Consider the following 72089-nt stretch of genomic DNA (forward strand, 5'->3'; position numbering starts at 1 on the left):
AAAATTCTCAATGAAAATAACAATGTAAATCTGTGACATTAATTCATACATCACAAAGCAATTTATCAGAGCTTCTTTGTGGTTTTTATCCGAAGATGTTTCATTTTTACAATAGGCCTCAATGCACTCCCAAATATTCATTTACAGATTCCATGAAAACAGTGTTAGCAAACTGCTCATTGAAGAAAAACAGTGTAACTCTGTGAGATGAATTCACACAACACAAAGCAGTTTCTCAGAAAGCTTCGGTCTACTTTTAATCTGAGGATGTTTCCTTTTTCACCATAGGCCTCAAGGCACTCTCAAATATCCCACTGCAGATTCCACCAGAACAGTGATAACAAGCTGCTCAATGAAAAAAAAAAAGGTGTAGCTCTGTGAGATGGATTCAAACATCACAAAGCAGTTTCTCAGAAAGCTTCTTTTTGGATTTTTTCTGAGGATATTTCCTTTGTCACCAAATACTTCAGTTTGCTCCCAAATATACTGTTGCAGATTCCACAAAAGCAGTGTTAGGAAAGTGCTCAATGAAAACAACAGTGTAACACTGTGAGATGAATTTACATATCACAAAGCAGTTTCTCAGAAAGCTTCTTTCTAGTTTTTATCTGAGGATATTTCTTTGTCAATATAGGTTCAAATATGCTCCCAAATATCCCAATGCAGATTCCAAAAAAAACCTGTTAGCAAATTTTTCAGTCAACGGAATGATATAACACTGTGAGATGAATTCACACATCACAATGAAATTTCTCAGAAAGCTTCTTTCTAGTTATTATCTGAAGAATGTTTCCTTTTTCACCTTAGAAGTCAATTTGCTCCCAAATATCCCATTGTAGATCCCATGAAAACAGTGTTAGCAAACTGCTCAATGAAAAGAAAGGTATGGCTCTGTGAGATGAATTCACACATCACAAAGGAGTTTCTCAGAAAGCTTCTTTCTAGTTTTTATCTGAGGATATTTTCTTTGTCACCATTGGCTTCGTTGCATACTCAAATATCCCATTGCAGATTCCAAGAATACAGTGTTAGGAAACTGTTCAATGAAAACAACAGTGTAACTTTGTGAGATGAATTCACACATCACAAAACAGTTTCTCAGGAAGCATCTTTCTAGTTTCTATCTGAGGATATTTCTTTTTTCACCACAGGCCTTAATGTACAGTCAAATATCCCTTCGCAGATTCCACAAAAACAGTGAAAACAAACTGCACAATGAAAATAAAGGTGTAACTATGTGATATGAATTCACACATCACAAAGGAGTTTCTCAAAAGCTTCTTTCTAGTTTTTATCTGAGGATATTTCCTTTGTCACCATTGGCTTCGTTGTGCTCCCAAATATCCAATTTCAAATTCCAAGAAAACACTGTTAGGAAACTGCTCAATGAAAAGAATAGAGTAACTCTGTGAAATGAATTCACATTTTATGAAGCAGTTTCTCAGAAAGCTTCTTTCTAGTTTTTATCTGAGGACATTTTCTTTGTCAGCATAGGCTTCAATGTGATCCAAAATATTCCTTCTCAGATTCCCCAAAAACAGTCCTACCAAACTGATAAATGATGTGATTCTTGTAACTCTGTGAGATGAATTCACACATCACAAAGCAGTTTCTCAGAAAGTTCCTTTCTAGTTTTTATCTGAGGATATTTTTTTGTCACCATAGTCTTCAATACTCTCCCAAATATCCCATTGCAGATTCCATGAAAGGAGTGTTAGCAATCTTCTCAATGAAAGGAATGGTGTAATGCTGTGATATGAATTCACATATTACACAGCAGTTTCTCAGAAAGCTTCTTTCTAGTTTTTATTTGAGGATATTCCCTTTTTCATCATGGCCTCAACGTGCTCCCATATATCACTTGGTAGATTCCACAAAAACAGTGTTAGCAAAGTGCTCTATGAAAAGAAATGTGTAACTCCATGAGAAGAATTCACAGATCACAAAGCAGTTTCTCAGAAAGCTTCTTTCTAGTTTTTATCTGTGTATATTTCCTGTGTTACCATAGGCTTCAATGTGATCCAAAATATCCCTTCTCAGATTCCCCAAAAACGGTGGTACCAAATTGCTCCATGAAATGAATCGTGAAACACTGTGAGGTGAATTCACCCATCACAAAGCTGTTTCTCAGAAACTTGTTTCTACTTTTTCTCTGAGTTTATTTCCTTTTTCAGAATCGACATCAATATGCTTTTGAATATCCCATTGCAGATTTCATGAAACTAATGTTAACATACTTCTCAATGAAAAGAATGGTGTAACTCTGTCAGATGAATTCGCACATAACAAAGCAGTTTCTCAGAAAGCTTCTTTCTAGTTTTTGTCTGAGGATATTTCCTTTTTCATCATAGGTCTCAAGGTGCTCACGAATATCCCATTTCATATTCCACGAAAACAGTGTTAGGAAACTACTCAAAGAAAAGAACGGTGTAATGCTGTGAGATGAATTCACACATCACAAAGCAGTTTCTCAGCAAACTTCTTTCTGGTTTTTATCTGAGGATATTTCCTTTTTCACTATAGATCTCAATGCGCTCCCAAATATCTCTTTGTAGATTCCACGAAATGATTGTTAGCCAACTGCTCATTGAAAAAAAAGGTGTAATTCTGTGAGATGAATTCACACATCACAAAACAGTTTCTCAGAAAGCTTCTTTCTTGTTTTTATCTGAGGATATTTCTTTGTCATCATAGGCTTCAATACAATCCAAAATATCCCTTCTCAGATTCCCCAATAACAGTGTTACCAAACTTCTCCTTGAAAAGGATCATGTAACTCAGTGAGATGAATTCACACATCACAAAGAAATTTCTCCGAATGATTCTGTCTAGTTTTTATCTGAGCACATTTCCTGTTTCAGCAAAGGGCTCGATGCCCTCTCAAATATCCTGTTGCACATTACACAAAATATTGTCAGCAAAATTTTCAATGAAAATAATGGTGTAACTCTGTGAGATGAATTTATACATCACAAAGCAGTTTTTCAGAAAGCTTCTTCATGGTATTTTTCTGAGAATATTTCATTTTTACCATAGGCCTCAATGTGCTCCCAAATATCTCTTTGCAGATTCCACAAAAACAGTGTTAGTAAACTGCTCTTTGAAAAAAACTGTGTAACTCTGTGAGATGAATTCACACATCACAAAGCAGTTTCTCAGAAAGCTTTGGTATGGTTTTTATCAGAGGATATTTCCTTTTTCACCATAGGCCTCAATGCACTCCCGCATATCCCATTTGCATATTCCATGAAAACAGTGTTAGCAAACTACGCCTTGTAAAGAATGCTGTAACTCTGTCAGATGAATTTGCAAACAAAATACTGTTTCTCAGAAAACTTCTGTCTAGTTTTTGCCAGAGGACATTTCCTTTTTTATCATAGGCCTCAAGGTGCTCTTGAATATGCCATTGCAGATTACATGAAAACCGAGTTAGCAACTGCTCAATAAAAAGAAAAGTGTAAGTCTGTGAGAAGAATTCACATATAAACAAGCAGTTTCTCAGAAATATTATTTCTAGTTTTTTTCTGAGGATATTTCCTTTGAAACCATAATCCTCAATGCACTCATGAATATTCCACTGCAGATTCCACATAAACAGTATTAACAAACTGCTCAATGAAAAGAAAGGTATAACTCTGTGATATGGATTCAAACATCACAAAGCAGTTTCTCAGAAAGCTTCTTTTTGGATTTCTCCTGAGGATATTTCCTTTGTCACCAAAGACATCAATTCACTCCCAAATATCCTATTGCAGATTCCATGAAAACAGTGTTAGTAAAGGGCTCAATGAAAAAACCCGTGTAACCTGGTGAGATGAATTCACATACCACAAAGCAGTTTCTCAGAAAGCTTCTTTCTACTTTTTAATCTAAGGATATTTATTGTCACCTTAGGTTTCAATATGCTCCCAAATGTCCCATTGCAGATTCCACGAAAAATGTGTCAGCAAACTTCTCAATGAAGGGAGTAGTGTAACACTGTGAGATGAATTTACACATCACAAAGAAGTTTCTCAGAAAGCTTCTTTCTAATTTTTATCTGAAGATATTTCCTTTTTCACCCTAGGCCTCAATGCACACCGAAATATCCCATTTTAGAGTCCATGAAAACAGTGTTAGCAAACTGCTCAATGAAAAGAACAGTGTAACTCTGTGAGATGAATTCACACACCACAAAGGATTTTCTCAGAAACCTTCTTGCTAGTTTTTATCTGAGGATATTTCCTTTGCCACTGTTGGCTTCATTGCACTCCCAAATATCCCATTGCAGATTCCAAGAAAACAGTGTTAGGAAACTGCTCAATGAAAAGAACAGTGTAACTCTGTGAGATGAATTCACATATCACAAAGATGTCTCTCAGAAAGCTTCTCTGTAGTTTTTATCTGAGGATATTTCGTTTCTCACCATAGGCCTCAAGGCACTCCCAAATATCCCTTTGCAGATTCCACAAAAACAGTGCTAGCGAATTGCTCAATGAAAACAATGGTGTAACTCTGTAAGGTGAATTCACACATCACAAAGCAGTTTCTCAGAAAGCTTCTCTCTAGTTTTTATCTGAGGATATGTCATTTTCACCATAGGCCTCAATGTGCTCCCAAATATCCCTTTGCAGATTCCACGTAAACAGTGGTAACAAACTGCTCGATGAAAAGAAAGGTGTAACTCTGTCAGATTAATTCACACATCACCTTGAAGTTTCTCAGAAAGCTTCTTTCTAGTTTTTGTCTGAGGATATTCCCTTTGTCACAATAGACTTCAATGTGATATGAAATATCACATCTCAGATCCCCAAAAACAGTGTTACTAAACTGATCCATGAAAAGACTCGTGTAACTATGTGAGATGAATTCACACATCACAAAGAGGTATCTCAGAAATCTTCTTTCTAGTTTTCAGCTGTGGATATTTCCTTTTTCACCTTAGGCCTCAATGCGCTCCTGAATATTCCATTTGCAGTTTCCAGGAAAAAAGTGTTAGCAAACTTCTCAATGAAAAGAATTTTGTAACTTCGTGAGATGAATTCACACATCACAAAGCAGTTTCTCCGAAAGCTTCTTTTTGGATTTTGTGAGGATATTTCCTTTGTCAACATAGACTTAAATCCACTCCCACATATCCTATTGCAGATTCCATGAAAACAGTGTTAGAAAACTGTTCAATGAAAACAACAGTGTAACTCCATGAGATGAATTCACACATAACAAAGCGGTTTCTCAGAAAGCTTCTTTCTAGTTTTTGTCTGAAGATATTTCCTTTGTCACCATATGCCACAATGCACTCATGAATAACACACTGCAGATTCCATGAAGACAGTGATAGCAAACTGCTCCATGAACGGAAAGGGCAATTCTGAGAAATGAAATCACATGTCACAAGGAAGTATCTCAGAGAGTTTCTTTTTGGATTTTATCTGAGGATATTTCCTTTGTCACCATAGGCCTCAATGCACTCCCGAATATCCCATTGCATATTACATGAAAAAAGTGTTAGCAAAATTCTCAATGGAAGGAACGGTGTAACTCTGTGAGATGAATTCACACACCACAAAGCAGTTTCTCAGAAAGCTTTTTTCTGGTTTTTATCTGAGGATATTTCCGTTGTCACCATAGGCTTCAATGCTATCCAAAATACCCCTTCACAGATCCCCCAAAACAGTGCCACCAAACTACTCTGTGAAAAGGATTATGTAACTCGTGAGATGAATTTACACATCACACATAAGTTTCTCAGAAAGATTGTTTCTATCTATTATCTGAGGATATTTCCTTTTTCACCATAGACCTCAATGCACTGCCGAATATCTCACTGCAGGTTACAAGAAAAAAGTGTTAGCAAAATTCTCAATGAAAAGAACGTTGTAACTCTGTGAGATGAATTCACACATCACAAAGCAGTTTCTCAGAAAGTTTCTTTGTAGTTTTTATCCGAGGATATTTCATTTTTCACAATAGGCTTCAATGTGTTCCCAAATATCCCTTTGCAGATCCAATGAAAACAATTTTAGCAAACTGCTCCATGAAAAGAAAGGTGTCACTTTGTAAGATGAATTCACACATGACAAAGAAGTTTCTCAGAATGCCTCTACCTAATTTTTATCTGAAAAGATGTCCTTTTTCACCAGAGGCCTCAATGCACTCCCGAATATCCCATTGCAGATTCCACGAAAAAGTGTCAGCAAATTTCTCGATGAGAAGAAAGGTGTACCTCTGTGAGATAAATTCACACATCAGAAAGCAGTTTCTCAGAAAACTTTCTAGTTTTTATCTGAGGATATTTCCTTTGTCACCATTGTCTTCATTTCACTCCCAAATATCCCATTGCAGATTCCAAAAAAATAGTGTTAGCAAACTGCTCCATAAAAAGAAAGGTGTAAATCTGTGAGATGAATTCATACATCACAAAGCAGTTTCTCAGAAAACGTCTTTCTAGTTTTTATCTGAAGATATTTCCTTTGTCATCATAAGCTTCAATGTGATCCAAAATATGAATTCTCAGATTCCCCAAAAACGGTGTGACCAAACAGCTCCATGAAAAGGGTCGTGTAACTCCATGAGATGAATTCACAGATCACAAAGAAGTTTCTCATAAAGCTTCCTTCAAGTTTGTATCTGTGGATATTTCCTTTGTCACCATAGGCTTCGATGCAATCCAAAATATTCCTTCTCAGATTCCCCAAAAACAATGCTAACAAATTGTTCCATGAAAAGAATTGTGTAACTCTGTGAGATGAATTCAGGCACCAGAAAGCGGTTTCAGCGAAAGCTTGTTTCTAGGTTTTATCGGACGTAATTTCCTTTTTCACCATAGGCCTCAATGTGTTCCCGAATATCCCATTGCAGATTCCACGAAAAAAGTGTTAGCAAACTTCTCAATGAAAAGTACGGTGTAACTCTGTCAGATGAATTCACACATAACAAAGCAGTTTCTCAGAAAGCTTCTTTATAGTTTTTGTCTGAGCATATTTCCTTTTTTACCATAGGCCTCAAGGTTCTCGTGAATATGCCATTGTAGATTACACAAAAACAGTGTTAGCTAACTGCTCAATGATAAAAAGCTGTAACTCTGTGAAATGAATTCACATATCACAAAGCAGTTTCTCAGAAAGTTTCTTTTTGGATTTTGTCTGAGGATATTTCCTTTTTCACCATTGACTTCAAAGTGCTCCCCAATATCCTATTGCACATTCAACTAAAACAGTGTTAGCAACTACTCGATGAAAACAATGGTGTAACACTGTAGATGAATTCACACATCACAGGCAGTTTCTCAGAAAGCTTCTTTCTAGATTTTTTCTGAGGATTTTTTTTGTCACCATTGACATCAATGCACTCCCACATATCCCTTTGTAGATTCCACAAAAGAGTGTTAGAAAACTGCTCCATGAAAGGAAAGCTGCAGCTCTGTGAGATGAATTCACTCATCACAAAGAAGTTCCTATAAAAGCTTCTTTCTAGTTTATATCTGAGGATATTTCCTTTGTCATCATCGGCTTCAATGTGATCCAAAATATCCCTACTCAGATTCCCAAGAAACAGTGCTACCAAACTGCTCCATGAAAAGGATCGTGTAACTCTTTGATGTCAATTCTCACATTGCAAAGAAATTTCTCGGAAAGATTCTTTCTAGCTTTTTTTTAAAATTTATTTATTATTAATATACTTTAAGTTGTAGGGTACATGTGCATAACGTGCAGGTTTGTTACATATGTATACTTGTGCCATGTTGGTGTGCTGCACCCATCAACTCATCATTTACATCAGGTATAAATCCCAATGCAATCCCTCCCACCTCCCCCCTCTCCATGATAGGCCCTGGTGTGTGATGTTCCCCTTCCTGAGTCCAAGTGATCTCATTGTTCAGTTCCCACCTATGAGTGAGAACATGCGGTGTTTGGTTTTCTGTTCTTGTGATAGTTTGCTAAGAATGATGGTTTCCAGCTCCATCCATGTCCCTACAAAGGACACAAACTCATCCTTTTTTATGGCTGCATAGTATTCCATGGTGTATATGTGCCACATTTTCTTAATCCAATCTGTCACTGATGGACATTTGGGTTGATTCCAAGTCTTTGCTATTGTGAATAGTGCTGCAATAAACATACGTGTGCATGTGTCTTTATAGCAGCATAATTTATAATCCCTTGGGTATATACCCAGTAATGGGATGGCTGGGTCATATGGTACATCTAGTTCTAGATCTTTGAGGAATCGCCACAGTGTTTTCCATAATGGTTGAACTAGTTTACAATCCCACCAACATTGTAAAAGTGTTCCTATTTCTCCACATCCTCTCCAGCACCTGTTGTTTCCTGACTTTTTGATGATCGCCATTCTAACTGGTGTGAGATGGTATCTCATTGTGGTTTTGATTTGCATTTCTCTGATGGCCAGTGATGATGAGCATTTTTTCATGTGTCTGTTGGCTGTATGAATGTCTTCTTTTGAGAAATGTCTGTTCATATCCTTTGCCCACTTTTTGATGGGGTTGTTTGTTTTTTTCTTGTAAATTTGTTTGAGTTCTTTGTAGGTTCTGGATATTAGCCCTTTGTCAGATGAGTAGATTGCAAAAATTTTCTCCCATTCTGTAGGTTGCCTGTTCACTCTGATGGTAGTTTCTTTTGCTGTGCAGAAGCTCTTTAGTTTAATGAGATCCCATTTGTCAATTTTGGCTTTTGCTGCTGTTGCTTTTGGTGTTTTAGACATGAAGTCTTTGCCCATGCCTATGTCCTGAATGGTACTACCTAGGTTTTCCTCTAGGATTTTTATGGTATTAGGTCTAACATTTAAGTCTCTAATCCATCTTGAATTAATTTTGGTATAAGGAGTAAGGAAAGGATCCAGTTTCAGCTTTCTACTTATGGCTAGCCAATTTTCCCAGCACCAATTATTAAATAGGGAATTTTCCCCATTTCTTGTTTCTCTCAGGTTTGTCAAAGATCAGATGGCTGTAGATGTGTGGTATTATTTCTGAGGACTCTGTTGTGTTCCATTGGTCTATAGTTTGAAGTCAGGTAGCGTGATGCCTCCAGCTTTGTCCTTTTGACTTAGGATTGTCTTGGAGATGCGGGCTCTTTTTTGGTTCCATATGAACTTTAAAGCAGTTTTTTCCAATTCTGTGAAGAAACTCATTGGTAGCTTGATGGGGATGGCATTGAATCTATAAATTACCTTGGGCAGTATGGCCATTTTCACTATATTGATTCTTCCTATCCATGAGCATGGTATGTTCTTCCATTTGTTTGTGTCCTCTTTTATTTCACTGAGCAGTGGTTTGTAGTTCTCCTTAAAGATGTCCTTTACATCCCTTGTAAGTTGGATTCCTAGGTATTTTATTCTCTTTGAAGCAATTGTGAATGGAAGTTCATTCATGATTTGGCTCTCTGTTTGTCTGTTACTGGTGTATAAGAATGCTTGTGATTTTTGCACATTAATTTTGTATCCTGAGACTTTGCTGAAGTTGCTTATCAGCTTAAGGAGATTTTGGGCTGAGACAATGGGGTTTTCTAAATATACAATCATGTCATCTGCAAAGAGGGACAATTTGACTTCTTCTTTTCCTAACTGAATACCCTTGATTTCTTTCTCTTGCCTGATTGCCCTAGCCAGAACTTCCAACACTATGTTGAATAGGAGTGGTGAGAGAGGGCATCCCTGTCTTGTGCCAGTTTTCAAAGGGAATTTTTCCAGTTTTTGCCCATTCAGTATGATATTGGCTGTGGGTTTGTCAGAAATAGCTCTTATTATTTTGAGGTATGTTCCATCAATACCGAATTTATTGAGCGTTTTTAGCATGAAGGGCTGTTGAATTTTGTCAAAAGCCTTTTCTGCATCTATTGAGATAATCATGTGGTTCTTGTCTTTGGTTCTGTTTATATGCTGGATTATGTTTATTGATTTGCGAATGTTGAACCAGCCTTGCATCCCAGGGATGAAGCCCACTTGATCATGGTGGATAAGCTTTCTCATGTGTTGCTGAATCCGGTTTGCCAGTATTTTATTGAGGATTTTTGCATCGATGTTCATCAGGGATATTGGTCTAACATTCTCTTTTTTTGTTGTGTCTCTGCCAGGCTTTGGTATCAGGATGATGTTGGCCTCATAAAATGAGTTAGGGAGGATTCCCTCTTTTTCTATTGATTGGAATAGTTTCAGAAGGAATGGTACCAACTCCTCCTTATACCTCTGGTAGAATTCAGCTGTGAATCCATCTGGTCCTGGACTTTTTTTGGTTGGTAGGCTATTAACTATTGCCTCAATTTCAGAGCCTGCTATTGGTCTATTCAGGGATTCAACTTCTTCCTGGTTTAGTCTTGGAAGAGTGTAAGTGTCCAGGAAATTATCCATTTCTTCTAGATTTTCCAGTTTATTTGCATAGAGGTGTTTATAGTATTCTCTGATGGTAGTTTGTATTTCTGTGGGATCGGTGGTGATATCCCCTTTATCATTTCTAATTGCGTCGATTTGATTCTTCTCTCTTATCTTCTTTATTAGTCTTGCTAGTGGTCTGTCAATTTTGTTGATCTTTTCAAAAAACCAACTCCTGGATTCATTGATTTTTTGGAGAGTTTTTTGTGTCTCTATCTCCTTCAGTTCTGCTCTCATCTTAGTTATTTCTTGCCTTCTGCTAGCTTTCGAATGTGTTTGCTCTTGCTTCTCTAGTTCTTTTAATTGTGATGTTAGAGTGTCAATTTTAGATCTTTCCTGCTTTCTCTTGTGGGCATTTAGTGCTATAAATTTCTCTCTACACACTGCTTTAAATGTGTCCCAGAGATTCTGGTATGTTGTATCTTTGTTCTCATTGGTTTCAAAGAACATCTCTATTTCTGCCTTCATTTCGTTATGTACCCAGTAGTCATTCAGGAGCAGGTTTTTCAGTTTCCATGTAGTTGAGCGGTTTTGATTGAGTTTCTTAGTCCTGAGTTCTAGTTTGATTGCACTGTGGTCTGAGAGACAGTTTGTTATAATTTCTGTTCTTGTACATTTGCTGAGGAGTGCTTTACTTCCAATTATGTGGTCGATTTTGGAGTAAGTACGATGTGGTGCTGAGAAGAATGTATATTCTGTTGATTTGGGGTGGAGAGTTCTATAGATGTCTATTAGGTCTCCTTGCTGCAGAGATGAGTTCAATTCCTGGATATCCTTGTTAACTTTCTGTCTCGTTGATCTGTCTAATGTTGACAGTGGAGTGTTGAAGTCTCCCATTATTATTGTATGGGAGTCTAAGTCTCTTTGTAAGTCTCTAAGGACTTGCTTTATGAATCTGGGTGCTCCTGTATTGGGTGCATATATATTTAGGATAGTTAGCTCTTCCTGTTGAATTGAACCCTTTATCATTATGTAATGGCCTTCTTTGTCTCTTTTGATCTTTGATGGTTTAAAGTCTGTTTTATCAGAGACTAGTATTGCAACCCCCGCTTTTTTCGTTCTCCATTTGCTTGGTAAATCTTCCTCCATCCCTTTATTTTGAGCCTATGTATGTCTCTGCATGTGAGATGGGTCTCCTGAATACAGCAGACTGAAGGGTCTTGACTCTTTATCCAGTTTGCCAGTCTGTGTCTCTTAACTGGAGCATTTAGTCCATTTACATTTAAGGTTAAGTTTGTTATGTGTGAACTTGATCCTGCCATTATGATATTAACTGGTTATTTTGCTCGTTAGTTGATGCAGTTTCTTCCTAGCCTCGATGGTCTTTACAATTTGGCATGTTTTTGCAATGGCTGGTACCGGTTGTTCCTTTCCATGTTTAGTGCTTCCTTCAGCGTCTCTTGTAAAGCAGGCCTGGTGGTGACAAAATCTCTAAGCATTTGCTTATCTGTAAAGGATTTTATTTCTCCTTCACTTATGAAACTTAGTTTGGCTGGATATGAAATTCTGGGTTGAAAATTCTTTTCTTTAAGAATGTTGAATATTGGCCCCTACTCTCTTCTGGCTTGGAGAGTTTCTGCCGAGAGATCTGCTGCTAGTCTGATGGGCTTCCCTTTGTGGGTAACCCGACCGTTCTCTCTGGCTGCCCTTAAGATTTTTTCCTTCATTTCAACTTTGGTGAATCTGGCAATTATGTGTCTTGGAGTTGCTGTTCTCGAGCAGTATCTTTGTGGCGTTCTCTGTATTTCCTGGATTTGAATGTTGGCCTGCCCTACTAGGTTGGGGAAGTTCTCCTGGATGATATCCTGAAGAGTGTTTTCCAACTTGGTTCCATTTTCCCCCTCACTTTCAGGCACCCCAATCAGACGTAGATTTGGTCTTTTTACATAATCCCATACTTCTTGCAGGCTTTGTTCATTTCTTTTTCTTCTTTTTTCTTTTGGTTTCTCTTCTCGCTTCATTTCATTCATTTGAACCTCAGTCGCAGATACTCTTTCTTCCAGTTGATCGAGTCGGTTACTGAAGCTTGTGCATTTGTCACGTATTTCTCGTGTCATGGTTTTCATCTCTTTCATTTCGTTTAGGACCTTCTCTGCATTAATTACTCTAGGCATCAATTCTTCCACTTTTTTTTCAAGATTTTTAGTTTCTTTGCACTGGATACGTAATTCCTCCTTTAGCTCTGAGAAATTGGATGGACTGAAGCCTTCTTCTCTCATCTCATCAAAGTCATTCTCCGTCCAGCTTTGATCCGTTGCTGGCGATGAGCTGCGCTCCTTTGCTGGGGGAGATGCGTTCTTATTTTTTGAATTTCCAGCTTTTCTGCCCTGCTTTTTCCCCATCTTTGTGGTTTTATTTACCTCTAGTCTGTGATGATGCTCAGGTACTGATGGGGTTTTGGTGTAGGTGTCCTTCCTGTTTGATAGTTTTCCTTCTAACAGTCAGGACCCTCAGCTGTAGGTCTGTTGGAGATTGCTTGAGGTCCACTCCGGACCCTGTTTGCCTAGGTATCAGCAGCAGAGGCTGCAGAAGATAGAATATTTCTGAACAGCGAGTGTACCTGTCTGATTCTTGCTTTGGAAGCTTCCTCTCAGGGGTGTACTCCACCCTGTGAGCTGTGGGGTGTCAGACTGCCCCTAGTGGGTGATGTCTCCCAGTTAGGCTACTCAGGGGTCAGGGACCGACTTGAGCAGGGAGTCTGTCCTTTCTCAAATCTCAACCTCCGTGTTGGGAGATCCACAGCTCTCTTCAAAGCTGTCAGACAGAGTCGTTTGCGTCTGCAGAGGTTTCGGCTGTGTTTTCTATTGCCCTGACCCCAGAGGTGGAGTCTACAGAGACAGGCAGGTTTCCTTGAGCTGCTGTGAGCTCCACCCAGTTCGAGCTTCCCAGCAGCTTTGTTTACCTCCTTAAGCCTCAGCAATGGCGGGCGCCCCTCCCCCAGCCTCGCTGCTGCCTTGCCGGTAGATCACAGACTGCTGTGCTAGCAATGAGGGAGGCTCCGTGGGTGTGGGACCCTCCCGGCCAGGTGTGGGATATGATCTCCTGGTGTGCCTGTTTGCTTAAAGCGCAGTATTGGGGTGGGAGTTACCCGATTTTCCAGGTGTTGTGTGTCTCAGTTCCCCTGGCTAGGAAAAGGGATTCCCTTCCCCCTTGCGCTTCCCACGTGAGGCAATGCCTCGTCCTGCTTCAGCTCTTGCTGGTCGGGCTGCAGCAGCTGACCAGCACCGATCGCCTGGCACTCCCCAGTGAGATGAACTCAGTACCTCAGTTGAAAATGCAGAAATCACTGGTCTTCTGTGTCGCTCGCGCTGGGAGTTGGAGACTGGAGCTGTTCCAATTCGGCCATCTTGCTCCGCCCCCACCAGTTTTATTCTGAGGATATTTTCTTTTTCACCTTAGCCCTCAATGGGCTTCCAAATAGCACTTTGAAAATTCCACAAGAACAGGCTTAGTGAAAGTCTTCTTGAGGGGAAAGCTGTAACTCTGTGAGATGGTTTCACAGAACACAAGGAAGTTTCTCAGAAAGTTTCTTTCTCTTTGTTATCACAGGATATTTCCTTTGGCACTATAGACTTCGAAGGGATCCGAATTATCAGTTCTCAGATTCCACAGAAATAAGGCTAGCAAATAGATCCGTGAAATACAGCTGTAAATCTGTGAGTGGAAGTAACACATCACAAAGCAGCTTCTCAGAAAAATCTTTCCAGGTTTTCACTGAGGATATTTTCTTTTTCGCCATAGCCCTCTATGGGCTTCGAAATAACACTTTGCAAATTCCACAAGAACAGGCTTAGCGAACGGCTTCTAGAGGGGAAAGCTGTAACTCCCTGAGATGCATTAACAGAACACTAAGCAGTCTCTCAGAAAGATTCTTTCCAGATTACATCTGAGGATATTTCCTTTATCACTGTAGCCCTCTATAGGCATAGAAATATCACTTTCCAAATTCCACAAGAACAGGTTAGCAAAAGGCTTCTTGAGGGGAAAGCTGTAACTCTGTTAGATGATTTCACAGAACACAAAGAAGTTTCTCAGAAAGCTTCTTTCTCTTTGTTATCGGAGGATATTTCCTTTGGCCCTATAGTGTTCAAAGGGATGCGAAATGTCAGTTCTCAGATTCCACAAAAATAAGGCTAGCAAACAGATCCATGAAATACAGGTGTAACTCTGTGAGTGGAAGTCACACATGACAAAGCAGTTTATCAGAAAGCTTCGATCCAGTTTTTCTCTGAGGATATTTTCTTTTTCACCATATCCTTCTATGGGCTTCCAAATATCACTTTGCATATTCCAGAAGAACAGGCTTAGCGAACGGCTTCCTGAGGCGAAAGCTGTAACTCAGTGAGATGAATTAACGGAACACTAAGCAGTTTCTCAGGAAGCTTCTCTCCAGTTTTCTCCTTGAGGATATTTCCTTATTCACCATAGCCCTCTGTGGACATCGAAATATCACTTTGCAAATTCCACAAGAACAGGCTTAGCGAAAGGCTACTTGAGGGGAAAGCTGTAAGTCTGTGAGATGATTTCACAGAACACAAAGAAGTTTCTCAGAAAGCTTCTTTCTCTTTGTTTTTGGAGGATATTTCCTTTGGCCCTATAGCCTTGAAAGGGATCCGAAATATCAGTTCTCAGATTCCACAGAAATAAGGCTACCAAACAGATCCATGAAAGGCAGATGTAACTCTGTGAGTGGAAGTCACACATCACAAAGCACTTTCTCAGAAAGCTTCTTTCCAGTTATTCTCTGAGGATATTCTCTTTTTCACCATAGCCCTCTATGTTCTTCAAAATATCACTTTCATATTCCAGAAGAACAGGTTTAGCGAATGGCTTCTTGAGGGGAAAGCTGTAACTCTGTGAGATGAATTAAGAGAACACTAAGCAGTTTCTCAGAAAGCTTCTCTCCAGTTTTCATCTGAGGATATTTCCTTTTTCACCGTAGCCCTCTATGGGCATCAAAATATCACTTTGCAAATTCCACATAACAGGCTTAGCAAAAGGCTATTTGAGGGGAAAGCTGTAAGTCTGTGAGATGATTTAACAGAACACAAAGAATTTTCTCATAAAGCTTCTTTCTCTTTGTTTTCGGAGGATATTTCCTTTGGCCCTACAGTCTTCAAAGGGATCCGAAATATCTGTTCTCAGATTCCACAGAAATAAGGCTAGCAAACATATACACGAAATACAGATGTAACTCTCTGAATGGAAGTCACACATCACAAAGTAGTTTCTCAGAAAGCTTCCTTCCAGTTGTTCTCTGAGGATAATTTCTTTTTACCGTAGCCCTCTAAGGGCTTCCAAATAGCACTTTGCAAATTCCACAAGAACAGGCTTAGCGAATGGCTTCTTGAGGGGCAAGCGGTATCTCTGTGAGATGAATTAACAGAACACTAAGCAGTTTTTCAGAAAGCTTCTTTACAGATTTCATCTGAGGATATTTCCTTTATCACCATAGCCCTCTATGGGCATACAAATGTCACTTTGCAAATTCCACAAGAACAGGGTTAGCGAAAGGCTTCTTGAGGGGAAAGCTGTAACTCTGTGAGATGATTTCATAGAACACAAAGAAGTTTCTCAGAAAGCTTCTTTCTCTTTGTTATCGGAGGATATTTACTGTGGCCCTATAGTCTTCAAAGCGATCCGAAATATCAGTTCTCAGACTCCACAGAAATAAGGCTAGCAGACAGATCCATGAAATACAGATGTAACTCTGTGCATGGAAGTCACACATCACAAAGCAGTTTCTCAGAAAGCTCTTTCCAGTTTTTCTGTGAGGATATTTTCTTTTTTAACATAGCCCTCTAGGGGCTTCCAAACATCACTTTGCAAATTCCACACTAACAGGCTTAGCGAACGGATTCTTGAGGGGAAAACTGTAACTCTGTGAGATGTATTAACAGAACACTAAGCAGTTTCTCCGAAAGCTGCCTTCCAGTGTTCATCTTAGGCTATTTCCTTTTTCACTGTAGCCCTCTATGGGCTTCCAAATATCACTTTGCCAATTCCACAAGAACTGTCTTAGCGAAAGGCTTCTTGAGGGGAAAGCTGTAACTCTGTGAGATAAATTCACAGAACACAAAGAAGTTTCTCAGAAAGCTTCTTTCTCTTTGTTTTCGTAGGATATTTTCTTTGGCCCTATAGTCTTGAAAGGGATCCGAAATATCAGTTCTCAGTTTCCACAGAAATAAGGCTAGGAAACATATCCACGAAATACAGATGTAACTCTGTGAGTGGAAGTCACACATCACAAAGCCGTTTCTCAGAAAGCTTCTTTCCAGTTTTTCTCTGAGGATAATTTCTTTTTCACCATAGCCCTCTATGGGCTTTCAAATATCACTTTGCAAATTCCACAAGAACAGGCTTAGCGAACGGCTTCTTGAGGGGAAAGCGGTAACTCTGTGACATGAATTTAAACAACACTAAGCAGTTTCTCAGAAAGCTTCTTTCCAGATTTCATCTGAGGATATTTCCTTTTTTACCGTAGTCCGCCATGGGCTTCCAAATATCACTTTTCAAATTCCACAATAACAGTCTTAGCGATTGTCTTTTTGAGGGGAAAGCTGTAACTCTGTGAGATGATTTCACAGAACACAAAGAAGTTTCTCAGAAAGCTTCTTTCTTTTTGTTACCGGAGGATATTTCCTTTGGCCCTATATTCTTCAAAGGGATCCGGAATATCAGTTCTGAGATTACACAAAAATAAGTCTAGCAAACATGTTCATGAAATACAGATGTAACTCTGTGAGTGGAAGTCACACATCACAGGGCAGTTTCTCTGAAAGCTTCTTTCCAGTTTTTCTCTGAAGATATTTTCTTTTTCACCGTAGCCCTCTATGGGCTTCCAAATATCACTTTGCAAATTCCAGAAGAACAGGCTTAGCGAACAGCTTCTTGAGGGGAAAGCTGTAACTCTGTGAGATGAATTAATAGAACACTAAGCAGTTTCTCAGAAAGCTTCTTTCCAGTTTTTCTCTGAGGATATTTTCTTTTTCACCGTAGCCCTCTGTGGGCTTCCAAATATCACTTTGCAAATTCCACAAGAACAGGATTGCCGAATGGCTTCTGAGAGGAAAGCTGTAACTCTGTGAGATGAATTAGCAAACCACTAAGCAGTTTCTGAGAAAGCTTCTTTCCAGATTTCATCTGAGGATATTTCCTTTTTCACCGTAGCCCTCTATGGGCATTGAAATATCACTTTGCAAATTACACAAGAACAGGCATAGCGAAGGGCTTCTTGAGGGGAAAGCTGTACCTCTGTGAGATGATTTCACAGAACACAAAGAAGTTTCTCAGAAAGCTTCTTTCTCTTTCTTATCGGAGGATATTTGCTTTGGCCCTATATTCTTCAAAGGGATACGAAATATCACTTCTCAGATTCCACAGAAATAAGGCTAGCAAAGAGTTCCACGAAATACAGATGTAACTCAGTGACTGGAAGTCACACATCACAAAGCAGTTTCTCAGAAAGCATCTTTCCAGTTTTTCTCTAAGGATATTTTCTTTTTCACCATAGCCGTCTTTGGGCATCCAAATATCAATTTGCAAATTCCAGAAGAAAAGGCTTAGCGAACTTCTTCTTGAGGGTAAAGCTGTAACTCTGTGAGATGACTTCACAGAACACTAAGAGGTTTCTCAGAAAGCTTCTTTCTCTTTGTTATCGGAGGATATTTCCTTTGGCCCTATAGTCTTCAGCGGGATCCGAAATATCAGTTCTCAGTTTCCACAGAAATAAGGCTAGCAAACAGATCCACGAAATACAGAGGAACTCTGAGAGTGGAAATCACACATCACAAAGAAGTTTCTCAGAAAGCTTCTTTCCAGTTGTTCTCTGAGGATAATTTCTTTTTACCTTAGCCCTCTAAGGGCTTCCAAATAGCACTTTGCAAATTCCACAAGAACAGGCTTAGTGAATGGCTTCTTGAGGGGCAAGCGGTATCTGTGTGAGATGAATTAACAGAACACTAAGCAGCTTTTCAGAAAGCTTCTTTACAGATTTCATCTGAGGATATTTCCTTTTTCACCATAGCCCTCTATGGGCATACAAATGTCACTTTGCAAATTCCACAGGAACAGGGTTAGCGAAAGGCTTCTTGAGGGGAAAGCTGTAACTCTGTGAGATGATTTCATAGAACACAAAGAAGTTTCTCAGAAAGCTTCTTTCTCTTTGTTATCGGAGGATATTTCCTGTGGCCCTATAGTCTTCAAAGCGATCCGAAATATCAGTTCTCAGACTCCACAGAAATAAGGCTAGCAGACAGATCTATGAAATACAGATGTAACTCTGTGCGTGGAAGTCACACATCACAAAGCAGTTTCTCAGAAAGCTTCTTTCCAGTTTTTCTGTGAGGATATTTTCTTGTTTAACATAGCCCTCTAAGGGCTTCCAAACATCACTTTGCAAATTCCACAAGAAGAGGTTTAGCGAACGGCTTCTTGCGGGGAAAGCTGAACCTCTGTGAGATGAATTAACAGAACACTAAGTAGTTTCTCAGAAAGCTTCTTTCCAGATATCATCTGAGGATATTTTCTTTTTCACCGTAGACCTCTATGGGTATCGAAATATCACTTTCCAAATTACACAAGAACAGGATTATCGAAAGGCTTCTTGAGGGGAAATCTGTAACTCTTTGAGATGATTTCAGAGAACACAAAGAAGTTTCTCAGAAAGCTTTTTTCTCTTTGTTATCAGAGGATATTTCCTTTGGCCCTATATTCTTCATAGGGATCCGAAATATCAGTTCTCAGATTCCACAGAAAAAGGGCTAGCAAACAGACCCACGAAATGCAGATGTAACTCTGTGAGTGGAAGTCACACATCACAAAGCAGTTTCTCAGAATGCTTCTTTTCAGTTTTTCTCTGAGGATATTTTCTTTTTCACCATAGCCTTCTAAAGGCTTCCAAATATCAAGTTGCAAATTACACAAGAAGAAGCTTAGCGAAAGGCTTCTTGAGGGGAAAGCTGTAAATCTGTGAGATGATTTCGCAGAACACAAAGAAGTTTCTCAGAAAGCTTATTTCTGTCTATTATCAGAGGATATTTCCTTTGGCTCTATAGTCTTCAAAGGGATCCAAAATATCAGTTCTCAGATTCCACAGAAATAAGGCTAGCAAACAGATCCACGAAATACAGAGGTAACTCTGTGAGTGGAAGTCACACATAACAAAGCAGTTTCTCAGAAAGGTTCTTTCCAGTTTTTCTCTGAGGATATTTTCTTTTTCACCATAGCCATCTATGGGCTTCAATATATCTCTTTGCAAATTACAGAAGAAGATTCTTAGCGATCGGCATCTTGAGGGGAAAGCAGTTACTCTGTGAGTTGAATTAACAGAACACTAAGCAGTTTCTCAGAAAGCTGCTTTCCAGATTTCATCTGAGGATATTTCGTTTTTCACCCTATCCCTCTAAGGGCATGGAAATACCACTTTGCAAATTCCACAAGAACAGGCTTAGCGAAACGCTCCTTGAGGGGAAAGCTGTAACTCTGTGAGATGATTTCACAGAACACAAAGAAGTTTCTCAGAAAGTTTCTTTCTCTTTGTTATCGGATGATATTTCCTTTGGCCCTATTGTGTTCAAAGGGATGCGAAATGTGAGTTCTCAGATTCCACAGAAATAAAGCTAGCAAACAGATCCAAGAAATACAGATGTAACTCTGTGAGTGGAAGTCACACATCACAAAGCAGTTTCTCAGAAAGCTTCTTTCCAGTTTTTCTCTGAGGATATCTTCTTTTTCACCATAGCCCTCTAAGTGGTTCCAAATATCACTTTGCAAATTAAACAAGAACAGAGTTAGCTAACGGCTTCTTGTCAGAAATGCAGTAACTCTGTGAGGTGAATTAACAGAACACTAAGCAGTTTCTCAGAAAGATTCTTTCCTGTTTAATTCTGAGGATATTTTCTTTTTCACCGTAGCCCTCTATGGGCTTCCAAATATCACTTTGCAAATTCCACAAAAACAGGCTTAGCGAACAGCTTCTTGAGGGGAAAGCTGTAACGCTGTGAGATGAATTAACAGAACACTGAGCAGTTTTCAGAAAGCTTTTTTACAGATTTAATCTGAGGATATTTCCTTTTTCACTGTAGCCCTCTAGAGGCATCGAAATATCACTTTGCAAATTGAACAAGAACAGGCTTAGCGAAAGGTTCCTTGAGGCAAAAGCTGTAACTCTGTGAGATGATTTCACAGAACACAAAGAAGTTTCTCAGAAAGTTTCTTTGTCTTTGTTATCGGCGGATATTTCCTTTGGCTCTATTGTATTCAAAGGGATGCGAAATGTCAGTTCTCAGATCCAACAGAAACAAGCCTAGTAAACAGATCCACGAAATACAGATATAACACTGTGAATGGAAGTCACACATCACAAAGCAGTTTGTCAGAAAGCTTCTTTTTCACCATAGCCCTCTATGGGCTTCCAAATATCACTTTGCAAATTCCACAAGATCAGGCTTAGCGAACGGCTTCTTAAGGGGAATGCTGTAACTCGGTGAGATGAATTAACAGAACACTAAGCAGTTTCTCAGAAAGCTTCTTTTCAGATTTCATCTGAGGATATTTCCTTTTTCACCGTAGCCCAATAAGGGCATCGAAATATCATTTTCCAAATTCCACAAGAACAGGCTTAGTGAAATGCTTCTTGAGGGAAAGCTGTAACTCTATGAGATGATTTCACAGAAACCAAAGAAGTTTCTCAGAAAGCTTCTTTCTCTTTGTTATCGGAGGATATTTCCTTTGGCCCTATAGTCTTCAAACGGATCCAAAATATCTGTTCTCAGATTCCACAGAGATAAGGCTAGCAAACAGATCCACGAAAAAAAGATGTAGCTCTGTGAGTGGAAGTCACACATCACAAAGCAGTTTCTCAGAAAGCTTCTTTCCAGTTTTTCTCTGAGAATATTATCTTTTTCACCATATCCCACTATGGGCTTCCAAATATCGCTTTGCGAATTCCACAAGAACAGGCTTAGTGAACGGCTTCTTGAGGGGAAAGCTGTAACTCTGTGAGATGAATTAACAGAACACTAAGCCGTTTCTCAGAAAGCTTCTTTCCAGATTTCATCTGAAAAAATTTCCTTTTTCACAGCAACCCTATATGGGCATCAAAATATCTCTTTGCAAATTCCACAAGAACAGGCTTAGCAAAAGGCTTCTTGAGGGGAAAGCTGTAACTCTGTGAGACGACTTCACAGAACACAAAGAGGTTTCTCAGAAAGCTTCTTTCTCTTTGTTATGGGAGGATATTTCCTTTGGCCCTATATTCTTCAGAGTGATCCGAATTATCAGTTCTCAGTTTCCACAGAAATAAGGCTAGCAAACCGATCCACGAAATACAGAGGAACTCTGTGAGTGAAAGTCACACATCACAAAGCATTTTCTCAGAAAGCTTCTTTCCAGTTTTTCTCTGAGGATATTTTCTTTTTCACCATAGCTATCTATAGGCTTCAATATATCTCTTTGCAAATTACAGAAGAACAGTCTTAGCGATCAGCTTCTTGAGGGGAAAGCACGAACTATGTGAGCAGAATTAACAGAACAATAAGCAGTTTCTCAAAAAGCTTCTTTAAAGATTTCATCTGAGGATATTTCGTTTTTCACCCTATACCTCTAAGGGCATCGAAATATCACTTTGCAAATTCCACAAGAACAGGCTTAGCGAACCGCTCCTTGAGGGGAAAGGTGTAACTCTGAGAGATGATTTCACAGAACACAAAGAAGTTTCTCAGAAAGTTTCTTTCTCTTTGTTATCGGAGGATATTTGCTTTGTCCCTATATTCTTCAAAGGGATCCCAAATATCAGTTCTCAGATTCCACAAAAATAAAGCTAGCAAAGAGATCCACGAAATACAGATGAAACTCAGTGAGTGGAAGTCACACATCAAAAAGCAGTTTCTCAGAAAGCTTCTTTCCAGTTTTTCTCTGAGGATATCTTCTTTTTCACCGTATCCCTCTAAGTGGTTCCAAATATCACTTTGCAAATTCCACAAGAACAGGGTTAGCTAATGGCTTCTTGTCGGAAATGCAGTAACTCTGTGAGATGAATTAACAGAACACTTAGCAGTTTCTCAGAAAGATTTTTTCCTGTTTTATTCTGAGGATATTTTCTTTTTCACCGTAGCCCTTTATGGGCTTCCAAATATCACTTTGCAAATTCCACAAAACAGGCTTAGCGAACAGCTTCTTGAGGGGAAAGCTATAACTCTGTGAGATGAATTAACACAACACTGAGCAGTTTCTCTGAAAGCTTCTTTCCAGTTTCTTACTGAGGATATTTTCATTTTCACTGTAGCCCTCTATGGGCTTCCAAATATCACTTTGCAAATTCCACAAGAAGACGCTTAGCAAACGGCTTCTTGAAGGGAAAGCTGTACCCCTGTGAGATGAATTAACAGAATACTAAGTAGTTTCTCAGAAAGCTTCTTTACAGATTTCATCTGAGGATATTTCCTTTTTCACCGTTGCCCTCTATGGGCACCGAAATATCACTTTTCAAAATCCAGAAGAACAGGCTTAGCGAAAGGCTTCTTGTGGGAAAGCTGTAACTCTGTGACATGATTTCACAGAACACAAAGAAGTTTCTCAGAAAGCTTCTACTCTTTGTTATCGGAGGATATTTCCTTTGGCCCTAGAGTCTTCAAAGGGATCCGAAATATCAGTTCTCAGATTCCACAGAAAGAAGGCTAGCAAACAGATCCACGAAATACAGATGTAACTCTGTGAGTGGAAGTCACACAACACAAAGCAGTTTCTCGGAAAGCTTCTTTCCAATTTTTTCTGTGAGGATGTTTTCTTTTTGACCGTAGCCCTCTATGGGCTTCCAAATATCACTTTGCAAATTCCAAAAGAACAGGCTTAGCGAACGGCTTCTTGAGGGAGAAGCTGTAACACTGTGAGATGAATTAACAGAACACTAAGCAGTTTATCAGAAAGCTTCCTTACACATTTCATCTGAGGATATTTCCTTTTTCACCGTAGCCCAATAAGGGCATCGAAATATCACTTTCCAAATTCCACAAGAACAGGCTTAGTGAAAGGCTTCTTGAGGGGAAAGCTGTAACCCTGTGAGATGATTTCACAGAAACCAAAGAAGTTTCTCTGAAAGCTTCTTTCTCTTTGTTATCGGAGGATATTTCCTTTGGGCCTATAGTCTTCAAAGGGATCCGAAATATCAGTTGTCAGATACCACAGAAATTAGGCTAGCAAACAGATCCACGAAATACAGATGTAACTCTGTGAGTGGAAGTCACACATCACAAAGCAGTTTCTAAGAAAGCTTATTTCCGGTTTTACTCTGAAGATATTTTCTTTTTCACCATAGCCATCTATGGGCTTCAATATATCTATTTGCAAATTACAGAAGAACAGTCTTAGCGATCGGCTTCTTGAGGGGAAAGCTGTAACTCTTTGAGGTGAATTAACAGAACACTAAAAAGTTTCTCAGAAAGATTCTTTCCAGATTTCATCAGAGGATATTTCGTTTTTCACCCTATCCCTCTAAGGGCATCGAAACATCTCTTTGCAAATTCCACAAAAACAGGCATAGGGAAAGTCTTCTTGAGAGTAAAGCTGTAACTCTGTGAGATGATTACACAGAACACAAAGAAGTTTCTCAGAAAGCTTGTTTCTCCTTGTTATCGGAGGTTATTTCTTTTGGCCCTATAGTCTTCAAAGGGATCGGAAATGTCTGTTCTCAGATTCCACAGAAATTAGGCTAGCAAAGAGATTGAGGAAATACAGATGTAACTCGGTGAGTGGAAGTCACACATCACAAAGTAGTTTCTCAGAAAGCTTCTTTCCCGTTTTTCTCTGAGGATATTTTCTTTATCACCATAGCTCTCTATGGGCTTCCAAATATCACTTTGCGAATTCCAGAAGAACATGCTTAGCGAGCGTCTTCTTGATGGGAAAGCTGTAACTGTGAGATGTATTAACAGAACTCTAAGCAGTTTCTCAGAAAGCTTCTTTCCAGATTTCATCTGAGGATATTTCCTTTTTCACCATATCCCTCTAAGAGATTCCAAATATCACTTTGCAAATTCCACAAGAACTGTCTTAGCGAAAGGATTCTTGAGGGGAAAGCTGTAACTCTGTGAGATGATTTCACGGAACACAAAAAAGTTTCTCAGAAAGCTTCTTTCTCTTTGTTATCAGATTATATTTCCTTTGGCCCTGTATTCTTCAAAGGGATCCGAAATATCTGTTCTCAGATTCCAGAGAAATAAGGCTAGCAAAGAAATCCCCATAATACAGATGTAACTCTGTGAGTGGAAGTCACTCATCACAAAGCAGTTTCTCAGAAAGCTTCTTTGCAGTTTTTCTCTGAGGATATTTTCTTTTTCACCATAGCCCTCTATGGGCTGACAAAGACCACTTTGCGAATTATGCAAGAAGAGGCTTAGAGAGCGTCCTCTTGAGGGGAAAGCTGTAACTCTGTGAGAAGATTTCACAGAACACTAAGCAGTTTCTCAGAAAGCTTCTTTCCAGATTTCATCTGAGGATATTTCCTTTTTCACCATAGCCCTCTATGGGCTTCCAAATATCACTTTGCAAATTCCACAAGAACTGTCTTAGCGAAAGGCTTCTTGAGGGGAAAGCTGTAACTCTGTGAGATGATTTCACAGAACACAAAGAAGTTTCTCAGAAAGCTTCTTTCTCTTTGTTATCGGAGGATATTTCCTTTGGCCCTATAATTTTTCAAAGGGATCCGAAATATCTGTTCTCAGATTCCACAGATATTAGGCAACCCATTAGATTCAGGAAATACAGATGTGACTCTGTGAGTGGTAGTCACACATCACAAAGCAGTTTCTCAGAAAGCTTCTTTTCAGTTTTTCTCTGAGGATATTTTCTTTTACACCATAGTCCTCTATGGGATTCCAAATATCCCTTTGCGAATTCCACAAGAACATGCTTAGCGAGCAGCTTCTTGAAGGGAAAGCTCTAACTCTGTGAGATGAATTAACAGAACACAACGCCGATTCTCAGAAACCTTCTTTCCAGATTTCATCTGAGGATATTTCCTTTTTCACCATAGCCCTCAATGGGCTTCCAAATATCACTTTGGAAATTCCACAAGAACTGTCTTAGCGAAAGGATTCTTGAAGGGAAAGCTGTAACTCTGTGAGATGATGTCACAGAACACAGAGAAGTTTCTCAGAAAGCTTCTTTCTCTTTCTTATTGGAGGATATTTCCCTTCGCCCTATAGTAAAAAGGGATCCGAAATATCTGTTCTCAGATTCCATAGAAATAAGGCCAGCAAAGAGATCCACGAAATACAGATGTAATTCTGTGAGTGGAAGTCCCACATCACAATGCAGTTTCTCAGAAAGCTTCTTTCCAGTTTTTCTCTGAGAATATTTTCTTTTTCACCATAGCCCTCTATGGGCTTCCTAATATCACTTTGCAAATTCCACAAGAACGTGCTTAGCGAGCGTCCTCTTGAGGGGAAAGTTATAATTCTGTGAGATGAATTAACAGAACACTAAGCAGTTTCTCAGAAAGCTTCTTTCCAGATTTCATCTGAGGATATTTCCTTTTTCACCATAGCACTCTATGGGCTTCCAAATATCACTTTGCAAATTACACAAGAACTGTGTTAGCGAAAGGCTTCTGGAGGGGAAAGCTGTAAGTCTGTGAGATGATTTCACAGAACACAAAGAAGTATCTCAGAAATCTTCTTTCTCTTTGTTATCGGAGGATATTTCCTTTGGCCCTATAGTCTTTAAAGGGATCCGAAACACCTGTTCTCAGATTCCACAGAAATAAGGCTGGCAAAGAGATCCAAGAAATACAGATGTAACTCTGTGAGAGGAAGTCACACATCACAGAGCAGTTTCTCAGAAAGCTTCTTTACAGTTTTTCTCTGAGGATATTTTCTTTTTCACCATAGCCTTCTATGGGTTTCCAAATATCACTTTGGAATTCCACAAGAACAGGCTTAGCGAGAGGCCTCTTGAGGGGATAAATGTAACTCTGTGAGAGGAATTAACAGAACACTAAGCACTTTCTCCGAAAGCTTCTTTCCAGATTTCATATGAGGATATTTCCTTTTTCACCATAGCCCTCTAAGGGCTTCCAAATATCACTTTGCCAATTCCACAAGAACTGTCTTAAAGAAAAGCTTCTTGAGGGGAAAGCTTCAACTCTGTGAGATGATTTCACAGAACACAAAGAAGTTTCTCAGAAAGCTTCTTTCTCTTTGTTATCGGAGGATAGTTCCTTTGGCCCTAAATTCTTCAAAGGGATCCGAAATATCTGTTATCAGATTCCACGGAAATAATGCTAGCAAAGAGACCAACGAAATACAGATGTAGCTCTGTGAGTGGAAGTCACACATCACAGAGCATTTTCTCAGAAAGCTTCTTTCCAGATTTCATCTGAGGATATTTCCTTTTTTACCATATCCCTCTATGGGCTTCCAAATATCACTTTGTCAATTCCACAACAACTGTCTTAAAGAAAGGCTTCTTGAGGGGCAAGCTGTAACTCTGTGAGATGATTTCACAGAACACAAAGAAGTTTCTCAGAAAGCTTCTTTCTCTTTGTTATCGGAGGATATTTCCTTTGGTCCTATAGTCTTCAAAGGGATCCGTAATATCTGTTCTCAGATTCCACAGAAATGAGGCTAGCAAACAGATCCTCGAAATACAGATGTAACTCTGTGAGTGGAAGTCACACATCACAGAGCAGTTTCTCAGAAAACTTCTTTCCAGATTTCATCTGAGGATATTTTCTTTTTCACCATAGCCCTCTATGGCCTCCAAATATCACTATCCCAATTCCATAATAACTGTATTAAAGAAAGGCTTCTTGAGTGGAAATCTGTAACTCTGTTAGATGTTTTCACAGAACACAAAGACGTTTCTCAGAAAGCTTCTTTCTCTTTGTTATCGGAGGATATTTCCTTTGGCCCTATATTCTTCAAAGGGATTCGAAATATCTGTTCTCAGATTCCACAGAAATAGGGCTAGCAAAGAGATCCACGAAATACACATGTAACTCTGTGAGTATAAGTCACACATCACAGAGCAGTTTCTCAGAAAGCTTCTTTCCAGATTTCATCTGAGGATATTTCCTGTTTCTCCATAGCCCTCTATGGGCTTCCAAATATCACTTTGCCAATTCCAAAGGAACTGTCTTAGCGAAAGTCTTCTTGAGAGGAAAGCTGTAACTCTGTGAGATGATTTCACAGACCACAAAGAAGTTTCTCAGAAAGCTTCTTATCCTTTGCTATCGGAGGATACTTCCTTTGGCTCTATAGTCTTCAAAGGGATCCGAAATATCTGTTCTCAGATTCCACAGAAATAAGGCTAGCAAAGAGATCCAAGAAATACAGATGTAACTCTGTGAGTGGAAGTCACACATCACAGAGCAGTTTCTCAGAAAGCTTCTTTCCAGATTTCATCTGAGGATATTTCCTTTTTCACCATAGCCCTCTACGGGCTTCCAAATATCACTTTGCCAATTCCACGACAACTGTCTTAGCGAAAGGCTTCTTGAGGGGAAATTGTAACTCTGTGAGATGATTTCACAGAACACAAAGAAGTTTCTCAGAAAGCTTCTTTCTCTTTGTTATCGGAGGATATTTATTTTGGCCCTAAAGTCTTCAAAGGGATCCGAAATATCTGTTCTCAGATTCCACGGAAATAGGGCCAGCAAAGAGATCCACGAAATACACATGTAACTCTGTGAGTATAAGTCACACATCACAGAGCAGTTTCTCAGAAATCTTCTTTACAGATTTCATCTGAGGATATTTCCTTTTTCACCATAGCCCTCTACGGGCTTCCAAATATCACTTTTCCAATTCCACAAGAACTGTCTTAGCGAAAGGCTTCTTGAGGGGAAAGCAGTAACTCTGTGAGATGATTTCACAGAACACAAAGAAGTTTCTCAGAAAGCTTCTTTCTCTTTGTTATCGGAGGATATTTTCTTTGTCCCTATACTCTTCAAAGGGATCCGAATTATTTGTTCTCAGATTGCACAGAAATAAGGCTAGCAAAGAGATCCACGAAATACAGATGTAACTCTGTGAGTGGAAGTCACACATCACAGAGCAGTTTCTCAGAAAGCTTCTTTCCAGATTTCATCTGAGGATATTTCCTTTTTCACCATAGCACTCTAAGGGCTTCCAAATATCACTTTGCCAATTCCACAAGAACTGTCTTAGTGAAAGGCTTCTTGAGGGGAAAGCTGTAACTCTGTGAGATGGTTTCACAGAACACAAAGAAGATTCTCAGATAGCTTCTTTCTCTTTGTTATAGGAGGATATTTCCTTGGGCCCTATCTCCTTTAAAGGGATCCGAAATATCTGTTCTCAGATTTCACGGAAATAAGGCTAGCAAAGAGATCGACGAAATACAGATGTAACTCTGTGAGTGGAAGTCACACATCACAGAGCAGTTTCTCCGAAAGCTTCTTTCCAGATGTCATCTGAGGATATTTCGTTTTTCACCGTAGCCCTCTATGGGCTTCCAAATATCACTTTGCCAATTCCACAAGAACTGTTTTAGCGAAAGGCTTCTTGAGGGGAAAGCTGTTTCTCTGTGAGATGATTTCACAGAACACAAAGAAGTTTCTCAGAAACCTTCTTTCTCTTTGTTATCGGACGACATTTCCTTTGGCCCCATAGTCTTCACAGGGATCCGAAATATCTGTTCTCAGATTCCACAGAAATAAGGCTAACAAAGAGATCCAAGAAATACAGATGTAACTCTGTGAGATGTATTAACAGAACACTAATTAGTTTCTCAGAAAGCTTCTTTCCAGATTTCATCTGAGGATATTTCCTTCTTCAGCATAGCCCTCTATGGGCTTCCATATATCACTTTGGCAATTCCACAAGAACTTTCTTAGCGAAAGGATTCTTAAGGGGAAAGCTGTAACTCTGTGAGATGATTTCACAGAACACAAAGAAGTTTCTCAGAAAGCTTCTTTCTCTTTGTTATCGGAGGATATTGCCTTTGGCCCTATAGACTTCAAAGGGATACGAAATATCTCTTCTCAGGTGCCACAGAAAAAAGGCTAGCAAAGAGATCCACGAAACACAGATGTAACTCTGTGAGATTTATTAAGAGAACACTAAGAAGTTTCTTCGAAAGCTTATTTACAGATTTCATCTGAGGATATTTCCTTTTTCAGGATAGCCCTCTATGGGCTTCCAAATATCACTTTGGCAATTCCACAAGAACTGTCTTAGCGAAAGGCTTCTTGATGGGAAAGTTGTATATCCGTGAGACGATTTCACAGAACACAAAGGAGTTTCTCAGAAACCTTCTTTCTCTTTGTTATTGAAGGATATTTCCATTGGCCTTATATTCTTCAAAGGGATCCGAAATATCTGTTCTCAGATTCCGCAGAAATAAGGCTAGCCAAGAGATCCACGAAATACAGATGTAACTCTGTGAGTGGAAGTCACACATCACAGAGCAGTTTCTCAGAAATCTTCTTTCCAGATTACATCTGAGGATATTTCCTTTGTCACCATAGCCCTCTAGGGCTTCCAAATATCACTTTGCCAATTCCACAAGAACTGTCTTAGCGAAAGGCTTCTTGAGGGGAAAGCTGTAACTCTGTGAGATGATTTCACAGAACACAAAGAAGTTTCTCAGAAAGCATCTTTCTCTTTGTTATCGGAGGATATTTCTTTTGGCCTTATAGTCTTCAAAGGGATCCGAAATATCTGTTCTCAGATTCCACCGAAATAAGGCTAGCAAAGAGTTCCACGAAATACAGATGTAACTCTGGGAGTGGAAGTCACACATCAGAGTAGTCTCTCAGAAAGCTTCTTTCCAGATTTCATCTGAGGATATTCCTTTTTCACCAAAGCCTTCTATGGGCTTCCAAATATCACTTTGTCAATTCCACAAGCATTGTATTAGCGAAAGGCTTCTTGAGGGGAAAGCTGTAACTCTGTGAGATGATTTGACAGAATACAAAGAGGTTTCTCAGAAAGCTTCTTTTTCTTTGTTATCGGAGGATATTTTCTTTGGTCCTATAGACTTCAAAGAGATCCTAAATATCTGTTCTCAGATTCCACAGAAATGAGGCTAGCAAAGAGATCCACGAAATACAGATGTAACTCTGTGAGATGTATTAACAGAACACTAAGCAGTTTCTCAGAAAGCTTCTTTCCAGATTTCATCTGAGGATATTTCCTTTTTCACCATAGCCCTCTATGGGCTTCCAAATATCACTTTGGCAATTCCACAAGAACTGTCTTAGCGAAAGGCTTCTTGAGGGGAAAGCTGTAACTCTACGAGATGATTTCACAGAACACAAAGAAGTTTCTCAGAAAGCTTCTTTCTCTTTGTTATCGCAGGATATTTCGTTTAGCCCTATAGTCTTCAAAGGGATCTGAAATATCTGTTCTCAGATTCCACAGAAATAAGGCTAGCATAGTGATCCACGAACTACAGATGTAACTCTGTTAGATGAATTAACGGCACACTCAGCAATTTCTCAGAAAGTTTCCTTCCAGATTTCATCTGAGGATACTTCCTTTTTCCCCTTAGCCCTCTATGAGCTTCCAAATATCACTTTGACAATTCCACAAGAACTGTCTTAGCGAAAGGCTTCTTGATGGGAAAGCTGTAACTCTGTGAGACGATTTCAAAGAACACAAAGAAGTTTCTCAGAAAGATTCTTTCTCTTTGTTATTGAAGGATATTTCCATTGGACTTATATTCTTTAAAGGGATCCGAAATATCTGTTCTCAGATTCCACAGAAATAAGGCTAGCCAATAGATCCACGAAATACAGATGTAACTGTGTGAGTAGACGTCACACATCACAGAGCAGTTTCTCAGAAATCTTCTTTCCAGATTACATCTGGGGATATTTCCTATGTCACCATAGCCCACTAGGGCTTCCAAATATCACTTTTCCAATTCCACAAGAACTGTCTTAGCGAAAGACTTCTTGAGGGGAAAGCTGTAAGTCTGTGAGATGATTTCCCAGAACACAAAGAAGTTTCTCAGAAAGCTTCTTTCTCTTTGTTATCGGAGGATATTTCTTTGGCCTTATAGTATTCAAAGGGATCCGAAATATCTGTTCTCAGATTCCACAGAAATAAGGCTAGCAAAGAGATCCACGAAATACAGATGTAACTCTGTGAGATGAATTAACAGAAAACTCAGCAGCTTCGCAGAAAGCTTCTTTCCAGATTTCATCTGAGGATATTTCCTTTTTCACCATAGCACTCTATGGGCTTCCAAATATCACTTTGTCAATTCCACAGGAACTGTCTTAGTGAAAGGCTTCTTGAGGGGAAAGCTGTAACTCTGTGAGATGATTTCAAAGAACACAAAGAAGCTTCTTAGAAAGCTTCTTTCTCTTTGTTATCGGAGGATATTTCGTTTGGCCCTATATTCTTCAAAGGGATCCGAAATATCTGTTCTCAGATTCCACAGAAATTAGGCTAGCAAAGAAATTCACGAAATACAGATGTAACTCTGTGAGATGAATTAACAGAACACTAAGCAGTTTCTCAGGAAGCTTCTTTCCAGATTTCTTCTGAGGATATTTCCTTTTTCACCATAGCCCTCTATGGGCTTCCAAATATCACTTTGCCAATTACACAGGAACTAGCTTAGCGAAAGGCTTCTTGAAGGGAAAGCTTTAACTCTGTGAGATGATTTCACAGAACACAAAGAAGTTTCTGAGAAAACTTCTTTCTCTTTGTTATCGAAGGATATTTCCACTGGCCTATATTCTTCAAAGGGATCCGAAATATCTGTTCTCAGATTCCACAGAAATAAGGCTAGCAAAGAGATCCACGAAATACAGATGTAACTCTGTGAGTGGAAGTCACACATTACAGAGCAGTTTCTCAGAAAGCTTATTTCCAGATTTCATCTGAGGATATTTCCTTTTTCACCATCGCCCTCTATGGGCTTCCAAATATCACTTTGCCAATTCCACAAGAACTGTCCTAGCTAAAGGCTTCTTGAAGGGAAAGCTGTAACTCTGTGAGATGATTTCACAGAACACAAAGTAGTTTCTCAGAAAGTTTCTTTCTCTTTGTTATCTGAGGATATTTCCTTTGGCCCTATAGTCTTCAAAGGGATCCGAAATATCTGTTCTCAGATCCACAGAAATAAGGCTAGCGAAGAGATCCACGAAACACAGATGTAACTCTGTGAGATGAATTAACAGAACACTCAGCAGTTTCTCAGAAAGCTTCTTTCCAGATTTCATCTGAGGATACTTCCTTTTTCACCATAGCCCTCTATGGGCTTCCAAATATCACTTTGGCTATTCCACAAGAACTGTCTTAGCGAAAGGCTTCTTGAGGGGAAAGCTGTAACTCTGTGAGATGATTTCACAGAACACAAAGAAGTTTCTCAGAAAGCTTCTTTCTCTTTTTGTCGGAGGATATTTCTTTTGGTCCTATGGAGTTCAAAGAGATCCGAAATATCTGTTCTCATATTCCACAGAAATAAGGCTAGAAAAGAGATACATGAAATACAGATGTAACTCTGTGAAATGTATTAACAGAACACTAAGCAGTTTCTCAGAAAGCTTCATTCCAGATTTCATCTGAGGATATTTCCTTTTTCACCATAGCCCTCTATGGGCTTCCAAATATCACTTTGGCAATTCCACAAGAACTGTCTTAGCGAAAGGCTTCTTGAGGGGAAAGCTGTAACTCTGTGAGATGATTTCACAGAACACAAAGAAGTTTCTGAGAAAAATTCTTTCTCTTTGTTATCGAAGGATATTTCCTTTGGCCCTATAGTCTTCAAAGGGATCCGAAATATCTGTTCTCAGATTCGACAGAAATATGGCTAGCATAGAGATCCACGAACTACAGATGTAACTCTGTTAGATGAATTAACCAAACACTCAGCAGTTTCTCAGAAAGTTTCTTTCCAGATTTCATCTGAGGATACTTCCTTTTTCACCATTGCCCTCTATGAGCTTCCAAATATCACTTTGACAATTCCACAAGAAATGTCTTAGCGAAAGGCTTCTTTGTCTGAAAGCTGTAACTCTGTGAGATGATTTCACAGAACACAAAGAAGTTTCTCAGAAAGCTTCTTTCTCTTTGTTATTGAAGGATATTTCCATTGGCCTTATATTCTTCAAAGGGATCCGAAATATCTGTTCTCAGATTCCACAGAAATAAAGCTAGCCAATAGATCCACGAAATACAGATGTAACTCTGTGAGTAGAAGTCAACCATCACAGAGCACTTTCTGAGAAATCTTCTTTCCAGATTTCATCTGAGTATATTTCCTTTGTCACCATAGCCCTCTAGGGCTTCCAAATATCACTTTGCCAATTCCACAAGAACTGTCTTAGCGAAAGGATTCTTGAGGGGAAAGCTGTAACTCTGTGAGATGATTTCACAGAACACAAAGAAGTTTCACAGAAAGCTTCTTTCTCTTTGTTATCGGAGGATATTTACTTTGGCCCTATAGTCTTCAAAGGGATACGAAATATCTGTTCTCAGATTCCAAAGAAATAAGGCTAGCAAAGAGATCCACGAAATACAGATGTAACTCTGTGAGTGGAAGTCACACATCAGAGTAGTCTCTCAGAAAGCTTCTTTCCAGATTTCATCTGAGGATATTTCCTTTTTCACCATAGCCCTCTATGGGCTTCCAAATATCACTTTGCCAAATCCACAAGCACTGTCTTAGCGAAAGGCTTCTTGAGGGGAAAGCTGTAACTCTGTGAGATGATTTGACAGAACACAAAGAAGTTTCTCAGAAACCTTCATTCTCTTTTTTATCAGAGGACATTTCCTTTGGCCCTATAGTCTTCAACGGGATCCGAAATATCTGTTCTCAGATTCCACAGAAATAAGGCTAGCAAAGAGATCCACGAAATACAGATGTAACCCTGTGAGATGAATTAACAGAACACTCAGCAGTTTCTCAGAAAGCTTCTTTGCAGATTTCATCTGAGTATATTTCCTTTTTCCCCATAGCTCTCTAAGGGCTTCCAAATATCACTTTGCCAATTCCACAAGAACTGTCTTAGCGAAAGGCTTCTTGAGGGGAAAGTTGTAACTCTGTGAGATGATTTCACAGAACACAAAGAAGTTTCTCAGAAAGTCTCTTTCGCTTTGTTATCGGAGGATATTTCCTTTGGTCCTATAGTCTTCAAAGAGATACTAAATATGTGTTCTCAGATTCCACAGAAATAAGGCTAGCAAAGAGATCCAAGAAATACAGATGTAACTCTGTGAGTGGAAGTCACACATCAGAGAGCAGTTTCTCAGAAAGCTACTTTCCAGATTTCATCTGAGGATATTTCCTTTTTCACCATGGCCCTCTATGGGCTTCCAAATATCACTTTGCCAATTCCACAAGAACTGTCTTAGCGAAAGGCTTCTTGAGGTGAAAGCTGTATCTCTGTGAGATGATTTGACAGAACACAAAGAAGTTTCTCAGAAAGCTTCTTTCTCTTTTTTATCGGAGGATATTTCCTTTGGTCCTATGGAGTTCAAAGAGATCCGAAATATCTGTTCTCAGATTCCACAGAAATAAGACTAGAAAAGAGATACATGAAATACAGATGTAACTCTGTGAGATATATTAACAGAACACTAAGCAGTTTCTCAGAAAGCTTCATTCCAGATTTCATCTGAGGATATTTCCTTTTTCACCATAGCCCTCTAAGGGCTTCCAAATATCACATTGCCAATTCCACAAGAACTGTTTTAGCGAAAGGTTTCTTGAGGGGAAAGCTGTAACTCTGTGAGATGATTTCAAAGAACACAAAGAAGCTTCTCAGAAAGCTTCTTTCTCTTTGTTATCGGAGGATATTTCGTTTGGCCCGATAGTCTTCAAAGGGATCCGAAATATCTGTTCTCAGATTCCACAGAAATAAGGCTAGCAAAGAGATCAACGAAATGCAGATGTAACTCTGTGAGTGGAAGTTACACATCAGTGTAGTTTATCAGAAACCTTCTTTCCAGATTTCATCTGAGGATATTTGCTTTTTCACCATAGCCCTCTATGGGCTTCCAAATATCACTTTGCCAAATCCACAAGCACTGTCTTAGCGAAAGGCTTCTTGAGGGGAAAGCTGTAACTCTGTGAGATGATTTGACAGAACACAACGAAGTTTCTCAAAAACCTTCATTCTCTTTTTTATCAGAGGATATTTCCTTTGGCCCTATAGTCTTCAACGGGATACGAAATATCTGTTCTCAGATTCCACTGAAATAAGGCTAGCAAAGATATCCACGAAATACAGATGTAACCCTGTGAGATGAATTAACACAACACTCAGCAGTTTCTCAGAAAGCTTCTTTCCAGATTTCATCTGAGGATATTTCCTTTTTACCCACAGCTCTCTAAGGGCTTCCAAATATCACTTTGCCAATTCCACAAGAACTGTCTTAGCGAACGGCTTCTTGAGGGGAAAGTTGTAACTCTGTGAGATGATTTCACAGAACACAAAGAAGTTTCACAGAAAGTCTCTTTCCCTTTGTTATCGGAGGATATTTCCTTTGGTCCTATAGTCTTCAAAGAGATACTAAATATGTGTTCTCAGATTCCACAGAAATAAGGCTAGCAAAGTGATCCAAGAAATACAGATGTAACTCTGTGGGTGTAAGTCACACATCACAGAGCAGTTTCTCAGAAAGCTTCATTCCAGATTTCATCTGAGGATATTTCCTTTTTAACCATAGCCCTCTATGGGCTTCCAAATATCACTTGGCCAATTCCACAGGAACTGGCTTAGCGAAAGGCTTCTTGAGAGGAAAGCTGTAACTCTGTGAGATGATTTCACAGAACACAAAGAAGTTTCGCAGACAGCTTCTTTCTCTTTGTTATCGGAGGATATATCCTTTGGCCCTATGGTCTTCAAAGGGATCCGAAACATCTGTTCTCAGTTCCACAGAAATAAGGCTAGCAAAGAGATCCACGAAATACAGATGTAACTCTGTGAGATGAATTAACAGAAAACTCAGCAGTTTCTCAGAAAGCTTCTTTCCAGATTTCATCTAAGGATACTTCCTTTTTCACCACAGCCCTCTATGGGCTTCCAAATATCACTTTGCCAATTCCACAAGAACTGTCTTAGCGAAAGGCTTCTTGAGGGGAAAGCTGTAACTCTGTGAGATGATTTCACAGAACACAAAGATGTTTCTCAGAAAGCTTCTTTCTCTTTGTTATCGGAGGATATCTCCTTTGGCCCTATAGTCTTCAAAGGGATCCGAAATATTTGTCCTCATATTCCACAGAAATAAGGCTAGCAAAGAGATCAAAGAAATACAGATGTAACTCTGTGAGATGAATTTGCAGAACACTCAGCAGTTTCTCAGAAAGCTTCTTTCCAGATTTCATCTGAGGATATTTCCTTTTTCACCATAGCCCTCTAAGGGCTTCCAAATAACACTTTGCCAATTCCACAAGAACTGTCTTAGCGTAAGTTTTCTTGAGGGGAAAGCTGTAACTCTGTGAGATGATTTTATAGAACACAAAGAAGTTTCTCAGAAAGTTTCTTTCTCTTTGTTATCGGAGGATATTCCCTTTGGCCCTACAGTCTTCACAGAGATACGAAATATCTGTTCTCAGATTCCACAGAAATGAGTCTAGCCAAGAGATCCACGAAATACAGATGTAACTCTGTGAGTGGAAGTCACACATCACAGAGCAGTTTCTCAGAAAGCTTCTTTCCAGATTTCATCTGAGGATATTTCCTTTTTCACCATACCACTCTGTGGGCTTAAAAATATCACTTTCCGAATTCCACAAGAGCTGTCTTAGCGAAAGGCTTCTTGAGGGGAAAGCTGTAACTCTGTGAGATGATTTGACAGAATACAAAGAAGTTTCTCAGAAAGCTTCTTTCTCTTTGTTATGGGAGGATATTTCCTTTGGTCCTATAGACTTCAAAGAGATCCGAAATATCTGTTCTCAGATTCCACAGAAATGAGGCTAGCAAAGAGATCCATGAAATACAGATGTAACACTGTGAGATGTATTAACAGAACACTAAGCAGTTTCTCAGAAAGCTTCTTTCCAGATTTCATCTGAGGATATTTCCTTTTTCAACATAGCCCTCTATGGGCTTCCAAATATCACTTTGCCAATTCCACAAGAACTGTCTTAGAGAAAGGCTTCTTGAGGGGAAAGCTGTAACTCTGTGACATGATTTCACAGAACACAAAGAAGTTTCTCAGAAATCTTCTTTCTCTTTGTTAACGGAGATTATTTCTTTTGGCCCTAGAGTCCTCAAAGGGATCCTAAATATCTGTTCTCAGATTCCACAGAAATAAGGCTAGCAAAGAAATCCACGAAATACAGATGTAACTCTGTGAGATGAATTAACAGAACACTAAGCAGTTTCTCAGAAAGCTTCTTTCCAGATTTCTTCTGAGGATATTTCCTTTTTCACCATAGCCCTCTATTGGCTTCCAAATATCACTTTGCCAATTCCACAGGAACTGGCTTATCGAAAGGCTTCTTGAGGGGAAAGCTGTAACTCTGTGAGATGATTTCACAGAACACAAAGAAGTTTCTGAGAAAATTTCTTTCTCTTTCTTATCGAAGGATATTTCCACTGGCCTATATTCTTCAAAGGGATCCGAAATATCTGTTTTCAGATTCCACAGAAATATGGCTAGCAAAGAGATCCACGAAATACAGATGTAACTCTGTGAGTGGAAGTCACACATCACAGAGCAGTTTCTCAGAAAGCTTCTTTCCAGATTTCATCTGAGGATATTTCCTTTTTCACCATAGCCCTCAATGGGCTTCCAAATATTACTTTGCCAATTCCACAAGAACTGTCTTCGCGAAATGCTTCTTGAGGGGAAAGCTGTAACTCTGTGAGATGATTTCACAGAACACAAAGAAGTTTCTCAGAAAGTTTCTTTCTCTTTGTTATCGGAGGATATTTCCTTTGGCCCTATAGTCTTCAAAGGGATCCGAAATATCTATTCTCAGATTCCACAGACATAAGGCTAGCAAAGAGATCCACGAAATACAGATGTAACTCTGTGAGATGAAATAACAGAACACTCAGCAGTTTCTCAGAAAGCTTCTTTCCAGATTTCATCTGAGGATATTTCCTTTTTCACCATAGCCCTCTATGGGCTTCCAAATATCACTTTGCCAATTCCACACGAACTGTCTTAGCGAAAGGATTCTTGAGGGGAAAGCTGTAACTCTGTGAGATGATTTCACAGAACACAAAGAAGTTTCTCAGAAAGCTTCCTTCTGTTTGTTATCGGAGGATATTTCCTTTGGTCCTATAGACTTCAAAGAGATCCTAAATATCTGTTCTCAGATTCCACAGAAATAAGGCTAGCAAAGATATCCACGAAATAAAGATGTAACTCCGTGAGTGGAAGTCACACATCACAGAGCAGTTTCTCGGAAAGCTTCTTTCCAGATTTCATTTGAGGATATTTCCTTTTTCACAATAGCCCTCTATGGGCTTCCAAATATCTCTTTGCCAATTCCACAAGAAGAGTCTTAGCGAAAGGCTTCTTGAGGGGAAGCTGTAACTCTGCGAGATGATTTCACAGAACACAAAGAATTTTCTTAGAAATCTTCTTTCTCTTTGTTATCGGAGGATATTTCCTTTGGTCCTATAGACTTCAAGGAGATCCGAAATATCTGTTCTCAGATTCCACAGAAATAAGCTAGCCAAGAGATCCACGAAATACAGATGTAACTCTGTGAGTGGAAGTCACACATCACAGAGCATTTTCTCACAAAGCTTCTTCCAGATTTTATCTGAGGGTATTTCCTTTTTCACCCTAGCCCTCTATGGGCTTCCAAATATCACTTTGCCAATTCCACAGGAAGTGTTTTAGCGAAAGGCTTCTTAAGGGGAAAGCTGTAACTCTGTGAGATGATTTCACAGAACACAAAGAAGTTTCTCAGAAAGCTTCTTTCTCTTTGTTATCGGAGGATATCTCCTTTGGCCCTATAGTCTTCAAAGGGATCCGAAATATCTGTCCTCATATTCCACAGAAATAAGGCTAGCAAAGAGATCAAAGAAATACAGATGTAACTCTGTGAGATGAATTTGCAGAACACTCAGCAGATTCTCAGAAAGCTTCTTTCCAGATTTCATCTGAGGATATTTCCTTTTTCACCATACCCCTCTGTGGGCTTCCAAATATCACTTTGCGAATTCCACAAGAGCTGTCTTAGCGAAAGGCTTCTTGAGGGGAAAGCTGTAACTCTGTGAGATGATTTGACAGAATACAAAGAAGTTTCTCAGAAAGCTTCTTTCTCTTTGTTATGGGAGGATATTTCCTTTGGTCCTATAGACTTCAAAGAGATCCGAAATATCTGTTCTCAGATTCCACAGAAATGAGGCTAGCAAAGAGATCCACGAAATACAGATGTAACTCTGTGAGATGTATTAACAGAACACTAAGCAGTTTCTCAGAAAGCTTCTTTCCAGATTTCATCTGAGGATATTTCCTTTTTCAACATAGCCCTCTATGGGCTTCCAAATATCACTTTGCCAATTCCACAAGAACTGTCTTAGAGAAAGGCTTCTTGAGGGGAAAGCTGTAACTCTGTGACATGATTTCACAGAACACAAAGAAGTTTCTCAGAAATCTTCTTTCTCTTTGTTATCGGAGATTATTTCCTTTGGCCCTAGAGTACTCAAAGGGATCCTAAATATCTGTTCTCAGATTCCACAGAAATAAGGCTAGCAAAGAAATTCACGAAATACAGATGTAACTCTGTGAGATGAATTAACAGAACACTAAGCAGTTTCTCAGAAAGCTTCTTTCCAGATTTCTTCTGAGGATATTTCCTTTTTCACCATAGCCCTCTATGGGCTTCCAAATATCACTTTGCCAATTCCACAGGAACTGGCTTATCGAAAGGCTTCTTGAGGGGAAAGCTGTAACTCTGTGAGATGATTTCACAGAACACAAAGAAGTTTCTAAGAAAACTTCTTTCTCTTTCTTATCGAAGGATATTTCCACTGGCCTATATTCTTCAAAGGGATCCGAAATATCTGTTCTCAGATTCCACAGAAATATGGCTAGCAAAGAGATCCACGAAATACAGATGTAACTCTGTGAGTGGAAGTCACACATCACAGAGCAGTTTCTCAGAAAGCTTCTTTCCAGATTTCATCTGAGGATATTTCCTTTTTCACCATAGCCCTCAATGGGCTTCCAAATATCACTTTGCCAATTCCACAAGAACTGACTTCGCGAAAGGCTTCTTGAGGGGAAAGCTGTAACTCTGTGAGATGATTTCACAGAACACAAAGAAGTTTCTCAGAAAGTTTCTTTCTCTTTGTTATCGGAGGATATTTCCTTTGGCCCTATAGTCTTCAAAGGGATCCGAAATATCTATTCTCAGATTCCACAGACATAAGGCTAGCAAAGAGATCCACGAAATACAGATGTAACTCTGTGAGATGAAATAACAGAACACTCAGCAGTTTCTCAGAAAGATTCTTTCCAGATTTCATCTGAGGATATTTCCTTTTTCACCATAGCCCTCTATTGGCTTCCAAATATCACTTTGCCAATTCCACAAGAACTGTCTTAGCGAAAGGCTTCTTCAGAGGAAAGCTGAAACTCTGTGAGATGATTTCAGAGAACACAAAGAAGTTTCTCAGAAAGCTTCTTTCTCTTTGATAACGGAGGATATTTCCTTTGGTCCTATAGTCTTCAAAGGGATCCGAAATATCTGTTCTCAGATTCCACAGAAATAAGGCTAGCAAAGAGATCCACGAAATAAAGATGTAACTCCGTGAGTGGAAGTCACACATCACAGAGCAGTTTCTCGGAAAGCTTCTTTCCAGATTTCATTTGAGGATATTTCCTTTTTCACAATAGCCCTCTATGGGCTTCCAAATATCTCTTTGCCAATTCCACAAGAAGAGTCTTAGCGAAAGGCTTCTTAAGGGGAAGCTGTAACTCTGCGAGATGATATCACAGAATGCAAAGAATTTTCTCAGAAAGCTTCTTTCTCTTTGTTATCGGAGGATATTTCCTTTGGTCCTATAGACTTCAAGGAGATCCGAAATATCTGTTCTCGGATTCCCCAGAAATAAGCTAGCCAAGAGATCCACGAAATACAGATGTAACTCTGTGAGTGGAAGTCACACATCACAGAGCATTTTCTTACAAAGCTTCTTCCAGATTGTATCTGAGGATATTTCCTTTTTAACCCTAGCCCTCTATGCGCTTCCAAATATCACATTACCAATTCCACAAGAACTGTCTTAGCGAAGTGCTTCTTGAGGGGAAAGCTGTAACTCTGTGAGATGATTTCCCAGAACACAAAGAAGTTTCTCAGAAAGCTTCTTTCTCTTTGTTATCGGAGGATATTTTCTTTGGCCCTATAGTCTTCAAAGGGATCTGCAATATCTGTTCTCAGATTTCACAGAAATAAGGGTAGCAAAGAGATCCACGAAATACAGATGTAACTCTGTGAGTGGAAGTCACAAATCACAGATCAGTTTCTCAGAAAGCTTCTTTCCAGATTTCATCTGAGGATATTTCCTTCATCACCATAGCCCTCTATGGGCTTCCAAATATCACTTTGCCATTCCACAAGAACTGTCTTAGCGAAGGGCTTCTTGAGGTGAAAGCTGTAACTCTGTGAGATGATTTCACAGAACACAAAGAAGTTTCTCAGAGATCTTCTTTCTCTTTGTTATCGGAGGATATTTCCTTTGGCCCTAAAGTCTTCAAAGGGATCCGAAATATCTGTTCTCAGATTCCACAGAAATAAGGCTAGCAAAGAAATCCACGAAATACAGATGTAACTCTGTGAGATGAATCAACAGAACACTCAGCAGTTTCTCAGAAAGCTTCTTTCCAGATTTCATCTGAGGATACTTCCTTTTTCACCATAGCCCTATATGGGCTGCTAAATATCACTTGGCCAATTCCACAAGAACTGTCTTAGCGAAAGGCTTCTTGACGGGAAAGCTGAAACTCTGTGAGATGATTTCACAGAACACAAAGAAGTTTCTCAGAAAGCTTCTTTCTCTTTGTTACCGGAGGGTATTTCCTTTGGCCCTATACTCTTCAAAGGGATCAGAAATATCTGTTCTCAGATTCCACAGAAATAAGGCTAGCAAAGAGATCCACGAAATACAGATGTAACTCTGTGAGTGGAAGTCACACATCACAGAGTAGTTTCTCAGACAGCTTCTTTCCAGATTTCATCTGAGGAAATTTCCTTTATCACCATAGCCCTCTATGGGCTTCCAAATATCACTTTGTCAATTCCACAAGAACTGTCTTAGCGGAAGGCTACTTGAGGGGAAAGCTGTAACTCTGTAAGATGATTTCACGGAGCACAAAGAAGTTTCTCAGAAAGCTTCTTTCTCTTTGTTATCGGAGGATATTTCGTTTGGCCCTATAGTCTTCAAAGGGATCCGAAATATCTGTTGTCAGATTCCACAGAAATGAAGCTAGCCAAGAGATCCACGAAATACAGATGTAACACTGAGAGATGAATTAACAGAACACTCAGCAGTTTCTCAGAAAGCTTCTTTCCAGATTTTATCTGAGGATATTTCCTTTTTCACCATAGCCCTCTAAGGGCTTCCAAATATCAGTTTGCCAATTCCACAAGAACTGTCTTAGCGAAAGTTTTCTTGAGGGCAAAGCTGAAACTCTGTGAGATGATTTCACAGAACACAAAGAAGTTTCTCAGAAAGCTACTTTCTCTTTGTTATCGAAGGATATTTCCATTGGCCCTATATTCTTCAAAGGGATCCGAAACATCTGTTCTCAGATTCCACAGAAATAAGGCTAGAAAAGAGATCCACGAAATACAGATGTAACTCTGTGAAATGAATTAACAGAACTCTAAGCAGTTTCTCAGAAAGCTTCTTTCCAGAATACATCTGAGGATATTTCCTTTTTCACCATAGCCCTCTATGGGTTTCCAAATATCACTTTGCCAATTCCACAAGAACTGTCTTAGCCAAAGGCTTCTTGAGGGGAAAGCTGTAACTCTGTGAGATGATTTCACAGAACACAAAGAAGTTTCTCAGAAAGCTTCTTTCTCTTTGTTATGAGAGGTTATTTCCTTTGGCCGTATAGACTTCAAAGGGATCCGAAATATCTGTTCTCAGATTCCACAGAAATAAGGCTAGCAAAGAGATCCACGAAATACAGATGTAACTCTGTGAGATGAATTAACAGAACTCTAAGCAGTTTCTCAGAAAGCTTTTTTCCAGATTTCATCTGAGGATATTTCCATTTTCACCATAGCCCTCTAGGGGTTTCCAAATATCACTTTGCCAATTCCACAAGAACTGTCTTAGCGAAAGGCTTCTTGAGTGGAAAGCTGTAACTCTGTGAGTTTATTTCACAGAACACTAAGAAGTTTGCTCAGAAAGCTTCTTTCTCTTTGTTATCAGAGGATATTTCCTTTGGCCTTATAGTCTAAAAAGGGATCCGAAATATCTGTTCTCAGATTCCACAGAAATAAGGCTAGCAAAGAGATCCACGAAATACAGATGTAACTCTGTGAGATGAAATAACAGAACACTAAGCAGTTTCTCAGAAAGCTTCTTTCCAGATTTCATCTGAGGATATTTCCTTTTTCACCATAGCCCTCTTAGGGCTTCCAAATATCAGTTTGCCAATTCCACAAGAACTGTCTTAGCGAAAGTTTTCTTGAGGGCAAAGCTGTAACTCTGTGAGATGATTTCACAGAACACAAAGAAGTTTCTCAGAAAGCTTCTTTCTCTTTGTTATCGGAGGGTATTTCCTTTGGCCCTATAGTCTTCAAAGGGATCCGAAATATCTGTTCTCAGAATCCACAGAAATAAGGCTAGCAAAGAGATCCACGAAGTACCGATGTAACTCTATGAGATGAATTAACAAAACACTCTGCAGTTTCTCAGAAAGCTTCTTTTCAGATTTCATCTCAGGATATTTCCTTTTTCACCATTGCCCTCTATGGGCTTCCAAATATCACTTTGCCAATTCCACAAGAACTGTCTTAGCGAAAGGCTTCTTGAGTGGAAAGCTGTAACTCTGTGAGTTTATTTCACAGAACACTAAGAAGTTTGCTCAGAAAACTTCTTTCTCTTTGTTATCAGAGGATATTTCCTTTGGCCTTATAGTCTAAAATGGGATCCGAAATATCTGTTCTCAGATTCCACAGAAATAAGGCTAGCAAAGAGATCCACGAAATACAAATGTAACTCTGTGAGATGAATTAACAGAACACTAAGCATTTTCTCAGAAAGCTTCTTTCCAGATTTCATCTGAGGATATTTCCTTTTTCACCATAGCCCTCTAGGGGTTTCTAAATATCACTTTGCCAATTCCACAAGAAGTGTCTTAGCGAAAGGCTTCTTGAGGGGAAAGCTGTAACTCTGTGAGATGATTTCACAGAACACAAAGAAGTTTCTCAGGAAGCTTCTTTCTCTTTGTTATCGGAGGATATTTCCTTTGGCCCTATAGTCTTCAAAGGTAACCGAAATACCTGTTCTCAGATTCCACAGGAATAAGGCTAGCAAAGAGATCCACGAAATACAGATGTAACTCTGTGAGATGAATTAACAGAACACTAAGCAGTTTCTCAGAAAGCTTCTTTCCAGATTTCTTCTGAGGATATTTCCTTTCTCACCATAGCCCTCTAGGGGCTTCCAAATATCACTTTGCCAATTCCACAAGAGCTGTCTTAGCGAAAGGCTTCTTGAGGGGAAAGCTGTAACTCTGTGAGATCATCTCATAGAACACAAAGAAGTTTCTCAGAAAGCTTCTTTCTCTTTGTTATCGGAGGATATTTCCTTTGGCCCTATAGTCGTCAAAGGGATCCGTAATATCTGTTCTCTGATTCCACAGAAATAAGGCTAGAAAAGAGATCCACGAAATACAGATGTAACTCTGTGAGATGAATCAACAGAACACTCCTCAGTTTCTCAGAAAGCTTCTTTCCAGATTTCATCTGAGGATACTTCCTTTTTCACCATAGCCCTCTATGGGCTTCCAAATATCACTTTTCCAATTCCACAAGAACTGTCTTAGGGAAAGGCTTCTTGAGGGGAAAGCTTTAACTCTATGAGATGATTTCACAGAACACAAACAAGTTTCTCAGAAATCTTCTTTCTCTTTGTTATCGGAGGATATTTCCTTTGGCCCTATAGTCTTCAAAGGGATCCGAAATATCTGTTCTCAGATTCCACAAAAATAAGGCTAGCAAGGATATCCACGAAATTCAGATGTATCTCTGTGAGATGAGTTAACAGAACACTAAGCAGTTTCTCAGAAAGCTTCTTTCCCGATTTCATCTTAGGAAATTTCCTTTTTCACCATAGCCATCTATGGGCTTCCAAATATCACTTTTCCAATTCCACAAGAACTGTCCTAGCGAAAGGCTTCTTGAGGGGAAGGCTATAACTCTGTGAGATGATTCCACAGAGCACAAAGAAGTTTCTCAGAAAGCTTCTTTCTCTTTGTTATCGGAGGATATTTCCTTTGGCCCTATATTATTCAAAGGGATCCGAAATATCTGTTCTCAGATTCCACAGAAATAAGGCTAGCAAAGAGATAAACGAAATACAGATGTAACTCTGTGATTGGAAGTCACACATCACAGAGCAGTTTTTCAGAAAGCTTCTTTCCAGATTTCATCTGAGGATATTTCCTTTTTCACTATAGCCCTCAATGGGCTTCTAATTGTCACTTTGCCAATTCCACAAGAACTGTCTTAGCGAAAGGCTTTTGAGGGGAAAGCTGTAAATTTGTGACATGATTTCACAGAACACAAAGAAGTTTCTCAGAAAGCTTCTTTCTCTTTGTTATCGGAGGATATTTCCTTTGCCCCTACAGTCTTCAAAGGGATACAAAATATCTGTTCTCAGATTCCAACGAAATAAGGCTAGCAGAGAGATCCACGAAATACAGATGTAACTCTGGGAGTGGAAGTCACACATCACAGAGCAGTTTCTCAGAAAGCTTCTTTCCAGATTTCATCTGAGGATATTTCCTTTTTCACCATAGCCCTCTATGGGCTTCCAAATATGACTTTGTCAATTCCACAAGAACTGTCTTAGCGGAAGCCTTCCTGAGGGGAAAGCTGTAACTCTGTGAGATGATTTCACAGAGCACAAAGAAGTTTCTCAGAAATCTTCTTTCTCTTTTTTATCGGAGGATATTTCCTTTGGCCCTATAGTCTTCAAAGGGATCAGAAATATCTGTTCTCAGATTCCACAGAAATAAGGCTAGCAAAGAGATCCACGAAATACAGATGTAGGTCTGTGAGATGTATTAACAGAACACTAAGCAGTTTCTCAGAAAGCTTCTTTACAGATTTCATCTGAGGATATTTCCTTTTTCACCATAGCCCTCTATGGGCTTCCAAATATCACTTTGCCAATTCCACAAGAACTGTCTTAGCGAAAGGCTTCTTGAGGGGAAAGCTGTAACTCTGTGACATGATTTCACAGAACACAAAGAAGTTTATCAGAAAGCTTCTTTCTCTTTGTTATCGGAGGATATTTCCTTTGGCCCTAGAGTCTTCAAAGGGATCCTAAATATCTGTTCTCAGATTCCACAGAAATAAGTCTAGCAAAGAGATCCACGAAATACAGATGTAACTCTGTGAGATGAATTAACAGAACACTCAGCAGTTTCTCAGAAAGCTTCTTTCCGGATTTCTTCTGAGGATATTTCCTTTTTCACCATAGCCCTATAGGGGCTTCCAAATATCACTTTGCCAATTCCACAAGAACTGTCTTAGCGAAAGTCTTCTTTAGGGGAAAGCTGTAACTCTCTGAGATCATCTCATAGAACACAAAGAAGTTTCTCAGAAAGCTTCTTTCTCTTTGCTATCGAAGGATATTTCCTTTGGCCCTATAGTCGTCAAAGGGATCCGAAATATCTGTTCTCAGATTCCACAGAAATAAGGCTAGCAAAGAGATCCACGAACTACAGATGTAACTCTGTGAGATGAATCAACAGAACACTCCTCAGTTTCTCAGAAAGCTTCTTTCCAGATTTCATCTGAGGACACTTCCTTTTTCACCATAGCCCTCCATGGGCTTCAAAATATCACTTTGCCAATTCCACAAGAACTGTCTTAGGGAAAGGCTTCTTGAGGGGAAAGCTTTAACTCTATGAGATGATTTCACAGAACACAAACAAGTTTCTCAGAAAGCTTCTTTCTCTTTGTTATCGGAGGATATTTCCTTTGGCCCTATAGTCTTCAAAGGGATCCGAAATATCTGTTCTCAGATTCCACAAAAATAAGGCTAGTAAGGAGATCCACGAAATACAGATGTATCTCTGTGAGATGAATTAACAGAACACTAAGCAGTTTCTCAGAAAGCTTCTTTCCAGATTTCATCTGAGTAAATTTCCTTTTTCACCATAGCCCTCTATGGGCTTCCAAATATCACTTTTCCAATTCAACAAGAACTGTCCTAGCGAATGGCTTCTTGAGGGGAAGGCTATAACTCTGTGAGATGATTCCACAGAGCACAAAGAAGTTTCTCAGAAAGCTTCTTTCTCTTTGTTATCGGAGGATATTTCCTTTGGCACTGTATTCCACAAAGGGATCCGAAATATCTGTTCTCAGATCCCACAGAAATAAGGCTACCAAAGAGATAAACGAAATACAGATGTAACTCTGTGATTGGAAGTCACACATCACAGAGCAGTTTTTCAGAAATCTTCTTTCCAGATTTCATCTGAGGATATTTCCTTTTTCACCATAGCCCTCTATGGGCTTCCAAATATCACTTAGCCAATTCCACAAGAACTGTCTTAGCGAAAGGCTTCTTGAGGGGAGAGCTGTAACTCTGTGAGATGATTTCACAGAACACAAAGAAGTTTCTCAGAAAGCTTCTTTCTCTTTGTTATCGGATGATATTTCCTTTGGCCCTGTAGCCTTCAAAGGGATCCGAAATATCTTTTCTCAGATTCCACAGAAATAAGGCTAGCAAGGAGATCCACCAAATACAGATGTAACTCTGTGAGTGGAAGTTACACATCACTGAGTAGTTTCTCAGAAAGCTTCTTTCCAGATTTTATCTGGGGATATTACTTTTTCACCATAGCCCTCTATGGGCTTCCAAATATCACTTTGTCAATTCCACAAGAACTGTCTTAGCCGAAGGCTTCTTGAGGGAAAATCTGTAACTTTGTGAGATGATTTCACAGAGCACAAAGAAGTTTCTCAGAAAGCTTCTTTCTCTTTGTTATCGGAGGATATTTCCTTTGGCCCTATAGTCTTCAAAGGGATCCGAAATATCTGTCCTCAGATTATACAGAAATAAGGCTAGCAAAGAGATCCACGAAATACAGATGTAACTCTGTGAGATGAATTAACAGAACACTCAGAAGTTTCTCAGAAAGCTTCTTTCCAGATTTCATCTGAGGATACTTCCTTTTTCACCATAGCCCTCTATGGCCTTCCAAATATCACTTTGCCAATTCCACAAGAACTGTCTTAGCGAAAGGCTTCTTGAGGGAAAAGCTGTAACTCTGTGAGATGATTTCACAGAACACAGAGAATTTTATCAGAAAGCTTCTTTCTCTTTGTTATCGGGGGATAATTCCTTTGGACCTAGAGTCTTCAAAGGGATCCGAAATATCTGTTCTCAGATTCCACAGAAATAAGCCTAGCAAAGAGTTCCACGAAATACAGATGTAACTCTGTGAGATGAATTAAGAGAACACTAAGCAGTTTCTCAGAAAGCTTCTTTCCAGATTTCTTCGGAGGATATTTCCTTTTTCACCATAGCCCTCTAGGGGCTCCAATATCACTTTGCGAATTCCACAAGAACTGTCGTAGCGAAAGGCTTCTTGATGGGAAAGCTGTAACTCTGTGAGATCATCTCATAGAAAACAAAGAAGTTTCTCAGAAAGCTTCTTTCTCTTTGTTATCGGAGGATATTTCCTTTGGCCCTATAGTCGTCAAAGGGATCCGAAATATCTGTTATCAGATTCCACAGAAATAAGGCTAGCAAAGAGATCCACGAACGACAGATGTAACTCTGTGAGATGAATCAACAGAACACTCCTCAGTTTCTCAGAAAGCTTCTTTCCAGATTTCATCTGAGGATACTTCCTATTTCACCATAGCCCTCCATGGGCTTCCAAATCTCACTTTGCCAATTCCACAAGAACTGTCTTAGGGAAAGGCTTCTTGAGCGGAAAGCTTTAACTCTGTGAGATGATTTCACAGAACACAAACAAGTTTCTCAGAAAGCTTCCTTCTCTTTGTTATCGGAGGGTATTTCCTTTGGCCCTATAGTCTTCAAAGGGATCCGAAATATCTGTTCTCAGATTCCACAGAAATAAGGCTAGCAAAGAGATCCACGAAATACAGATGTAAATCTGTGAGATGAATTAACAAAACACTCTGCAGTTTCTCAGAATGCTTCTTTTCAGATTTCATCTGAGGATATTTCCTTTTTCACCATTGCCCTCTAAGGACTTCCAAATATCACTTTGCCAATTCCACAAGAACTGTCTTAGCGAAAGGCTTCTTGAGTGGAAAGCTGTAACTCTGTGAGTTGATTTCACAGAACACTAAGAAGTTTGCTCAGAAAGCTTCTTTCTCTTTGTTATCTGAGGATATTTCCTTTGGCCTTATAGTCTAAAATGGGATCCGAAATATCTGTTCTCAGATTCCACAGAAATAAGGCTAGCAAAGAGATCCAAGAAATACAAATGTAACTCTGTGAGATGAATTAACAGAACACTAAGCAGTTTCTCAGAAAGCTTCTTTCCAGATTTCTTCTGAGGATATTTCCTTTTTCACTATAGCCCTCTGGGGCTTCCAAATATCACTTTGCCAATTCCACAAGAACTGTCTTAGCGAAAGGCTTCTTGAGGGTAAAGCTGTAACTCTGTGAGATCATCTCATAGAACACAAAGAAGTTTCTCAGAAAGCTTCTTTCTCTTTGCTTTCGGAGGATATTTCCTTTGGCCCTATAGTCGTCAAAGGGATCCGAAATATCTGTTCTCAGATTCCACAGAAATAAGGCTAGCAAAGAGATCCACGAACTACAGATGTAACTCTGTGAGATGAATCAACAGAACACTCCTCAGTTTCTAAGAAAGCTTCTTTCCATATTTCATCTGAGGATACTTCCTTTTTCACCATAGCCCTCTATGGGCTTCCAAATATCACTTTGCCAATTCCACAAGAACTGTCTTAGCGAAAGGCTTTTTGAGGGAAAAGCTGTAACTCTGTGAGTTGATTTCAGAGAACACAAAGAAGTTTCTCAGAAAGCTTCTTTCTCTTTGTTATCGGAGGATATTTCCTGTGGCCGTACAGACTTCAAAGGGATCCGAAATATCTGTTCTCAGATACCACAGAAATAAGGCTAGCAAAGAGATCCAGGAAATACAGATGTAACGCTGTGAGTGGAAGTCACACATCACAGAGCAGTTTCTCAGAAAGCTTCTTTCCAGATTTCATCTGAGGATATTTCCTTTTTCACCATAGCCCTCTATGGGCTTCCAAATATCACTTTGCCAATTCCACAAGAACAGCCTTAGGCGAAAGGCATCTTGAGGGGAAAGCTGTAACTCTGTGAGATGATTTCACAGAACACAAAGAAGTTTCTCAGAAACCTTCTTTCTCTTTGTTATCGGAGCATATTTCCTTTTGCCCTATAGTCTTCAAAGGGATCCGAAATATCTGTTCTCACATTCCACAGAAATAAGGCTAGCAAAGAGATCCACGAAATACAGATGTAACACTTGAGATGAATTAACAGAACTCTAAGCAGTTTCACAGAAAGCTTCTTTCCAGATTTCATCTGAGGATATTTCCATTTTCACCATAGCCCTCTATGGGCTTCCAAATATCACTTTGCCAATTCCACAAACACTGTCTTAGCGAAAGGCTTCTTGAGTGGAAAGCTGTAACTCTGTGAGTTGATTTCACAGAAAAAAAAGAAGTTTGCTCAGAAAGCTTCTTTCTTATTGTTATCTGAGGATATTTCGCTTGGCCTTATAGTCTAAAATGGGATCCGAAATATCTGTTCTCAGATTCCACAGAAATAAGGCTAGCAAAGAGATCCACGAAATACAGATGTAACTCTGTGAGATGAATTAACAGAACACTAAGCAGTTTCTCAGAAAGCTTCTTTCCAGATTTCATCTGAGGATATTTCCTTTTTCACCATAGCCCTCTATGGGCTTCCAAATATCACTTTGCCAATTCCACAAGAACTGTCGTAGCGAAAGGCTTCTGGAGGGGAAAGCTGTAACTCTGTGAGATGATTTCATTGAACACAAAGAAGTTTCTCAGAAAGCTTCTTTCTCTTTGTTATCGGAGGATATTTCCTTTGTCCCTAGAGTCTTCAAAGGGATACGAAATATCCGTTCTCAGATTCCACAGAAATAAGGCTAGCAAAGAGATCCACGAAATACAGATGTAACTCTGTGAGATGAATTAACAGAACAATAAGCAGTTTCCTAGAAAGCTTCTTTCCAGATTTCATCTGAGGATATTTCCTTTTTAAAAAGTAGCCCTCTATGGGCTTCCAAATATCACTTTGCCATTCCACAAGAACTGTCTTAGCGAAGGGCTTCTTGAGGTGAAAGCTGTAACTCTGTGAGATGATTTCACAGAACACAAAGAAGTTTCTCAGAGAGCTTCTTTCTCTTTGTTATCGGAGGATATTTCCTTTGGGCCTAAAGTCTTCAAAGGGATCCGAAATATCTGTTCTCAGATCCCACAGAAATAAGGCTAGCAAAGAGATCCACGAAATACAGATGTAAATCTGTGAGATGAATCAACAGAACACTCAGCAGTTTCACAGAAAGCTTCTTTCCAGATTTCATCTGAGCATAATTCCTTTTTCACCATAGCCTTTATGGGCTTCTAAATATCACTTTGCTAATTCGACAAGAACTGTCTTAGCGAAAGGCTTCTTGAGGGGAAAGCTGAAACTCTGTGAGATGATTTCACAGAACACAAAGAAGTTTCTCAGAAAGCTACTTTCTCTTTGTTATCGAAGGATATTTCCATTGGCCCTATGTTCTTCAAAGGGATCCGAAACATCTGTTCTCAGATTCCACAGAAATAAGGCTAGAAAAGAAATCCACGAAATACAGATGTAACTCTGTGAGATGAATTAACAGAACTCTAAGCAGTTTCTCAGAAAGCTTCTTTCCAAAATACATCTGAGGATAATTCCTTTTTCACCATAGCCCTCTATGGGTTTCCAAATATCACTTTGCCAATTCCACAAGAACTGTCTTAGCCAAAGGCTTCTTGAGGGGAAAGCTGTAACTCTGTGAGATGATTTCACAGAACACAAAGAAGTTTCTCAGAAAGCTTCTTTCTCTTTGTTATGAGAGGTTATTTCCTTTGGCCGTATAGACTTCAAAGGGATCCGAAATATCTGTTCTCAGATTCCACAGAAATAAGGCTAGCAAAGAGATCCACGAAATACAGATGTAACTCTGTGAGATGAATTAACAGAACTCTAAGCAGTTTCTCAGAAAGCTTTTTTCCAGATTTCATCTGAGGATATTTCCATTTTCACCATAGCCCTCTATGGGTTTCCAAATATCACTTTGCCAATTCCACAAGAACTGTCTTAGCGAAAGGCTTCTTGAGTGGAAAGCTGTAACTCTGTGAGTTGATTTCACAGAACACTAAGAAGTTTGCTCAGAAAGCTTCTTTCTCTTTTTTATCAGAGGATATTTCCTTTGGCCTTATAGTCTAAAAAGGGATCCGAAATATCTGTTCTCAGATTCCACAGAAATAAGGCTAGCAAAGATATCCACGAAGTACAGATGTAACTCTGTGAGATGAAATAACAGAACACTAAGCAGTTTCTCAGAAAGCTTCTTTCCAGATTTCATCTGAGGATATTTCCTTTTTCACCATAGCCCTCTTAGGGCTTCCAAATATCAGTTTGCCAATTCCACAAGAACTGTCTTAGCGAAAGTTTTCTTGAGGGCAAAGCTGTAACTCTGTGAGATGATTTCACAGAACACAAAGAAGTTTCTCAGAAAGCTTCTTTCTCTTTGTTATCGGAGGGTATTTCCTTTGGCCCTATAGTCTTCAAAGGGATCCGAAATACCTGTTCTCAGATTCCACAGAAATAAGGCTAGCAAAGAGATCCACGAAATACAGATGTAACTCTGTGAGATGAATTAACAAAACACTCTGCAGTTTCTCAGAAAGCTTCTTTTCAGATTTCATCTGAGGATATTTCCTTTTTCACCATTGCCCTCTATGGGCTTCCAAACATCACTTTTCCAATTCCACAAGAACTGTCTTAGCGAAAGGCTTCTTGAGTGGAAAGCTGTAACTCTGTGAGTTGATTTCACAGAACACTAAGAAGTTTGCTCAGAAAGCTTCTTTCTCTTTGTTATCAGAGGATATTTCCTTTGGCCTTGTAGTCTAAAATGGGATGCGAAATATCTGTTCTGAGATTCCACAGAAATAAGGCTAGCAAAGAGATCCACGAAATACAAATGTAACTCTGTGAGATGAATTAACAGAACACTAAGCATTTTCTCAGAAAGCTTCTTTCCAGATTTCATTTGAGGATATTTTCTTTTTCACCATAGCCCTCTAGGGGTTTCTAAATATCACTTTGCCAATTCCACAAGAATTGTCTTAGCGAAAGGCTTCTTGAGGGGAAAGCTGTAACTCTGTGAGATGATTTCACAGAACACAAAGAAATTTCTCAGAAAGCTTCTTTCTCTTTGTTATCGGAGAATATTTCCTTTGGCCCTATAGTCTTCAAAGGTAACCGAAATATCTGTTCTCAGATTCCACAGGAATAAGGCTAGCAAAGAGATCCACGAAATACAGATGTAACACTGTGAGATGAATTAACAGAACACTAAGCAGTTTCTCAGAAAGCTTCTTTCCAGATTTCTTCTGAGGATATTTCCTTTTTCACCATAGTCCTCTAGGGGCTTCCAAATATCACTTTTCCAATTCCACAAGAACTGTCTTAGCGAAAGGCTTCTTGAGGGGAAAGCTGTAACTCTGTGAGATCATCTCATAGAACACAAAGAAGTTTCTCAGAAAGCTTCTTTCTCTTTGTTATCAGAGGATATTTCCTTTGGCCCTATAGTCGTCAAAGGGATCCGAAATATCTGTTCTCTGATTCCACAGAAATAAGGCTAGAAAAGAGATCCACGAACTACAGATGTAACTCTGTGAGATGAATCAACAGAACACTCCTCAGTTTCTCAGAAAGCTTCTTTCCAGATTTCATCTGAGGATACTTCCTTTTTCACCATAGCCCTCCATGGGCTTCCAAATATCACTTTTCTAATTCCACAAGAACTGTCTTAGGGAAAGGCTTCTTGAGGGGAAAGCTTTAACTCTATGAGATGATTTCACAGAACACAAACAAGTTTCTCAGAAAGCTTCTTTGTCTTTGTTATCGGAGGGTATTTCCTTTGGCCCTATAGTCTTCAAAGGGATCCGAAATATGTGTTCTCAGATTCCACAAAAATAAGGCTAGCAGGGAGATCCACGAAATTCAGATGTATCTCTGTGAGATGAGTTAACATAACACTAAGCAGTTTCTCAGAAAGCTTCTTTCCCGATTTCATCTGAGTAAATTTCCTTTTTCACCATAGCCCTCTATGGGCTTCCAAATATCACTTTTCCAATTCCACAAGAAATGTCCTAGCGAAAGGCTTCTTGAGGGGAAGGCTATAACTCAGTGAGATGATTCCACAGAGCACAAAGAAGTTTCTCAGAAAGCTTCTTTCTCTTTGTTATCGGAGGATATTTCCTTTGGCCCTATATTCTTCAAAGGGATCCGAAATATCTGTTCTCAGATTCCACAGAAATAAGGCTAGCAAAGAGATAAACGAAATACAGATGTAACTCTGTGATTGGAAGTCACACATCACAGAGCAGTTTTTCAGAAAGCTTCTTTCCAGATTTCATCTGAGGATATTTCCTTTTTCACTATAGCCCTCAATGGGCTTCTAATTGTCACTTTGCCAATTCCACAAGAACTGTCTTAGCGAAAGGCTTTTGAGGGGAAAGCTGTAAATTTGTGACATGATTTCACAGAACACAAAGAAGTTTCTCAGAAATCTTCTTTCTCTTTGTTATCGGAGGATATTTCCTTTGCCCCTACAGTCTTCAAAGGGATACAAAATATCTGTTCTCAGATTCCAACGAAATAAGGCTAGCAGAGAGATCCACGAAATACAGATGTAACTCTGGGAGTGGAAGTCACACATCACAGAGCAGTTTCTCAGAAAGCTTCTTTCCAGATTTCATCTGAGGATATTTCCTTTTTCACCGTAGCCCTCTATGCGCTTCCAAATATGACTTTGTCAATTCCACAAGAACTGTCTTAGCGGAAGCCTTCCTGAGGGGAAAGCTGTAACTCTGTGAGATGATTTCACAGAGCACAAAGAAGTTTCTCAGAAAGCTTCTTTCTCTTTGTTATCGGAGGATATTTCCTTTGGCCCTAGAGTCTTCAAAGGGATCCGAAATATCTGTTCTCAGATTCCACAGAAATAAGGCTAGCAAAGAGATCCACGAAATACAGATGTAACTCTGTGAGATGAATTAACAGAACACTCAGCAGTTTCTCAGAAAGCTTCTTTCCAGATTTCTTCTGAGGATATTTCCTTTTTCACCATAGCCTTCAAGGGGCTTCCAAATATCACTTTGCCAATTCCACAAGAACTGTCTTAGCGAAAGGCTTCTTTATGGGAAAGCTGTAGCTCTGTGAGATCATCTCATAGAACACAAAGAAGTTTCTCAGAAAGCTTCTTTCCCTTTGCTATCGGAGGATATTTCCTTTGGCCCTATAGTCGTCAAAGGGATCCGAAATATCTGTTCTCAGATTCCACAGAAATAAGGCTAGCAAAGAGATAAACGAAATACAGATGTAACTCTGTGATTGGAAGTCACACATCACAGAGCAGTTTTTCAGAAAGCTTCTTTCCAGATTTCATCTGAGGATATTTCCTTTTTCACCATAGCCCTCTATGGGCTTCCAAATATCACTTTGCCAATTCCACAAGAACAGTCTTAGCGAAAGCCTTCTTGAGGGGAGAGCTGTAACTCTGTGAGATGATTTCACAGAACACAAAAAGTTTCTCAGAAAGCTTCTTTCTCTTTGTTTTCGGATGATATTTCCTTTGGCCCTGTAGCCTTCAAAGGGATCCGAAATATCTTTTCTCAGATTCCACAGAAATAAGACTAGCAAGGAGATCCACCAAATACAGATGTAACTCTGTGAGTGGAAGTTACACATCACTGAGTAGTTTCTCAGAAAGCTTCTTTCCAAATTTTATCTGGGGATATTTCCTTTTTCACCATAGCCCTCTATGGGCTTCCAAATATCACTTTGTCAATTCCACAAAAACTGTCTTAGCCGAAGGCTTCTTGAGGGGAAAGCTGTAACTTTGTGAGATGATTTCACAGAGCACAAAGAAGTTTCTCAGAAAGCTTCTTTCTATTTGTTATCGGAGGATATTTCCTATGGCCCTATAGTCTTCAAAGGGATCCGAAATATCTGTCCTCAGATTATACAGAAATAAGGCTAGCAAAGAGATTCACGAAATACAGATGTAACTCTGTGAGATGAATTAACAGAACACTCAGCAGTTTCTCAGAAAGCATCTTTCCAGATTTCATCTGAGGATACTTCCTTTTTCACCATAGCCCTCTATGGCCTTCCAAATATCACTTTGCCAATTCCACAAGAACTGTCTTAGCGAAAGGCTTCTTGAGGGGAAAGCTGTAACTCTGTGAGATGATTTCACAGAACACAAGGAAGTTTATCAGAAAGCTTCTTTCTCTTTGTTATCAGAGGATATTTCCTTTGGACCTAGAGTCTTCAAAGGGATCCTAAATATCTGTTCTCAGATTCCACAGAAATAAGGCTAGCAAAGAGATCCACGAACTACAGATGTAACTCTGTGAGATGAATCAACAGAACACTCCTCAGTTTCTCAGAAAGCTTCTTTCCAGATTTCATCTGAGGATACTTCCTATTTCACCATAGCCCTCCATGGGCTTCAAAATCTCACTTTGCCAATTCCACAAGAACTGTCTTAGGGAAAGGCTTCTTGAGGGGAAAGCTTTAACTCTGTGAGATGATTTCACAGAACACAAACAAGTTTCTCAGAAAGCTTCCTTCTCTTTGTTATCGGAGGATATTTCCTTTGGCCCTATAGTCTTCAAAGGGATCCGAAATATCTGTTCTCAGGTTCCACAAAAATAAGGCTAGCAAGGAGATCCACGACATACAGATGTATCTCTGTGAGATGAATTAACAGAACACTAAGCAGTTTCTCAGAAAGCTTCTTTCCAATTTTCATCTGAGGATATTTCCTTTTTCAAAATAGCCCTCTAGGGGCTTCCAAATATCACTTTGCGAGTTCCACAAGAACTGTCTTAGCGAAAGGCTTCTTGAGGGGAAGGCTGTAACTCTCTGAGATGATTTCACAGAGCACAAAGAAGTTTCTCAGAAAGCTTCTTTCTCTTTGTTATCGGAGGATATTTCCTTTGGCCCTATATTCTTCAAAGGGATCCGAAATATCTGTTCTCAGATTCCACAGAATTAAGGCTAGCAAAGAGATCCACGAAATACAGATGTAACTCTCTGAGATGAATCAACAGTACACTCCTCAGTTTCTCAGAAAGCTTCTTTCCAGATTTCATCTGAGGATATTTCCTTTTTCACCATAGCCCTCTATGGGCTTCCAAATATCACTTTGCCAATTCCACAAGAACTGTCTTAGCGAAAGGTTTCTTGATTTGGAAGCTGTAACTCTGTGAGATGATTTCACAGAATACAAAGAAGTTTCTCAGAAAGCTTCTTTCTCTTTGTTATCGGAGAATATTTCCTTTGGCCCTAGAATCTTCAAAGGGATCCGAAATATCTGTTCTCAGATTCCACAGAAATAAGGCTAGCAAAGAGATCAAGGAAATACAGATGTAAATCTGTGAGATGAATTAACAGAACACTCAGCAGTTTCTCAGAAAGCTTCTTTCCAGATTTCATCTGAGGATATTTCCTTTTTCACCATAGCCCTCTATGGGCTTCCAAATATCCCTTTGCCAATTCCACAAGAACTGTCTTAGCGGAAGGTTTCTTGAGGGGAAAGCTGTAACTCTGTGAGATGATTTCACAGAACACAAAGTAGTTTCTCAGAAAGCTTCTTTCTCTTTGTTATCGGAGGATATTTCCTTTGGCCCTAGAGTCTTAAAAGGGATCCGAAATATCTGTTCTGAGATACCACAGAAATAAGGCTTGCAAAGAGATCCACGAAATACAGATGTAACTCTGTGAGTGGAAGTCACACAACACGCAGCAGTTTCTCAGAAAGCTTCTTTCTAGATTTCATCTGAGGATATTTCCTTTTTCACCATAGCCCTCTATGGGCTTCCAAATATCACTTTGCCAATTCCACAAGATCTGTCTTAGCGAAAGGCTTCTTGAGGGGAAAGCTGTAACTCTGTGAGATGATGTCACAGAATACAAAGAAGTATCTCAGAAATTTTCTTTCTATTTGTTATCGGAGGATATTTCCTTTGGCGCTATAGTCTTAAAAGGGATCCGAAATATCTGTTCTCAGATTCCACAGAAATAAGGCTAGCAAAGATATCCACGAAATACAGATGTAACTCTGTGAGATGAATTAACAGAACACTCAGCAGTTTCTCAGAAAGCTTCTTTCCAGATTTCAAATGAGGATATTTCCTTTTTCACCTTAGCCCTCTATGGGCTTCCAAATATCACTTTGCCAATTCCACAAGAACTGTCTTAGCGAAAGGCTTCTTGAGGTGAAAGCTGTAACTCTGTGAGATGATTTCACAGAACACAAAGAAGTTTCTCAGAAAGTTTCTTTCTCTTTGTTATCGGAGGATATTTCCTTTGGCCCTATAGTCGTCAAAGGGATCTGAAATATCTGTTCTCAGATTCCACAGAAATAAGGCTAGCAAAGAGATCCATGAACTACAGATGTAACTCTGTGAGACGAATCAAGAGAACACTCCTCAGCTTCTCCGAAAGCTTCTTTCCAGATTTCATCTGAGGATACTTCCTTTTTCACCATAGCCCTCCATGGGCTTCCAAATATCACTTTGCCAATTCCACAAGAACTGTCTTAGGGAAAGGCTTCTTGAGGGGAAAGCTTTAACTCTTTGAGATGATTTCACAGAACACAAACAAGTTTCTCAGAAAGCTTCTTTCTCTTTGTTATCGGAGGATATTCCCTTTGGCCCTACAGTCTTCAAAGGGATACAAATTATCTGTTCTCCGATTCCAACGAAATAAGGCTAGCAGAGAGATCCACGAAATACAGATGTATCTCTGGGAATGGAAGTCACACATCACAGAGCAGTTTCTCAGAAAGCTTCTTTCCAGATTTCATCTGAGGATATTTCCTTTTTCACCATAGGCCTCTATGGGCTTCCAAATATCACTTTGCCAATTCCACAAGAACTGTCTTAGCGAAAGGCTTCTTGAGGGGAAAGCTGTAACTCTGTGAGATGATTTCACAGAATACAAAGAAGTTTCTCAGAATGCTTCTTTCTCTTTGTTATCGGAGGATATTTTCTTTGGCCGTAGAGTCTTCAAAGGGATCCGAAATATCTGTTCTCAGATTCCACAGAAATAAGGCTAGCAAAGCGATCCACGAAATACAGATGTAACTCTGTGAGATGAATTAACAGAACACTCAGCAGTTTCTCAGAAAGTTTCTTTCCAGATTTCATCTGAGGATATTTCCTTTATCACCATAGCCCTCTATGGGCTTCCAAATATCCCTTTGCCTATTCCACAATAACTGTCTTAGCGAAAGGTTTCTTGAGGGGAAATCTGTAACTCTGTGAGATGATTTCACAGAACACAAAGAAGTTTCCCAGAAAGCTTCTTTCTCTTTGTTATCGGAGGATATTTCCTTTGTCCCTAGAGTCTTCAAAGGGATCCGAAATATCTGTTCTCAGATTCCACAGAAATAAGGCTTGCAAAGAGATCCACGAAATACAGATGTAACTCTGTGAGTGGAAGTCACACAACACGCAGCAGTTTCTCAGAAAGCTTCTTTCTAGATGTCATCTGAGGATATTTCTTTTTCACCATAGCCCTCTATGGGCTTCCAAATATCACTTTGCCAATTCCACAAGATCTGTCATAGCGAAAGGCCTCTTGAGGGGAAAGCTGTAACTCTGTGAGATGATGTCACAGAATACAAAGAAGTTTCTCAAAAATCTTCTTTCTCTTTGTTATCGGTGGATATTTCCTTTGGCTCTATAGTCTTAAAAGTGATCCGAAATATCTGTTCTCAGATTCCACCGAAATAAGGCTAGCAAAGAGATCCACGAAATACAGATGTAACTCTGTGAGATGAATTAACAGAACACTCAGCAGTTTCTCAGAAAGCTTCTTTCCAGATTTCATCTGAGGATATTTCCTTTTTCACCGTAGCCCTCTATAGACTTACAAATATCACTTTGCCAATTCTTCAAGAACTGTATTAGCGAAAGGCTTCTTGAGGGGAATCCTGTAACTCTGTGAGATGATTTCACAGAACACAAAGAAGTTTCTGAGAAAGCTTCTTTCTCTTTGTTATCGGAGGATATTTCCTTTGGCCCTATAGTCGTCAAAGGGATCCGAAATATCTGTTCTCAGATTCCACAGAAATGAGGCTAGCAAAGAGATCCACGAAATACAGATGTAACTCTGTGAGTGGAAGTCACACATCACAGAGCAGTTTCTAAGAAAGCTTCTTTCCAGATTTCATCTGAGGATATTTCCTTTTTCACCATAGCCCTCTATGGGCTTCCAAATATCACTTTGCCAATTCCACAAGAACTGTCTTAAGGAAAGGCTTCTTGAGGGGAAAGCTGTAACTCTGTGAGATGATTTCACAGAACACAAGGAAGTTTCTCAGAAAGCTTCTTTCTCTTTGTTATCGGAGGATATTTCCTTTGGCCCTATAGTCTTCAAAGGGATCCGAAATATCTGTTCTCAGATTCCACAGGAATAAGGCTAGCAAAGAGATCCACGAAATACAGATGTAACTCTGTGAGATGAATTAAGAGAACACTAAGCAGTTTCTCAGAAATCTTCTTTCCAGATTTCATCTGAGGATATTTCCTTTTTCACCATAGACCTCTATGGTCTTCCAAATATCACTTTGCCAATTCCACAAGAACTGTCTTAGCGAAAGGTTTCTTGAGGGCAAAGCTGTAACTCTGTGAGATGATTTCACAGAACACAAAGAAGTTTCTGAGAAAGCTTCTTTCTCTTTGTTATCGGAGGATATTTCCTTTGGCCCTAGAGTCTTCAAAGGGATCCGAAATATCTGTTCTCAGATTCCAAAGAAATAAGGCTAGCAAAGAGATCCACGAAATACAGATGTAACTCTGTGAGATGAATTAAGAGAACACTCTGAAGTTTCTCAGAAAGCTTCTTTTCAGATTTCATCTGAGGATAATTCCTTTTTCACCATAGCCCTCTATGGGCTTCCAAATATCACTTTGCCAATTCCAAAAGAACTGTCTTAGCGAAAGGCTACTTGAGGGGAAAGCTGTAACTCTGGGAGATGATTTCACAGAATACAAAGAAGTTTATCAGAAAGCTTCTTTCTCTTTGTTATCGGAGGATATTGCCTTTGGCCCTACAGTCTTCAAAGGGATCCGAAATATCTGTTCTCAGATTCCACAGAAATAAGGCTAGCAAAGAGATCCACGAAATACAGATGTAACTCTGTGAGATGAATTAACAGAACACTCAGCAGTTTCTCAGAAAGCTTCTTTCCAGATTTCATCTGAGGATATTTCCTTTTTCACCGTAGCCCTCTATGGACTTTGAAATATCACTTTGCCAATTCCACAAGAACTGTCTTAACGAAAGGCTTCTTGAGGGGAAAGCTGTAACTCTGTGAGATGATTTCACAGAACACAAAGAAGTTTCTGAGAAAGCTTCTTTCTCTTTGTTATCGCAGGATATTTCTTTGGCCCTATAGTCTTCAAAGGGATCCGACATATCTGTTCTCAGACTCCACAGAAATAAGGCTAGCAAAGAGATCCACGAAATACAGTTGTAGCTCTGTGAGTGGAAGTCACAAATCACAGAGAAGTTTCTACGAAAGCTTCTTTCCAGATTTCATCTGAGGATATTTCCTTTTTCACCATAGCCCTCTATGGGATTCCAAATATCACTTTGCCAATTCCACAAGAACTGTCTTAGGGAAAGGCTTCATGAGGGGAAATGTGTAACTCTTTTAGAAGATATCACAGAACACAAAGAACTTTCTCAGAAAGCTTCTTTCTCTTTGTTATTGGAAGATATTTCCTTTGGCCCTAAAGTCTTCAAAGGGATCCGAAATATCTGTTCTCAGATTCCACAGAAATAAGGCTAGCAAAGAGATTCACGAAATACAGATGTAACTCTGAGAGTGGAAGTCACACTTCACAGAGCAGTTTCTCAGAAAGCTTCTTTCCAGATTTCATCTGAGGATATTTCCTTTTTCAACATAGCCCTCTATGGGCTTCCAAATATTACTTTGCCAATTCCACAAGAACAGTCTTAGCAAAAGGCTTCCTGAGGGGTAAGCTGTAACTCTGTGAGATGATTTCACAGAACTCAAAGAAGTTTCTCAGAAAGCTTCTTTCTCTTTGTTATGGGAGGATATTTCCTTTGGCCCTATAGTCTTCATAGGGTACCGAAATATCTGTTCTAAGATTCCACAGAAATAAGGCGGGCAAATAGATCCACGAAATACAGATGTAACTCTGTGAGTGGAAGTCACACATCACACAGCAGTTTGTCAGAAATCTTCTTTGCTGATTTCATCTGAGGATATTTCCTTTTTCACCGTAGCCCTCAATGGGCTTCAAATATCACTTGGCCAATTCCTCAAGAACTGTCTTAGCGAAAGGCTTCTTGAGGGGAAAGCTGTAACTCTGTGAGATGATTTCAGAGAACACAAAGAAGTTTCTCAGAAAGCTTCTTTCTCTTTGTTATGGGAGGATATTTCCTTTGGCCCTATAGTCTTCAAAGGGATCCGAAATATCTGTTCTCAGATTCCACAGAAATAAGGCTAGCAAAGAGATCCACGAAATACAGATGTAACTCTGTGAGATGTATTAACAGAACACTAAGGAGTTTCTCAGAAAACTTCTTTCCAGATTTCATCTGGGGATATTTCCTTTTTCACCATAGCCCTCTAAGGGCTTCCAAATATCACTTTGCCAATTCCACAAGAACTGTCTTAGCGAAAGGCTTCTTGAGGGGAATGCTGTAACTCTGTGACATGATTTCAGAGAACACAAAGAAGTTTCTCAGAAAGCTTCTTTCTCTTTGTTATCGGAGGATATTTCCTTTGGCCCTATAGTGTTCAAAGGGATCCGAAATATCTGTTCTCAGATTCCACAGAAATAATGCTAGCAAAGAGATCCACGAAATACAGATATAACTCTGTGAGTGGAAGTCACACAACACCGAGCATTTTCTCAGAAAGCTTCTTTCCAGATTTCATCTGAGGATATTTCCTTTTTCACCCTAGCCCTCTATGGGCTTCCAAATATCACTTTGCCAATTGCACAAGAACAGTATTAGTGAAAGGCTTCTTGAGGGGAAAGCTGTAACCCTGTGAGATGATTTCACAGAACACAAAGAAGTTTCTCAGAAAGCTTCTTTCTCTTTGTTATCGAAGGATATTTCCTTGGGCCCTATTGTCTTCAAAGGGATCCGAAATATCTGTTCTCAGATTCCACAGAAATAAGGCTAGCAAAGAGATCCACGAAATACAGATGTAACTCTGTGAGATGAATTAACAGAACACTAAGGAGTTTCTCAGAAAGCTTCTTTCCAGATTTCATCTGGGGATATTTCCTTTTTCACCATAGTCCTCAATGGGCTTCCAAATATCACTTTGCCAATTCCACAAGAACCTCCTTAGCGAAAGGCTTCTTGAGGGGAATGCTGTAACTCTGTGAGATGATTTCAGAGAACACAAAGAAGTTTCTCAGAAAGCTTCTTTCTCTTTGTTATCGGAGGATATTTCCTTTGGCCCTATAGTCTTCAAAGGGATCCGAAATATCTGTTCTCCGATTCCACAGAAATAAAGCTAGCAAAGAGATCCACGAAATACAGATGTAACTCTGTGAGTGGAAGTCACACAACACCGAGCATTTTCTCAGAAAGCTTCTTTCCAGATTTCATCTGAGGATATTTCCTTTTTCACCCTAGCCCCCTATGGGCTTCCAAATATCACTTTGCCAATTGCACAAGAACAGTATTAGTGAAAGGCTTCTTGAGGGGAAAGCTGTAACTCTGTGAGATGATTTCACAGAACACAAAGAAGTTTCTCAGAAAGCTTCTTTCTCTTTGTTATCGAAGGATATTTCCTTTGGCCCTATAGTCTTCAAAGGGATCCGAAATATCTGTTCTCAGATTCCACAGAAATAAGGCTAGCAAAGAGATTCACGAAATACAGATGTAACTCTGTGAGTTCAAGTCACACATCACAGAGCAGTTTCTCAGAAAGCTTCTTTGCAGATTTCATCTGAGGATATCTCCTTTTTCACCATAGCCCTCAATGGGCTTTCAAATATCACTTTGCCAATCCCACAAGTACTGTCTTAGCGAAAGGCTTCTTGAGGGGAAAGCTGTAACTCTGTGAGATGATTTCACAGAACACAAAGAAGTTTCTCAGAAAGCTTCTTTCTTCTTTGTTATCGGAGGATATTTCCTTGGGCCCTATAGTCTTCAAAGGGATCCGAAATATCTGTTCTCAGATTCCACAGAAATAAGGCTAGCAAAGAGATCCACGAAATAAAGATGTAACTCTGTGAGTGGAAGTCACACATCACAGAGCAGTTTCTCAGAAAGCTTCTTTCCAGATTTCATCTGAGGATATTTCCTTTTTCACCATAGCCCTCTATGGGCTTCAAAATATCACGTTGCCAATTCCACAAGAACTGTATTAGCGTAAGGCTTCTTGACGGGAAAGCTGTAAATCTGTGAGATGATTTCTCAGAACACAAATAAGTTTCTCAGAAAGCTTCTTTCTCTTTGTTATCGGAAGATCTTTCCTTTGGCCCTATAGTCTTCAAAGGGATCCGAAATATCTGTTCTCAGATTGCACAGAAATAAGGCTAGCGAAGAGATTCACGAAATACAGATGTAACTCTGTGAGTGGAAGTCACACATCACAGAGCAGTTTCTTAGAATGCTTCTTTCCAGATTTCATCTGAGGATATTTCCTTTTTCACCATAGCCCTCTACGGGCTTCCAAATTTCACTTTGCCAATTCCACAAGAACTGTCTTAGGGAATGGCTTCTTGAGGGGAAAGGTGTAACTCTGTTTGATGATTTCACAGAACACAAAGAAGTTTCTCAGAAAGCTTCTTTCTCTTTGTTATCGAAGGATATTTCCTTTGGCCCTATAGTATTCAAAGGGATCCGAAATATCTGTACTCAGATTCCACAGAAACAAAGCTAGCAAAGAGATCCAGGAAATACAGATGGAACTCTGTGAGATGAATTAACAGAACACTAAGCAGTTTCTCAGAAAGCTTCTTTCCAGATTTCATCTGAGGATATTTCCTTTTTCACCAAAGCCCTCTATGGGCTTCCAAATATCAATTTGCCAATTCCACAAGAACTGTGTTAGCGAAAGGCTTCTTGAGGGGAAAGCTGTAACTCTGTGAGATGATTTCACAGAACACAAAGAAGTTTCTCAGAAAGGTTCTTTCTCTTTGTTATCGGAGGATATTTCCTTTGGCCCTGTAGTCTTCAAAGGGATCCGAAATATCTGTTCTCAATTTCCACAGAAATAAGGCTAGCAAAGAGATCCACGAAACACAGATGTAACTCTGTGAGTGGAAGTCACACATAACAGAGCAGTTTCTCAGAAAGCCTCTTTCCAGATTTCATCTGAGGATATTTCCTTTTTCACCATATCGCTCCATGGGCTTCCAAATGTCACTTGGCCAATTCCACAAGAACTGTCTTAGCGAAAGTCTTCTTGAGGGGAAAGCTGTAACTCTGTGAGATGATTTCACAAAACACAAAGAAGTTTCTCAGAAAGCTTCTTTCTCTTTGTTATCGGAGGATATTTTCTTTGGCCCCTAAAGTCCTCAAAGGGATCCGAAATATGTGTTCTAGGTTCCACAGAAAGAAGGCTAGCAAAGAGATCCATGAAATACAGACGTAACTCTGTGAGATGAATTCACAGGACACTAAGCAGTTTCTCAGAAAGCTTCTTTCCAGATTTCATCTGAGGATATTTCCTTTTTCACCATAGCCCTCTATGGGGTTCCAAATATCACTTTGCCAATTCCACTATAACTGTCTTAGCGAAAGGCTTCTTGAGGGGAAAGCTGTAACTTTGGGATATGATTTCACAGAACACAAAGAAGTTTCTCAGAAAGCTTCTTTCTCTTTGTTATCGGTGGATATTTCCTTTGGCCCTATACTCTGCAAAGGTATCCGAAATATCTGTTCTCAGATTCCACAGAAAAAAGGCTAGCAAAGAGATCCACGAAACACAGATGTAAATCTGTGAGTGGATGTCACACATCAAAAAGCAGTTTCTCAGAAAGCTTCTTTCCAGTTTTTCTCTGATTATATTTTCTTTTTCACCATTGCCCTCTATGGGCTTCCAAATATCTCTTTGACAATTCCACAAAAAGTGTCTAAGCGAAAGGCTTCTTGAGGGGAAAGCTGTAACTCTGTGAGGTAATTTCACAGAACACAAAGAAGTTTCTCAGAAAGCTTCTTTCTCTTTGTTATCGGAGGATATTTCCTTTGGCCCTATAGTCTTCATAGGGATCAGAAATATCTGTTCTCAGAGTCCACAGAAATAAGGCTAGCCAAGAGATCCACGAAATACAGATGTAATTCTGGGAGTGGACGTCACACATCACAAAGTAGTTTCTCAGAAAACTTCTTTACAGTTTTTCTCTGAGGATATTTTCTTTTTACCGTAGCCCTCTATGGGATTCCACATATCTCTTTGCGAATTCTACAAGAACAGGCTTAGCGAGCGGCCTCTTGAGGGCAAAGCTGTATCTCTGTGAGATGAATTAACAGAACACTAAGCAGTTTCTCAAAAGCTTCTTTCCAGATTTCATCTGAGGATATTTCCCTTTTCACCAGAGCCCTCTATGGACTTGCAAATATCACTTTGCAAATTCCACAAGAATTGTCTTAGTGAAAGGCTTCTTGAGGGGAAAGCTGTAACTCTGTGAGACGATTTCACAGAACACAAAGAAGTTTCTCAGAAAGCTTCTTTCTCTTTGTTATCAGAGGATATTTCCTTTGGCCCTACAGTCTTCAAAGGGATCCGAAATACCTGTTCTCAGATTCCACAGGAATAAGGCTAGCAAAGATATCCACGAAATACAGAAGTAACTCTGTGAGTGGAAGTCAAACATCACAAAGCAGTTTCTCAGAAAGCTTCTTTCCAATTTTTCTCTGATTATAATTTCCTTCTCACCATAGCCCTCTATGGGCTGCCAAACATCACTTTGCGAATTCCACAAGAACAGGCGTAGCGAGCCGCTTCTTGATGGCAAAGCTGTAACTCTGTGAGATGAATTAACAAAACACTAAGCAGTTTTTCAGAAAGCTTCTTTCCAGATTTCATCTGAGGATATCTCCTTTTTCACCATAGCCCTCTAGGTGCTTCCAAATATCAGTTTGCATATTCCACAAGAACTGTCTTAGGGAAAGGCTTCGTGAGGGGAGAGCTGTAACTCAGTGAGGTGATTTCACAGAACACAAAGAAGTTTCTCAGAAACCTTCTTTCTCTTTGTTATGGGAGGATATTTCCTTTGGCCCTATAGTCTTCAAAGGGATCCCAAATATCTGTACTCAGATTCCACAGAAATAAGGCTAGCAAAGAGATCCACGAAATACAGATGTAACTCTGTGTGTGGAAGTCACACATCACAAAGTAGTTTCTCAGAAAGCTTCTTTCCCTTTTTTTCTCTGAGGATATTTTCTTTTTCACCATAGCCATCTATGGGCTTCCAAATATCACTTTTGCGAATTCCACAAGAACAGGCTTAGCGAGCGGCTTCTTGAGGGAAAAGCTGAAACTCTGTGACATGAATTAACAGAACACTAAGCAGTTTCTCAGAAAGCATCTTTCCAGATGTCATCTGAGGATATGTCTTTTTCACCATACCCCTCTATGGGCTTAAAAATATCACTTTGCAAATTCCACGAGAACTGTCTTAGCGATAGGCTTCATCAGGGGAAAGCTGTAACTCCGTGAGATGATTTCACAGAACACAAAGAAGTTTCTCAAAAAGCTTCTTTCTCTTTGTTGTCGGAGGATATTTCCTTTGGCCCTATAGTCTTCAAAGGGATCAGAAATATCTGTTCTAAGATTCCAGAGAAATAAAGCTAGCGAGGAGATCCACGAAATACAGATGTAACTCTGTGAGTGGCAGTCACGCATCCAAAGGAGTTTCTCAGAAAGCTTCTTTCCAGTTTTTCTCAGAGTATATTTCCTTTTTCACCATAGCCCTCTATGGGCTTCCAAACATCACTTTGCGTCTTCCACAAGAACAGGCTTAGCGAGCGGACTCTTGAGGGGAAAGCTGTAACTCTGTGAGATGAATTAACAGAACACTAAGCAGTTTCTCAGAAAACTTCATTCCAGATTTCATCTGAGGATACTTCCTTTTTCACCATAGCCCTCTATGGGTTTCCAAATATCACTTTGCAAATTCCACAAGAACTGTCTTAGAGAAAGGCTTCTTTAGGTGAAAGCTGTAACTCTGTGAGATGATTTCACAGAACACAAAGAAGTTTCTCAGAAAACTTCTTTCTCTTTGTTTTTGGAGGATATTTCCTTTGGCCCTATAGTCTTCAAAGGGATCCGAAATATCTGTTCTCAGATTCCACAGAAATAAGGACAGCAAATAGATCCACGAAATACAGATGTAACTCTGTGAGTGGAAGTCACACATGACAAAGCAGTTTCTCAGAAAGCTTCTTTCCAGTTTCTCTTTTAGGATATTTTCTTTTTCACCGTGGCCCTCTATAGGCTTCCAAATATCACTTTGCGACGTCCACAAGAACAGGCTTAGCGAGCGGCCTCTTGAGGGGAAAGGTGTAAGTCTGTGAGATGAGTTAACAGAACACTAAGCAGTTTCTCAGAAAGCTTCCTTCCAGATTTCATCAGACGATATTTCCTTTTTCACCATAGCCCTCTATAGACATGCAAATATCACTTTGCAAATTCCACAAGAACTGTCTTAGCGAAAGGATTCTTGAGGGGAAAGCTGTATCTCTGTGAGATGATTTCACAGATGACAAAAAAGTTTCTCAGAAAGCTTCTTTCTCTTTGTTATCGGAGGATATTTCCTTTGGCCCTATTGTCTTCAAAGGGATCCGAAATATCTGTTTTCAGATTCCACAGGAAAAAGGCTAGCAAAGATATCCACGAAATACAGATGTAACTCTCTGAGTGGAATTCACACATCACAAAGTAGTTTCTCAGAAAGCTTCTTTCCCTTTTTTCTCTGAGGATATTTTCTTTTTCATCATAGCCCTCTATGGGCTTCCAAATATCACTTTGCGAATTCCACAAGAACAGGCTTAGCGAGCGGCCTCTTGAGTGGATAGCCGTAACTCTGTTAGATGAATTAACAGACCACTAAGCAGTTTCTCAGAAAGCTTCTTTCCAGATTTCATCTGGGGATATTTCCAATTTCAGCATAGCCCGTTATGGGCTTCCATATATCACTTTGCCAATTCCACAAGAACTGTCTTAGCGAAAGGCTTCTTGAGGGGAAAGCTGTAACTCTGTGAGATGATTTCACAGAACATAAAGAAGTTTCTCAAAAAGCTTCTTTCTCTTTGTTATCGGGGGATATTTCCTTTGGCCTTATAGTCTTCAAAGGGATCCGAAATATCTGTTCTCAGGTTCCACAGTTATAAGGCTAGCAAAGAGATCCACGAAACACAGATGTAATTCTGTGAGTGTAAGTCACACATCACAGAGCAGTTTCTCAGAAAGCTTCTTTCCAGATTTCATCTGAGGACATTTTCTTTTTCCTCATATCCCTCTATGGGCTTCCAAATATCACTTTGCCAATTCCACAAGAACTGTCTTAGCGAAAGGCTTCTTCAGGGGTAAGCTGTAACTCTGTGAGATGATTTCACAGAACACAAAGAAGTTTCTCAGAAAGCTTCTTTCTCTTTGTTATCGGAGGATATTACCTTTGGCCCTAAGTCTTCAAAGGGATCTGAAATATCTGTTCTCACATTCCACAGAAATAAGGCTAGCAATGAGATCCACGAAATACAGATGTAACTCTGTGAGAGTTATAGTGTTCTATTAATTCATCTCACAGTGTTACATCTGTATTTCGTGGATCTCTTTTCTAGCCTTATTTCTGTGCAATCTGAGAAGAGCTATTTCGGATCCCTTTGAAGATTATAGGGCCAAAGGAAATATCCTCCGATAACAAAGAGAAAGAAGCTTTCTGAGAAACTTCTTTGTGTTCTGTGAAATCATCTCACAGAGTTACAGCTTTCCCCTCAAGAAGCCTTTCGCTAAGACAGTTCTTGTGGAATTGGCAAAGTGATATTTGGAAGCCCATAGAGGTCTAAAGTGAAAAAGGAAATATCCTCAGATGAAATCAGGAAAGAAGCTTTCTGAGAAACTGCTTAGTGTTCTGTTAATTCATCTCACAGAGTTACATCTGTATTTCGTGGATCTCTTTGCTAGCCTTATTTCTGTGGAACCTGAGAACAGATATTTTGGATCCCTTTGAAGGATATAGGGCCTAAGGAAATATCCGCAGATAACAAAGAGAAAGAAGCTCTCTGAGAAACTTCTTTGTGTTCTGTGAAATCATCTCACAGAGTTACAGCTTTCCCGTTAAGAAGGCGCTCGCTAAGCCAGTTCTTGTGGAATTTGCAAAGTGATATTTGGAAGCCCATAGAGGGCTATGGTGAAAAAGGAAATATCCTCAGATGAAATCTGGAAAGAAGCTTTCTGAGAAACTGCTTAGTGTTCTGTTAATTCATCTCACAGAGTTACAGCTTTACCCTCAAGAGGCCGCTCGCTAAGCCTGTTCTTGTGTGATTCGCAAAGTGATATTTGTAAGCCCATAGAGGGCTATGGTGAAAAAGAAAATATTCCCAGGGAAAAACTGGAAAGAAGCTTTCTTAGAAACTGCTTTTTCCTGTGTGACTTCTACTCACAGAGTTACATCTGTATTTAGTGGATCGCTTTGCTAGCCTTATTTCTGTGGAATCGGAGAACAGATATTTCGTATCTCTTTGCAGACTATAGGGCCAAAGGAAATATCATCTGATAACAAAAGAAAGAAGCTCTCTGAGAAACTTCTTTGTGTCTGTGAAATCATCTCACAGAGTTACAGCTTTCCCCTCAAGAAGCCTTTCCCTAGGACAGTTCTTGTGGAATTGGCAAAGTTATATTTGGAAGCCCATAGAGGGCTATGGTAAAAAAGGAAATATCCTCAGATGAAATCTGGAAAGAAGCTTTCTGAGAAACTGCTTAGTGTTCTGTTAATTCATCTCACTGAATTACATCTGTATTTCGTGGATCTCTTTGCTAGCCTTATTTATGTGGAATCTGAGAACAGATATTTCGGATCCCATTGAAGACCATAGGGCCAAAGGAAATATCCTCCGATAACAAAGAGAAAGAAGCTTTCTGAGAAACTTCTTTGTGTTCTGTGAAATCATCTCACAGAGTTACAGCTTTCCCCTCAAGAAGCCTTTCGCTAAGCCAGTTCTTGTGGAATTTGCAAAGTGATATTTGGAAGCCCATAGAGGGCTATGGTGAAAAAGGAAATATCCTCAGATGAAATCTGGAAAGAAG

Source organism: Macaca nemestrina, chromosome 20, assembly GCF_043159975.1.
Source record: "Macaca nemestrina isolate mMacNem1 chromosome 20, mMacNem.hap1, whole genome shotgun sequence".
Classification (NCBI taxonomy): domain Eukaryota; kingdom Metazoa; phylum Chordata; class Mammalia; order Primates; family Cercopithecidae; genus Macaca; species Macaca nemestrina.